Genomic DNA, 71,158 nt, shown 5'->3' on the forward strand with positions numbered 1-71,158 from the left:
AAGTAAAATTTGTTTATAATTGTTCAACACCGATTCATCAGTAATAACCAACTGGGCGGTGTTTATTTACCGACTACTGTTTATTATAATAGTGCAGGATAATCGGTGAAGCTCAATTTGGTGAAAACTTATAGGCGTATGGGCCTCTCGCAGAAAAAGATGAGTACGATTGGTGAAATGGGTAACCCATTTCCGGAAGCGCAAACAGGCGTGCAATTTTGCTCCGTGTGTTAAAATATACTTCTCAGATCTGCTGAGCATTAACAACGAAACTTTAAATTCCAGGTTCAAACCAGATCTTCGATGCAGCCTCGTCAACCTAGCATGTCTACCGGCTTTAGGCCCCGTCCTTGCCCCCTTTTTCTTCTTTTTCCCTTTCTACTTCCTTTTTCCTGTGAAAAGTAGACTGTTTACGGGACGATCCCGTGCGGGCTAACACAGGTCGAAGAAAGCGTTGAACTCGCTGCAGGGAACAAACATCGCCCCATGAAAAACGATCCGACTGGCCCAAATCCAATGGGCAAGCCGGCGAGGCTAGTTGCCTTATGGGGAAAAAAGGGAGGCCTGTCATTTCGAACTTACTGGCAAAATGTCGGTTCTTTTGATGCTTCAGAACACAAAAGTCTAAAAAGATTTTGGTCCTACAGCAGCAGGATCAGCAGCTGCTCCGTCAATGGCGAGGTAGGAGTTTATGGTAACATTCCTTCAAGCCCAAGCCCGCTCAGGTAACTGCCCCGCCGGATTCAATGAAAAGGGTCAGTATATAAACGAGAAAGGTAGTTTCGCCATATCTTGATATACAGACAAGGGCGTATCTGTCTACATAAAAAAGCATGGTCTAATATATGCCCTTAAAAAGACTTCTGATCTGAAATGGCGCTGTCTCCGGTGAGGATAACACGTTAGACTTTTGTAAAATAGCTCGGCAATGAACAGTCCTTATTTTTGTGACTTCGATTGCAAGAGATACAGGGCTAGCCTTAGTTTGAATTACGCATAAATCATGGATTATAACGGTACAGGAATCTTTATAAATGAAGCCAAATTCCTTTATCTCCAAGGGTAACGCTCTCCTGTAAAAGGCTCTTTGCTCTGTTTGTCATACTGCGAAGCTACATCGCCGAATTGAATAAAGCGAAGCCTTAAGATAGGCAAGCACTATGTCCCAAAAAAAAAAAAGCCTTATATTACGTCCCTGTATAAGAGTTATGTCGGTACTGGGCAGCGAGCCAATAGGTGATCTATGTCTTATGTCGGCTTTACTATTAAGGAAAACGGATGTCCATCTAATATCTCCCGCTGCCAATTAACCTGCTAAGAACTACTCAGCCTCCAAGCTCCGCTCCTAGAGATCAGCGTCCTGACACAACTCGACGCATATTCCCGATCTGATGGGTTTCTATTACCCATAATCAGTTAACATAGTCGTGTTTGCTCTAAGGGTTTCACCAAAGTTGTCATGACTCGAAACAATGCTTTAGAGAATCGTAAAATCAATGTTGAATCTAATCTGTGTAGGTGAAAGTGTTATTAAAAGAATTTTTCTCGGGAAACATCCGGATATATCTCGCTTTTTTCCACAGTTGATTCCATTTCATTCTACTGGCAGATTTGTTTTTTTTTTTCTTTTACTTTATAAAATAGGCCTTAAGCTATACTTAATAAAGGAAAGAGAAGAACGATCCGCGGAATAATCTATCTTAAAAAAATTATTTATTTTTATTATACACTTTTAAATCTACGCTATTCGTCGTATCGAAGGACTAAAAAAAAAAAAACATATTCTCAGTGAAAAGCATCAGATTTGCTCTCAAATGCTACACCGTCTTATTTATCACTAGGCAATGCCAGGTCGTCCAGACGAGTTATTTCCCTTCTATTATGAATAGCACTTTATTTTTCTCAATATGCCTTGTGTACAATCCTATGGTGGTCATTTCTATTCTTCTTAAAATCGCGGGCTCCGCAGAGATGCCCGACGTCACGTAAGATTGTGATATCAACGACTCACAGCGCTTTTATATATGTTTGCATTTCGCTTTGCCGGTTCCATTGCTTCATATCACCCGCTGGTTATCCTTCGATGATGGAAATTTATGTATCATATTTGTCGATATGTTTTTACTACATAGAATTTGTTAGGCTAAGAAACTTTTTTCTCTCAAACAGATCTTGATCCTTCTAGCATTCTCTGTAATGGTTTGGAATCGTTCTGTTTGCTTCTTGCTTGAATCGTTTCCAATTCGTTTGTCCAGTATTCAATTTTTCATATCGTCTATGACTAAAACCAGACTAGTATCGTATGCAAATTACTCGCTCATGAGCTTCTCTTGCATTAGCTGTTTTGAGCGATTGATTTGCGGAAACACTTCTGGTCTCGCGCTGTGTTAAAAAATCCCAAAAACCAATAACCACGAACTTGGCCCCCAACCAAACACTTACGAGACCGCACACAGACTGATTCAGTTTGATCTGACTGATTATCATGTTTATCAGTCCTTGAGCGGCTGCTGTTGTATGGAAGAAATGGTTTTAAGAATTTCCTCGTTTAAGAATTTAAGAGGAATGACAGGTCCTAAATCATTTTTATTTTTATGTGAATGTCTAGAGACTAAACCTTTCCATCTTCCGACTGTTCTATATGGCTTTTTTTAAAATATTTATAGGAGCCCCGCCCTCTCCTTGCGCACATAGCAGGAGACAATACTCCACCTAACCTAGAGCCCCTTCTTTGCTTTTTGATTTCCACTTAATTTTATTTATTCAGTGGTCCCCATTCGCATCTACCTGACCTAGACCGCAAACATAGCTCTGTATTTAGCATTAAGATGATTTTAGGCCCAATACATGCTTCCTTGTGATAAAAGAAACGTGCCCCAACTTTCTATAAACCATGACTTTCCAACAGTAGCGAAACATCAAGTGGTTGTAATAATTTGATGAATAGTACTGCAATACTTGTTTTGGTTCGTTTAGTGCCTTCTAGTTTCCAATGGCTATCGTAAAAAGCTGCGTGATCAAATCATAGGGAGGGGCCGCACTTGAGAGTTAAATAGGTTGTTGAAATCCTAGTAACGTGAGTAATGGTATATATGACAACATTTGTGCTCCGCAAAAACTATAACATCCAACCATTATTTGGGTATTTTTCCGTATCCACAAGGCAGAAAGTGAAGCTTTGAGAGAACCTTATCGCGACGGCTAGAAAAAAAATGTTTACTGTTTTATCGGTGAAGAAGACTATGCTCGAATTAGCATTTGGAAACAATTTTCGATGAGAAAGATAATATCAATGTCTGAAATAGAGATCGGCAAAAGAACTACGTGGTTTACAGAAAAAGATGAAGTGTAGAACTATAACAGTGGTAAAGCTGGAATTACAAATTTGAGTTTTTAAGGTAAAATAGAGTCGTTTGTGTTGACCTGCAACTAAACCTGAAGAGCCTGTTCGATAGAGGTCTGCTGTACAAACCTGTAGCAAACACGTCTGGCCAAATAGGTGCGGTTTGATTATAACCGATAGAGAAGCTGCAACATGACACAGCGTTCTTATGGTAGATAAGTTCTCCATATATAAATACTGATATGGTATGTTGCTCCATCTCCATATCAACGCCACATAAAAAGATAAAGTCGACATTACAAGTAATTTTAAAAACAATAAGTAGAAGTGTGCGTTTACCGCAGGTGAATCGCTACATAAAACAATAAAATTCCTAGGCACTTACATAAAATAGAATCAATCGGGAACTTGTTTTCCTGCAAGTAGAGACCGGTAATACCTTTTTCGTTCACCAATATCCGCTAAGAAGATACTTAGAGTAGTTAGAAGAAACATACCTCGATTAGCCTATCCAAAAAAGAGTTGATGCAAAAAGGATAGCCAACAGACCCGCTCACATACAGTAACATTATGGGATCAGCCACAAATTGAAAAATATGGCCGGCCGGTTTAAAAAAATATATTATGTTCAAGCGTCCCGGCAAGCAAGCCATGTTGCCGACCAAAGCAAATAAAGAAAAAGGATGAGGTTAAGGATCACAATGCTGTTTATGAAATATAAACACGATATGGAAAACCGACGATGCATTGCACAGAACAGGCGAAACAGTAAATAAGCGGATAGCAGAGGGCAAGGCGGATTTAAATAAAGGGGAAAACATTATGATTCTGGAGCATTGTGAAGAGTGCAGGGAGGTCGATCCCCTCTAAAAATGCAAACGTGATTCACTGTTATGCCAGCCAAGACGAAAAAGTGATATTAAAGGTGTTCTGCCTCAGATGCTAAAGAATATTTGCGATCCATATGCGATCCTTCGGTCTCTAGAATTCCATGGGAAAGAGAACAAATGGAGTAGTTTGATACGTAAGTTCTCACGCTCAAAAGAGGGTAGGGGGACTATCAAGTAAGGAAAGGGCAAATGCAATGGCCCGAGCTCATCATTGATGCATCTAGACATAAACCGCCGTCAACATTACGTTTTTGGCAGATAGCATTCCTTCAGGGGGTGTGGTTTAATGGAACTGACTACTACACAATTGAACGAGCAAATTAGATATATACACATCCCATCAGGAAGGATTTCTTATTCTTTAATAACCGGTAAGACTGTTAAGTTTTTGTTGTTTGATCACGATACATGTTCTCTGCTGCAATAGAATACTTTTATAAAATATTCATTCTGCCAAAGCTCAATTACCTTGATAAAAACACTAGTAACACTAGTGTCTACCACTTCCGCACCCACTAACAATTTCAGTTTCCTTCCACATTGGTTACATTGTATAATATGTACGCAAAAGTCGACGGCCTCTGCCGAAAATAGATAGACACAACACAAAGAGCAAAACATCAGTTCTTCTGTCCCTAAAGATCCAGCTTCCAGACCGTGCGCTTTAGTTACTTTCTCCGTTAGAGCAGGTGTCGCTCTATAAGTTACTTTCGGCTGCCCGTCAGTCATCCTAAAACTTTTTCAAGCGAATCATAATCTTCATTAACACAAGAAAACTACCTAGACTAACTGGCAGCTTATAACTGCTCTCGGCTTACTTCGCGATTCTTTGAATTTCATCACCACTAGATTATTTCTCTAATACGTTCTAATGGCAACAACCCGCTTGTGTGCTTGTTTTCTTCTACTCTTACAGTTTTTCCTTCGTTCACTCACTGCATAGACTGATACTCTCAAATCGTCTCGACGTTGCCCATACAGCCAGAGCAGGCAGGCAGATTTGCTTCCATTTGTTATTGCTACTGTTACCGTTACCTCACGTCGCTTTTTAGGGAAAATGATCGCTTCCGGGTAGACTTCCGCCCTTGCATTGTTGAACTCCCTCGCATCACCGGTTTCCGCCACTGCCTGGGACCGGCGTGCACGAACTGTGTAAGCAGCGATGACGGGGCAGTTGTCTGTCTTTTGTCCAACAGCAGCAGAGGTATCATCGTAGCCTTGTGGGGCTCAAGGCAGTCAAGGCTCAAGTTTACTGACAAACCTAAATATAGAAGTGGGTAAAGAAAACCAAGCGGAGACAAGAGGCAACGAATTCAGCAAGTGCTACGGTCGCACCAGGCCACACTGCAAGTGCGTTTGGTAGCGCGAAGCACCTGGAGCTCTCGTTCCTGCAACATCTGCAAAAGACCCGAGCAGGTTGGGTACGAGGATCGGTGGTAAGCCTGCAGACAATCAAGACCTCCTGGCGTCTGCTTGGTCAGGATCGACAGCTTCTAGAAGTGTACGACATAAGAACGGAGACTAACAACTAAGGATAATCCCTTGTGTCAAACAGTTGTAAAGCTACCACTTGACACTTGCGGATCTGCATCAAAAGCAACACATCCGTATGAATATAACATTATATGCTTATGAAAACGAAAAGACAACTTTGATGTATGAAAAATTGCAGACAAGTATACTGGCCTGATAGTCATTCCTACCTGGTAGGATTTGATTGGTGGGTTACTAGGTAAACTAAATATTAAGTGGCTTCTTTGCAGACAAAGAAAGGTTTCATGAAAAGGCTCAGTGGTCTTTTGTTCGAAGGTAAAGTGCAAAATTACTATGTGATACTAAATATCAATACTTTGTTTAAAATTCAACAGTATGACATAACACTGGCCTGGGAAAATAGAATACATAGTGGACAACAGAGCTGAATAATGTTAACACTTTGGCTTGTGACTTGTGCTGTTGACGCTAATATTTCAACCTTGACATCTGAAAGTAAGCCTGCTGAGAGTTCGTTATACTGTATGGCTGGGTTACACTATTTAGGGTTTATACCACCGTTTAAGCAAGCTTAGGTTGCTCATACGGGTATAAAATCATCGATTAAAATGAGTTTCGTAGTGGCCAGCTTTTCGTACTGTTTTTCTCAACATCCTTCCACTGTTTATCATCATCTACCGGCGCATACAAATCCCCGTAGATGTTTCTAGGCTGGAATAATTTTTCTACTATCAGAGGTCTACGACGTATGTAGTATTCAAGGGGTGTTTTAATCATTGTGATTCAGCCGAGGTACCTGCCTGTTCGCCATCTGCCAGCTGGTATTCGGCCTTGCGTTAGTGTTGAGTTAAAACACCTTTCAGCCAACGAACCTGTTCGACTGGGTTAATGAAAACATTAGGACCACTTATTACTTAGTGAATCACTTAAGCAATGGTTAAAGAATACATGAGTAACTTCACAGTCGTCGGCTTAGGCGGCCGTTTACTTAGCTAATGGTTAAGACCTGCTTCTTACATAGTCTCCTCTGAGCTACCTTTCGTGTCTTATCAGCATTCTGCGATAGCCTTTCGCTCGCCCCCTTAATTATGTCTCCTTCTCTTTTTTCACCAAAGGCCAAAGGCAAACATTTCTGTTGGGGTGTGGGCCAACAGGCATAATGGCACGGTCATGCATGAACGCGTTCCTACATAAAAGGACAGAATCTGTGAAAAGGCTTAGACTAAACGTTCTGCATCGCGCCCACGTACGCTAGTTGTGATGTTCACACGCGAAGCCGCCAACAAAATTGATAAGTACGTAGAGAATATATAAATGAACGCTAACTACAGTTGAACGTGTTCGCATAGATCAATCTTTTCCCCTAGTTCAAATCCATAGTCACCTCTAGTTTGAAAAACCTGGGCCACTCCAGCGTTACAGATGCTGCACATACGTAGTAATACAACTTGAAAGACGCCAAGTGGACCTTACTTTAACTTTAACGCCTTACTCCTCTCTACCTAAGTTCAAAACTGACAATACGAACGGGACTTGTGCGCCATCTTAACGAACCCTGGACAGCTTAAGTTCCCTGTCTATACCCTTTTTGATGCACGTTATACGCACGATCGGCAATTCCTTTTTCCATACCTTTACTAGGTACTTGCATTAAAGATATTCTACCATTAGATTACTTCTGTCCGCCAATTGGATGAGTTCAATCTTTGCGAATTGCGATCAGTCGCAATGAGTCATTCCTTAGAGCCTTGAACTTCCCCTACATGTCACCAGGTTTGTTCCATCTGCCGCATGGTTATAAAGCCAGTAAGTCAATTTGTAGACGAAAGCATTAGCTCAAAGTACAGCTCATTTTATTAATACAAATTATATACTTAAGCCATCTAAACCGCTTTTTTATTTTTTTGCTTTATTCAGACGATTCCTTGTTTGGAAGCAGAAAAACATTGAAGAATGAAATCGTTAATCAAACAAAATTAGCTCCGGCCTAAATACATTACGCTATATACAACGTATGGCGCCGGTATGCACCAAAAGCGACAGCTGAGTTCCCTGAACGACACACGTATGAAAAGGCACCGAAGTGTTTATCTATATATTGTTCTGATTCATAGCTAATTTTTTTTAACTGGTCTTAATGTAAATAATCTGTTACTTCCGCCAATACTTTTCCTAGAACAGGAACCTCATAAGGAAAAGAATGCACATTTTCGAAGGCGGTTCGATCGACAGTCCATTCTCTAATTTTCGTCGCTGTCTTAAATTGCTTGTTCCGCCAAACTCACCAAACCTACCGTCCAGTGGTACTGCCTCTTTACTTGACAACTGCTTAAAGCACACATTTTGTATCAGATAAGCTCGCGGGAGAGTTCTGTTGCTGCGGTCAGTTCCTGTAGGAGAAGTTGCTCTGATGGTATTTTGTCAAAAAGCGTCGTTGACAGCCTTCGTGATTGGTCCTTCACTATAACCGTTCTCAAAAAGTACGAAGCTATGCACACGTACTGTGCATTAGCCCCAAATTACTTTTACAATATAATTTTCAAATCGCACTAATAGTATAGTTAAGTTATTCAGTGAGATAATTATTTTGTAACTCTACGTGTGAAGCCGAATAGCGGACATTAGGTAAAACGCATTAATAGATTTATCATGTTGGATGATTATGAGTCGGATATCTCTGAACGGGAGAAAGTGTGATCTCTTGACTATACACAACCATACGTAGGGAAACATCATAGTTAAAACTATGTATTTTGCTCGGAGCCACCTGTGTCATTTGGGAAGTGGCACTTAACCAGGTTCCAGGTTGCCATTTTCGGTCAATTTTTCGGCCCAGGTTGACGACTTGAATCGTGCAGCAGTACAGGTTGTATTGACAAGAAGCTCATAATAACATGCCCCATGAGATCCGATGGCCCCGATCGTTTCTTCTTGATGTCGAATTGGACGCTGGTTCACAACTCAACGTATGGACAAAGCGTAGGCTATTATAGAATGTTCATTTCCCATCCCCAATGACAACCTTGTAGAAAATGTTTTCTCCTCCTGAGGAATAAGCTGTTTCATCCATATTTTCGCAATTAAGATAAACAGCAATCTGTCTTTCTTTCTTGGTCGCTTAAAGCAGTTCGATGTTTGTCTCATTATATGAACCATATCTTCTCTTTTAAAGTGCTTGAATCGATTATGACACATTATTTCCGATACGGCGGACTTCCGTTCTATTTGAAACACAATCCCTGTAATCTGTATTTCTAGCTTGGAATAAGATGAAGAAGGAAGTATCAAGTATGAACTTTTTCCATTTCCCTCCTACAAGTCCTCAAAAGCAATTTTGACGGTAGGAGAGGAGAGAAAAAAAAGCAACGCGACTGATGGACAAAGGACACAACCAATTTCGTAATTGTTATCACTGTACAATCTTCATTCATCCCGCATCATTCACCCAAGCTACCGTCACGGGCTCATTTAGCTCTCAATTAGAGACATAATACATATAGTAATGACTAGGTAGACTAGTATTTTCTCCTTTTTCGAGTGGTTCGTCGATAGAGAATGGCTACCTCCTGATAGTATAGCGATTGTTAGGAATCATCGGCCGAACAAGAAGGATTCGCCTTGTTAGGACCGAGCCGCGTTTAGCTCACACGAAAATGGGACACCAATGGGTCTCAAGCAACTATCACAGTGAGAAGAAATGTTGCTAACAAGCGAGTCCTGTGGAAGAAGGTAAAAATCGAAATGGAACGATAGCAATAAGCCAACTCAATCACGACCACCGATGAAAATCATATACCGCTGTCTGTGATTGCTTTAACTTACAAATAGGTGCGTTTTATAAATGTATCTACGCTGATTGTAACACGAACACCTGTCAACAGCCTAGTTTCAGAGCTTCTGTTGAAAATTTGTCGAATTCTTGAGCTGATTGTCCTTCAGAGGTCAGTACACTGGCTCACCCTTGGCCTGAACTGCCTCACAACTTGTGGTTGTGGAGTTTCTTTGAAGGAAATATCGATATGCTGACCATACTGAGATTTATCCATGTACTATCTATATTTGCTAAAATAGGAACGATATTACGTGTACAAAAACGCGTCCTAAAAATTGTGAACGTATAGCTGGAAGGTATGACAGTTTGTTCGCAGCGATAGCTAGCCTATCTGAGAAACGCACCCGATATAACTTGTTTCACTATTCTACGTCGGTACGTTTTAGCTCTGAAGGCAGGAGATTCTAAGAAACATTGGCTACTAAGAATTCTCGTTATAGCAAAGGTGCTTTGGACTTCTTAGGTTAACAATCGTTAACTCGAGTTCGAGTGGGCAAATGTCTACCTGTTTGCCTTTATCTAGGTGCAAACGAGATGATCTTTTTTTGTAATTTGTAGTAGCAAATGTATTCACTACTCGTTTTTTTAACACACTCAAAATTCAAAGCAGGGGGAATACGAAGCCCTACGCAAGCTATTTGTGCTCGGTCATTCAGTAAATCATTAGTAGTTAGGGAAAGTTCTCACGAATGAATTGGGTTGTCCTAAATTATCTATCTAACACTTTACCATGAGTACCACTAGCTCTCTTTACTTAAAGAGAAACCTTGTGGCCTTTTTTGTTCTAGAATTTACCCAAGCCTTATCAATTAAATTGTGCGCGTAGCAAGCATAATTTCATATATTTTTCCGCGCCCTTTTACTACGTATGATCTTATAAAGGTCATAATAGCAGGCACCAAGCATATAAACCTAAACTTCTACTATAAAGCTTTGTTCACACAACACGACTGCACTTAACGGTATCAAAAAGGCCGACCTGCTTAAATTTAAACTTTCAACTTAACATAGAATGCCTATTTTTGTTCGCGTATGCTAAAACTTGTCAAGCACAATTTGTTGTCAACTTTATTATTGACAGACCATAAATGTCGTTCGCGGTGATAGGCTGAGCTTCCAGGCAAGCGCAATTAAGAACATCTATTTACTGTCCGATGCACCCGCAAGAACTACATGAGGAAAAAATTTTGTATGTATGTAGGAAAAAAAGGTATGATATGGTACGTGGCACGCACACGCCATGCATGCCATCGTCGGTCTTGTGCTCTGTGATTACTGCGCACCAAACTACTATGGCTGACATCATCGTCATGATTTTTTGTCGCTTAATTTAGTATGGTTTATATAAATAATCACACTAACTTCCTAAGTAAACAGGGTAATTCCGACGTGGCTTGTTTAGTACTACAGGCGAGCAGTAACAGCGTTCATCTCACTCGTTTCCTCGCCAAAACCGAAAGCATCATACGTTCTGAGCTTTGAGCTGAGAAAATATGATGTTTTTTGATGTTCTCGCAGATTGGCTGAGTTGCTGATTATTATATTTGAATATTGGAAGCATATGGTATGGCTATTAAAATTTGGGATTTCCACAATCCGTTTAGGTTGTCCGGCCTTTCAACCTCCACCTATTACTGTTATTATTCTTTTGTTCTATTTATTCATCGAGAGCACGTCTAACGTCGATGGAGTGAGTATCTTACTTGGAAAAAGAGTCATATAAGAAGCTAAGCAATTTGAATCCCGTCAGTTTCAGTTACCATCGATGGCTGACACCTATACTCATTGTGGTTAACTCCTGATACTGCCATAACTATGGAAGCTTGCTATATTACCTCGACTGCCGAAACAGATTAGGCGAATTGGCGATGGAATAAAGAACTAGTTTTGGAAAAACTAGATGATCAAAATGTCCATAGATATAATCCCGCCTATTAGGGCGTAAAAACTGCTGGCTGTTCTCGTAGATAATTGTTTGAATGTATGCAAAACATGAGAGAAAATAGGCGCGCACGCTTCAAGACGTACCGGAGTATTTATGCGGTGTACGTCTGTTGAATTTAAAAGCGTACTCGGCTATATTCGGATATAGCCTTACTGTATGAACTCAAAGAATAAGTAGACCTCTAGGTTTAGAAATGTCCGAGAAGATGCTTGCTTTGCCTGAGGTACTTTTAAGAGCCCTGCAATATAATGTGGATAAATTATAGCTGTTGTTAGATTTCTTATCCAGCTGGCTGCGTAGCCATTTTCAAAATGGCGTTCCGACACTTGATAAATGCTGCGGTTTCATACTCCTGTCCGTACAACCCATCTGCTAAAGCTGTTTTGCTGCCTGTTCAATAATGCAAACCAGCTGCTTTCTTATTCTCTTTCTGCAGCTCTTCTTGATGCGTTATCCATTCCGTGCGATCGACCCCACGACGTGACTCACGGCGGCGTTCGAAGTTCCAGCTCGCATGTCCTTACAACATAATACTGGATAAAAAGCATAATCTTTAATAATTATTATGGCCTAACATACGAACAGTTGACTGTATATGGAAATAGTTGTCTTTTTCGTCATTCAGTAGCATAACGAATTACGTTTCTCATACCCGTACTAAATGATACTAATAGTGGGTTACGGTTAGAAACATAGACAATGGATAATATGGAAATAATTCAGTTTTACTATGGGAAATACCACCTGCCAGTGTCGGTAAAATATGATCCGTTATAGAAAGGACCCTATTTTAGATATAATTGTCAGATTTCTTAGTCTATGAACGGTCTCGACGAAAATATTCGACCGTGGCGTTTGTACGTAGCGTCCGCATGAGTACCCTGTTCGCCTATTACCTGAATGACCTATCCAAGTCACCTTTATTGAGAATGCTATAAAATACATTTTATTTGTCCTATGCCAATGTTCTGTCTATCGGCCAACTTTGCCAGTGCGTAAATACATACACTATATAATCTATAAGAAGTTAATATACGAATACGTGCCCTGCTGCATATCGCAGACGAATCTTTTTCTAGGATATATTCAGCTTACCATTTCCTTATGCGCGTTATTCCGTTGGCGTAACACCGTCACCTGTATCGACTACATAACGTTGTTTCTCTGCAACGTATCACCTTGAAGTTGAATGCTGCTTCAATGTATTTCTTGGATAGATATTCTATCTAGCCTACTACCGGTTTACAATATGACGATCAGACAACCACCTAACGTGCCCTATAGTTGCTACTTGATTCTTTGCCAAAAGCAAAGTACTACTTCCAGTTGATGTTAAACTATACAGCTGAGGAATAAGCTTCATTTGGCACCAATGTCGCACTTAAATTGTGTTGCCCCCTCTCTATTACGGAGTAAAATCTGCGTGTACACACATACATTCTAGATATATATATATATATATATATATATATATATATATATATCACCTCTCAAGCACCTTAAGGACAAAGAGACAAAAGCTTGCGGCTGTTGGCCGCTTCCTATGGCGAGTTAGGTTTATCTATTGAAGCTCAACCTATCACAGATAGGTGTACATATCTGTCAAAGCTTTGTTCTCAACCAGAAAAAGAGGGCTGGGTCCTTCAATCAGCCTACGCATGCCTTTGTTATTATTTAGCCAACTGACAACCCGAGTGGATAGGTTCAAGTTTTCCATAGATAAATCATTTGGCAAAGAAAAACACTTGAAAAAGGTCCACCGATCTTAATCAAATGATATTTACAAATGGCATTTCAGCCATAGCTTGGTAACACAATGCCAAGGTAACTGTTTCGTTACAGATGATCCAAGCATTGTGTGGGATTCGCTACCACAAATCGCTGCTATCACGGTGTAAGTGTAGCAAGGATTCAATGCTACAAGCAGGCTAAGTTCAACTTGCTATTATTTATGTACTTCTTTTCTGAATATGTCACATTTATTCCATTGGATTCAAGTTAGGCTAAAGAATGATCAGGTTCAGGTTTAATAGTTTCGCGAATAGAGCGCGACGCCAGGTTTGCTCTAGCGGTTCATGTTTATTGCTAGCAAGCATTGTGTATCGAGTAAATCGTCTTAGGAAGACGCGTTAATAATTTCTCTCCTTGAAAAACAACCTAGGTCTTCAAATCGTCTAAGAGGTTTGTTACGCTGAGGGGTTAGACAGTCTAACGAAATAACTCACATTAATACGTGTGGTGATCTCCCATTTTATTCGAGAGTGAGGTCTCATTACAGATTTGGACAGATTGTAAAAGATAAAAAAGAAAAACGAGTTCCCTTGACTGAGGTTAATGGCCTGCATTCAAATGAGCGTTATGCGAACCTTAGCGCCGTCACAGACACGCAGATGTGTTTATTTTTTCATAGCAACGTCATTATCTAGCGACATGTAGGCATACATTTTTCTATAGTTTAAGGATGGTGTGCACATCGGAATCTGTAGAGTGCCATTTCTACAGTCTGTCTCGAAGAAGTTTACGTAAACCCGAATCAAGCACATCGCAATGGGTTCACGTGCTGGAGCTATAATAGACTTAGCACTAACTTACTGTTTCTCTTCGCTATTATAGTAGCCTGGCCAATGAACCTCTAGCTGACTCATCCTTCGCCTCGTATGAAACGGGTGTAAGATTTGAATGCTTTCGATCTCTATTAGCATACATACATATTTATGCGTAGTAACGGGATTTTACGGCGAACGTGCAACTATACGGAAAATACCGCCACTGGCATGTGTATGCACTTAAAGCCTATAACAATACTGGAGGATTGCTCAAAATAATAGCGCTCCGTTCTGTGTGCAGCTATCGGTATGAATATTGCCACATACTAAATCGATAGCATACTAAAGTAAAATTCATGTCACTGATAAACAATTTCCACTTAATTCGGTGTCTGCGATCTGCACGAAGGCCTGTGGCGTTTCTTTTTACTTGTCGAAGTGCCTCCTCGAACGTATTTGTGGAACATAGAATTTCTTCCTTGCAATTACGCGGATTAAAAACTAGACTAGGTTCTTCCTAGTATACCTGCATTTTAGAAAAGTTTTAGTTCTTAGACTATATAACTTCTGCCTATTTGCAAGAACGGCCTCTTCCTCCCTTACAAATAACCTACTTCGAACTTGACAATGGCATTTTGCTTAAGGATTTGATCAAAGGGAGCACAAATCATACCGTACTGTCAACCTTTATTTTTGAAAGCATAACCCTTTATTAGTCTTTATTTTAGTATCCGATCAGTAACTGCAACCTTTTCTAAGGCCTCGTATCTGGTTTGTAACAGAAGACGACGACGACGACGAATTTCCAAAAAAAAAAAAAAAAGTCTATCTGTGCCCGTAACTTAGGATGCAAAAGCCTTTACTATTCTCAATACATGCATGCATAAAAAACTTACCATCGATAATACACCTATCCCTACATTACTATAAGCTAAAAATTTACACTCTTATGTTTAGTTTGAATAGAGGTCGTTTTATTTTTTACGTTATTTCTCTCCCATGTCATCTGCTTCCATCGGGCCTTCGCCGACGTATGCTTTATACCATTCTCATAATTATACTCAATTATCATTATTGCTATTATCATTGTCGTATTCTTTTTCGTTACTGTTCATCTCGTATGTACAAATATTTGTTACAGGGTCTGCTATCGCTAGTCTACAGGGCAATCAATGGCCAGCAACGAGCGATGCGCTCTCCCGCCTTGTAAACAACCGGAGACTCGATCGATCAGACAGTCCTCCATCAATCGTACATCTACCATCTTATCAGGCTTCGAGGTTCGTTTCAGCATTGTTTCGTGCAGACGAACAATAGGAGCGGATAGCATCTTGGCTTGATGTTCTGAAGCGCTCGACGGCTTCGTTTCGTACAGCCCATATCAGTCACAGCCAACTTTGGTTATACGAACGTTTTTAAGAATGATACGCTGAAAGAAAAACACTATGAAAATACACAGGATGGATTTCTAACTTTGACTGTAGGCCAATAAGCCTACTGCCAAGTGAGAATAAGGAAACCATGACATTGTAACGGAGCGTGAATTCTTTATTCGGGGTCAGAGCCTCTTTAGACCAGCGTCCTTTGCCAACTAATATTTACAGACATACCACTTTTTTTTTTCATTAGCTTTTTCCGATCAATTTTCCGGTTGTCTATAGTGGTGACTGGTCAGGTATCAAGAGACGTGTGAAATCATAGCTCAGTATAATCAGACCTGCTGTTTGAGATCACAAAATAGCCATTGCTCGAGGCTTACAGAATCGTTGCCTAGCCGAAGTGGAAACAATTTAAACGAGATGGATAGAAAAAGTGGACATTAATAAAAACACTAATCGTATTACTGTAAGTACTGCATTAACGAAATCTACTATTCCGAGACGCCATAGAATACTCGCATTGCGTACTAAGATCAACATACGTGCACGTAGAGCGTTCCTGCATATCATGAACGTGGACAATAATTTGAAACATTTTCATAGTTCTTCAAAAAGACGGATTCGTAATCGGTGATCAAAAGCAACGAAGATCATTTGCTAGCGGAACTTATGTAAAATTAGATCTAGATCGTCTCTGTTGATGTTAACAGGACACCGTTAAATAGCTATTTTTTTTTTCTCATTAACTTGTGAAGCCCCGTCTAGATCAGTATGTATAATGATTTCTAGTTCGAAAAAAATCGTCTTCGGTTTTCTTCTTCTTCTTCACAACATAATAGTCGACATAAGCAAAATGATTTCACAAACATTGCATCATTTACATTTTAACAATTATTCATGAGTATAAAAAATGTAGTTGCATGGACCTTTTTACTCGGCGACAGGTTACTGTTTTCGTAAATGAAATCCGGTGGCATTGGTACGATACGTGAAGTCGGCCGTCCTGAAGGTGAGGTTCGCTGTTGATGGGATGTCTGTTTTCAACAGATGTTGATGATATTAGCTTTTCTGTTTTGATCATCTATATTGCTATTCAATCAAGATTTGCTTTGAAGTAAAGTGGAATACATTTTGTTATGTATAAACTTGTTGTTGTTGTTGTTGTTGTTCTCAGTAATGTATGGCTGTCACTAATGAATGCCAGTTACGTTTATGAAACTTGGAGCAAGTTCAGGTGACGACGACACAGTACGAAACCGTGTCGATGTGAGTGCGATCGTGACATCCATGGAGATAATAAGCGGCGATACTTACCACTATAGATTTAGATATTTTGCCCTTACCCTATAGCATTACAGAACCCTTAAGAACTCGTAGGCGTGAAAATCGCCATTAACCAACCCGTTGTAACTGGTGCGGATTGGTAGATTGGAAAACCAGGTGGAAACGACTATATAATATCAAAAAACAGCATACTGTAGGTAGAGAGCTTGCGAATGAATCATCGTCAGACTGCAGAGTTCAGCGTGGCCAATTACAAATATTTCATTCTTTAGGCCGATGCGTACACAAATAGTTCGTACCAATTGGTACTCCCGCTTGCCTCGGTAACAGTTGCTCGCTCATTCACGTAAGACATTTGTGTCCTGTGTTGGCGTTCCACGGTGTTATTTTGTTTGGCGACCTAGGCCTAAAAATACGGTATCGCTCTTTCCACATGAGCTCTGTATTGTCATTGTCGTCATTCTTAAGTTACGAAAGTTATAGTTTAGCTAGTTATGGTTATAATTGTTTTGCTAGAACGAAGATTTCCTCCCATTTGGAAGTTTTCTTCTACTTCTTCTCTCACCTAATGTGACCATCCCTCGACACTTTTTCCTAAACATTGTCTGCTACGGCGCTCATACGAATTGCCGCTTCCATCCATCCATCCATACCATATGAGCATCTGTCGTCCATTCGCACTCGTTTCTCATTATCACTTTTGCTCATGTGCTTCATTTAGATCCTATAGGGGTAGTATAGTTTTCCTCACAATTGATTAGTCCACTCCCTGAAATAAGTAGGGTGCTAAAACACAATAATAACAATGCATTGTGCGAGTCCGCGCCTCCTCATTTCTTCTCAATAGAGTCGAAATAGTAACACGGGCGAGTTTCTTCCTGTATTTGGTGTCATCCCAATGCTTCAGGCGTCCTATAAAACCCGCCAAAGTAAACTACACACGATATACTAAATAAAGTGAAATCTATCTTTTTACAAGCCGAATGCACTTGTACTTAGTTTGTAGCAATTTTTTATTCCGTTCAAAAACAGTTCGTCTGCTCTTAAGTCATTTTCCAAGTTACTACTTGCTACGAACTTCCCACCTTCCATCCTCTTAAATCGGCTGTAGCTTTCTCAGATACGAACATATGTACAGCGCTGTGCGCAAAGCATTTACCATCTATTATCACTGACTTGGCCATTTTAAGTACAAGATCTTATGTTTGTCTGCTTGATGTGCTATATCGAACACAAAAATCGTTTTCAAAACAAGTGCCCTTATCCTTTTCACTTTATGTACTTTGCTAGCAGCTATCGACAAAATCTCATCTAGTAGCACAATTGTATTATAGAAAACTATTGCCGCTGAATATATATATATATATGTATATGTATATATATATATACATGTATATATATATATATATATACATATATATATATGTATATATATATGTATATACATGTATGAGAAAATATACAAGTACGGAGGTGTATATATATATCTCCGTATTTATATATTTTCTCTCGCCACTTAGCTAGCTTTATGTTTATTTACTTCATCAACTTAATCATCATATATCACGGTCTGAAAATCCAGCACATTTAACATTTTATTATAATCGTATTATAATTGTGCAGTCAGCACCTTATTTACGTCTTTCCTCCATTTCTCGCTTTCTCTTCCCTCACTGTAAAAACAGACTATAAAAAAACGTGGAACAAATCAAACGACGAAGTTGCTATCACTTCATGATACGTGGAGGTCTTGTATGTGACATATTAGTGTGCAATATACTTGGGGATCTTGTGCTCGGTGAACGTGTCCTTTCGACATATGAATGACTAAACAATTGGCCCTCCTTCTACCTTCCTTAGACAATTTCACGCCTCACAGAAGCAATCTTCTTTTCGTTTTTAAAGTTATATCCTGAGGGATCTAACAATAACCTTAGGTTTACATATCGTGAACGTCCCTATGCACGAGTAAGATTTTGAAAATTAGTTAGTCGACTTTTCAAAATACACCATTTTGAGCCTGCCCGACTAAGCCAAGATAAAGCTATCCGCAAAGTGCAAGTAGGATCCAGGTGATACGAATGTTAGCACATGTTCCATCCCCGTTTCATGAGAGACATTACCTGAGATCTGACCTTGTGAAATTTTTTTAAGTAAGCAGCTATCCAGTCGTGCTGCCAAAAACAATTGTGGTCGTATTATTATTTATGTCATCAACAGCATCTTGTCCACCATACATACGAAAGCACTACACCTGCTAAATACAGGACGCAACGAAGGATCTCTCAGCAATCAAGCCATTACCACTATCGTTAACGTATCAGTATGAAACAACGTAATTCTTAGTAATCATTTGTAGTTAATAGTATGCTTTTATCTCTCTGTCTGTCTGTCCATACTTCTACCGCTTATCGACTGAAGGTGTAGCGTCACGTATGCAAATAAATGGCACCCGTGTTATCAGTCGTCGACTGTCCCATGTCAATGCTGATACCAATCGTCATGGCCTGGGAGAGCGTAAGGCCATTCAACAGCTGCTGCTGCTGCTGCTGCTGCTGCTGCGAATCCTTCTCCAGTTCATCTCTAGCGCCGACTATGATGCTGCTGGGACTGGTTCCAGCTGCCGTGGCTACTGCGACCAGTTGCTGACAATCCGACGCAGCCTGGTAACAACTTGTGCTAGTGGCGACAACGGGCGGTCGGAGGAGTTTTGCCCGTGGCGATGAGGTGCTCAGAGCGTGCTGGCTCAATAAGCTAATGCTTGAATCGATAGGCGTAGATATCGTCTGCTGTTGTTGTCCAAGAAGGCCAGAGGAAACGCTATGTACAACTGTATGTTGTTGTTGCCCCTCAGCCCATGGGCGTTCTATCGTCTTCAGTATAGAAGTACCTGCGCTGAGTTTAACGAAACTTACCGCAGGACTGCCTTCGCTGCTAGCGCCGGAGTTTGTCCGGAAAATCGGAATCATTGAACTGGATAGCGTGGCCGGCTCATTCCCTCGACATTCCAAGCCGCCATTGCAATCTGCAGGGTATGCGCCACAACAACTGCAACCTGTAGGTTTCAATGTACCATATTGTTAGTTGAGTGCCTATTCGACTTAGGCCTTCCTTAGAGTATGGAGACGTATTTTTATCATCACTCATTTGTATTGACTACTGGAAACGATCCTGAAACATTCGTTGGGCTGTGAACCTAATTTCAGACAAAAATGCTTCCAGTAAATAATTCTAACTAGGAAGACCATTCAAAGATCGTGACTCAAATATACAATTATACTTCTAAGACCCGTATTTGCACCAGGATACCCAAGCACACTGTTTCATACGAACACATCCGCTGTTGCTCTTTCTAGCAAACTGACAGGCGATCAATTGCACGATAAACCCCTTAGGAATATGCAAAAACAAGATTATTTAACGACAGGCTTCGTGCAGACCATACGTAATATACGGGTGCTTACGCTCAACCTAAGCAATCAACGTAATGATTAATTTACCAGAGGTCGATGAAAGCCCTATTTACAGTCGCTCTCACAATCTTTTTTACCTACTACACAAAACTCTAGTGTACGAAAGTAGGCCAAGTGCACCGAGTGAAGCATAGTAAGGTGTTGTGGTTTCCGCGCAGCTGTCCCTGTTCGCTTAATCAGCGCGCATGTTTGGCTATAACGATACGGGGGGTTGAGGGGCGAAACTTACGCGCATGCTGGAGAGCCTGCGATGCGCTGCTATCCTGCAGCTTGGCGGCTGAGAACGAAAAGAGAGAGATCGCATGGCCAGCGCTGGCTCTGTGTCACCGGAGACGGACACACGCTGCATACATCATGCAAGGCAAGGCCACTCCGTAAAGAGCACGCCACAAGTCTACCAATGACAGTGATCTCATTGCTGCTGAACTCAGTAGACTTGAACCCCCGCCCTGCATCGCAAGGGTCGGCTGATCACCTGGAACAGAAACAGACGCAGACACAGCGAAACAATAGCGAAATATAATCACTGATTTGTAATGTCTATGCAAATCAGAATGTTTGCGGCAATCTATAGGAAAATTACTCACACCATCAAGTCCAACAAAAGAACACTTTGCCAGATGAATTGTTAAAGGTCGACACGGTCTAGTTTCTCTTGTGTGACTTGGTTACTCTGCATTGGCAAGTGCGACTCGTTTGTGACCCCCGTCTGAAACGTAATCCTTTTTTCGTGGGATCTTAACAAAAATGAGCTTGAAAACGAGATCAACGTAAAATTGAAATTCTTTTCAGCGGGTTACTAGGTTTAGCTTTAGCCTCAGCAAGCTAACTGCACTTTGGGATTACACTTAATTTATACACAGAGTAGATACATATTAATAGAAAATATGCTATCTACCGCAGCAAGTCGACAATCCGACACATGTGTAGAATTCTGTCACCTCTAGATAGGTCTATTCTATTTTGAACGAAAACCTGGACCACATAAGCGAATTTCGATCTTTTGGGCGTTCCCTAGCTATTTCTCTTTTTCCATATACATACTTAGGTAGGAAGTAACACAGTGGTGTTCAGTTATGCAGTAGTAACCGTTGCCACCAAACTTCTTAGACAGTTCTTCCGCGACACTGGCTAACCGTCACGAGCAAAGGTACTTATCTCTTTTAACTTTTGTTGCAGTTATTACAGCCCACGCCGTTACGGGCACCTCACTTCTACAAGCTTCCCAGACTTCTAAACCTAATCGAATCAGTATGTGTGGAAGAGAAGGTACAGCTCAATCTAAAGGGTATCGCACAACAGCTGCTGTATTGTTATATTACGCAAAGGCCCGCCTCCTTTCTGTTCAGGAAAAAGGAGTCGGGAGACCTGGCAGTTTTACTTTTGTTTGCCTTACGTGAGATCGCCCGAACGAGTCAGGTATATCCATACAGAGGCAGCAGCCTCGGCACTGTAGCAGTTACAAATATGTAACTGCTACAGTGCCGATGCTTACAAATATGTAGGACATAACATGCGGGGCCTAGCTTTAGGCTGACGAAGAGGTCTAAACCCGGCAAACTTCGGACCGATGCGACAAAATTCGAATACGGACTTTAATGTGTTTGCGAGCGAAGAAGGTACCGTTAAGATGTTAACCAATGATTGATTTATGATAGTGCTTGTGATTGCTGAAATTGTTTTTGCGATTAATATGATAACGAAGGCAATCACGACACCAGTGGTAGCTTTGAATTTAGGAGAGACAGTGTCACGGAGGAGTCCAGTGCCATGTACCATCATGTGGTCATTAGTTTTCGTAATCTACTGGTGGGTATATGGTCACCATCACCTAGGGCAAGTACTTATGTGTCTGGTGTTATATGAGAGTGCAGTCTACACCATGGTTGGCTGCTCCTCGGGCAGGCCGTTCTCACTCTGATACATGCTTCACAGCTAGCTCACCATTAAGCACATGGACGGTGATAGTGTCGGGCTCGGCATTTGAGGGCCGACACGTATAATTTCCCGAATGATGTTCTTGCGCTCGTGCAATCGTTACCGTCGACACGATAGAGTCACCGTTGTTACCAACTCCGCCATACCTGAAAAGAGAAACGAAGAAAACAGACAAGACACCATTGGCGGGCGCTACACTGTAATTGACACCCATCAACTGTATCATTGACGAAACCTCGCCAGTTCTTGACCGCCAGATTTTGGTCTGCCATAACTTGGCAAAAGACCGAGAAGCATAAACCTTAGTAGACAACAGGGCTAGTTTTGTGAACCAACACAACTAAGCTGTTATTTTTCCGTAATACATACATATTCTGCTGACAGCGATGTGTACCGGGTAACTGACGTCTGGTTGATGAGTCAGACTTCGGAGCTCTGAAGCTTGCACTGGAGCAAATGCAATTTATTGTAATCGTTATTCTTAAAGTGAAATTACCCTCGCGGCGTTTCTTCATTCCGCTACACCCAGTGCAACAAAAGCTGCACAAATTGTACGTTGCGTTAACATAAAAAAATATTCGATAATATTTGTTTACGCGTTTGCCGATATTGCTTTGATGCTCAGTACACACACGTGAATGACGCCAAAAAACAAAGAGAAAACTGGCACGATCTGAAACCAGCCCTGCTTCAGTCTCGTTCCTTGATTGGTTCGATCTGACCGCACTAAGTATTATTTGACCTTATCTCGCTGCGTTACCCCTCCACCATCATTTATAACCCTGATTCTCCTTAGAGTCCACACAGTCTCAACCCTAAGTGAAATAAGTCTGGTTTGCTTCGGTCGTAAACGGCCTTTACTTATCGTTTCATTTTAGGACGCCACCAGGCCAGTACTGCCAAAGTACTGCCGAACAGCGCCAACATCAGTCAAAGAAGTAACAGCCGCGGCAACGATGGCAGAACCCCACTGCCCCACATTTGCCAGCGATGCCATTCCGATGCTATTCGAAAGCAGCAGTGCCAAGCCTCCTTTTTCAAGTAGCACTCGGAAGGCGTCGTCTGCTTCTATCTTTGCCACAGTTACTCCTACAGGCCCACAGCAGGTCGTTTTTACCAGGGTTAAAAAAAACTGCTGTTCGTTATGCTCCCGTCTTTTTGTCTATCTGCATTCGCCTGGCTAAGACTGTTGCTGCTTCTATTGGTGTCATTGACGGCACCGTTTGTCGGCCTTGTCGAGGCCGTTGGGGCTCACGGCACCCGTTGGTAACCGACGGCCATTAAACAGCCAATCGTATCTGGTACCTCGCCAGTGTCCCGCAGTACTTTTCTTGCCGCTTTCTGCTTGGCCTGTGGTTAGGCCTCATTTTCCCGCACGGTTGCGGTGTCAGAAGGCTATCAGGCCCAGCTGGCGAAGTTTACAAAGGAACCAGAAGAGAAACGAGGCTATGATACTACCCGCACAACGATTAGCACCACTTTAGCCACCGCAGCCATACCCATCAACAGCCGTGGTGACGTCGGGGGAGACAACAACAACAACTCTGAAGATTCAATGGACGCAGCAGAGTGAAAAAGCTAAATGTGAAGCTTAAAATAATCAGAAAGAATAGGCGAATTGACAGGCGGACAACGTTCGACGATAGCAAAACGAACTTAATAATAAGTTTGGGTGCTCAGACATGTTAACGGCCACTTATGTTAGTGCTACTCAACATGGCGCCCGCTGGCCGTTTAAGGGGTTTAAAAGGCACAACCACACGTTATTTATAAATTCGCGGGTGTGCGTGTATGTATAGTTGAATATTAATTCGGACAAATGCCCATTGAGCTGCAACAGTATAAAGTGCATATTTCAATTACCTTAGCGTAATTGTAGGATCGTCTTTGTGGAATCAGTCAGTGGGCAAGCAGTTATAGGCAAACAAAGTAAGATCGGTGTTGCTTTCATTTAGGCCACTTTTTGGTTAAGCCTTAACACTTCTACACCTGCACATGGTAGAGATTATGAAATAACCAGCAAACACCATTATCAAGCCAACGCGCCTTGTCATTCGTATGTAACTTGATTCATATTTCACACAAAACTCCCTTTGAGTAGCCGTCTGTTTTGACACACAGCATCACATATAATGCAATCAAATACCAGCTGTTGCAATGCCGCAGCCCAAATGCGCAAGACCAACGGAATGCTGCGCCGAACTTGGGTCGTACTATTATGGACATGCACTGGGACGTCCTAATTACCAAAGGCTACAGACTAAAGCATTGTGCCCTTTGCTTGACTAACTTCTGTGTCAATGTGTTTGTATGTATTAGTAGTTTAGGCATAATCCCCAACGCCTAGCCAGCCGCCAGTGTCGAAACCTGTAATAGATTACCATAGCACTTTTGCTAGATATGCGTTGACAAGGCTGTCAAAGTTTGTTTTGCAACCGAACGCTCTAAACTTTACTTTAGTTATCCTAGACGTAATAAGAAAAAACTCGTATTCAAAATATACGTTACTGAATCCATGATAGTTTTCAGCCGAGCCTGACACGAGCGATAAGTTCTGATGGGTTGTCCTTTTCTAGTATTACTAGCGAAGAAATTACGATAGAATGTATATAATTCGTTTAATGCCAATGCACTCCCATAACCCACCTATGCACCCTTGCCGATCGATCATAGTTAAGGACCGCTCCGTTGTGGTACCAAAACACATGAAACACGTTCCCTTCTTTACTGTTTTTTCGGGCCCTACTTCCGCTGCCGGAACTGCTGCTTATGCTGTTTGTATGATCTTTTGCTTTGTTTACGCTAGATCGACCACTTCCCGACAAATCGTCCAATCGTTTAGTGCTTGCGAGCGACCCGCCACTCAGCTGGTTTTGTTGATGCTGCTGATGTTGGTTGGTATGATTTTTATTATGATGCCCCACGTAGGCCAAGATACCATCTCCACTGAGTACGCACGTCAAATTGAGCACGCTGCCCGTGTTGACGTACAGCTGTGGGCCGCCGGAGATTTTAGCACTTCGCGCTGAAATCCGAATTGTTTTGAACACGTAAAGCATAAAGTAATTGTACGGTTATTAACATGCCGTAAAACTTGGCATAATAGTACTATAGATAATTATTATTATTATAATAGAGATAAGCTTTTTTCTCTCTTTCTTCTTTTCCAATTTGATATCCAGTGTGTTATTCTATGTAGAAGTATGTTCCATTACCAACGTGTCGTGAAAACAACACATGGACTCCTTGTAGGTAAGCAATTTTTTCCACATTACCATTATTGGCTAAATAGTAATGTAAAAAACAAGTACAGTAAACCTGTAACACGCGTTTGCGTATTTAAGGAATATCACTAGAGCATGAGATGATAAATGTATTTCTAACCTCACCTATGACATTAAGGGTGACTTGTCGGCTGATTTTAGGTAGCGTGCCGACTTGACATTCGTACACGCCAGAATCGTCAGCCGTTGGATAAGCCAGCTGAAGCGTCCAAAGATCTGAGCCTGCTGTGTGTATGACGCTAAATCGCGGGTCCTGGGTGTATCGTGCTAGTCCAACGCTTAAAACATTTAGATCCTTACGTCGAATCCACGACACCTAAAAGAAGAATGCGGTAATGGGCAAGTACGCCAATCATGAATTATGTCGACGTATCGAGTATATTGTATTTGTCCTATATAGTTCTAAGTAAGCTATAAAATCTTACGGCAACATCTCACCAGAGCCAAGAGGTAAACAGCTAGAAACTGAAAACAACGATAGGTTACGTGAGATCGCACGACGTCGCTTGGTGCACCGGGTCCAGCACAACCACACTCGATATGAATGAAACTCGGCTTGTCTGTTACTGAAGAAACGGTATCAGCATACTGATTTTACTCACGTGACTCGCAGGTGGAAAAATAAGATTAACGGTCAAGCGATCAGGATTACATTACACCTTTAAGACGAGATACACTAGCCTGTCCAGCTGAGCTGGAGGAAATAAAGTGTTACAACTTACAAAAGAAGAAAGCTAATAATAGCTATTTACAGTCGACAGTATCGATCGTTTTATCAACTTATACGATTACTAGAGTAGCAATCATATTCTACAAAATACATATAGTTACTTCGTGGCAATGTCTCTCTCATCTCTATATATACTTCGTGACGCACCACAAAACATTGTACTGTTATGACACTATAGGAATAGCTTCTACATTAAACGCTAGATACGTGTAATAATTTTGCTAATACTACAGCACGAACCGTTCTATCGCCGAGATTAGTAACCGCGCAGGGTAGAAACGCAGGCTTGCCAATCACCGCCGTGATGACTTCATCCATCGCGGAACTGTCAAATGCTGGAAAAGCTCCCCCTGGTCCACTGGCGGCAGCAGCAGCAGTGTTAAAATTGGGGCCTCCTCCGCCAGATGTACCCAGAGCAATACTGTATTCGCCGTGGCCACGAATGACACTACCACCACCCCTGCCTGTGCCTCCCGTTTGGTCAGTGTCCCCCAAAGCCGAAAACGAGGCTAACGGGGCACCAACATTGCGTTCACTGTTCCCCCCAGTAGCCACTGAACGCAAGATCAGCCTGTTGTTGCCAGACCCACTTGTTCCACTGGGGGAGTTCACGTTGGCGCCTCTTCGTCTCAATTGCTGCGACGAAGTCTGCGGTAGCAGTGAGTGCGATATTACGCCGATGTCGAGGTCAGCATTTGCCCGCTGCTGAGGATGCCGATGTGATCCAGTAAAGGCAACAGGATTTCTACCAGTTCGAACTTTGCCGGCGAGGGCGACCGCTCCTGAAATTGAAGATAAACACAGCAGCAGCAAAGGGCGAACAGGGAAAAAAGGATAGATTGGCACAAACGATAACGGTCATGATAATGAGTAAATCTAGTTAGATACGAGCTTGGCGTTCAGAAGGGCTAGTAACCAATCAACAGCAAATCAGACTGCCAACAGCAGAAAGAGGGGCCGCATAACAGCAATAGACTCGTGGCGCCCAGTGAAACAGTAGCATAGCCTTCGGTTGTAGATGCTGCGATAAAGAAGAACGTGCTATAAGCTGATAATTAAGCGAGAGAAAGATCACTATGGCAGTAGGGGAATAATCCGTATGCTTAATGGGTATGAACAATAAATATGCTTTACTAAATGTTTGGTGAACTAACTGCCCAGTAACCAACTACAAAAAGTTATCTGTCGGTAGTCATTTTGCGTTTACCCGCGCGCTGGTACACGCGATCCATTTCAACGAATTTGCTGGAATATTTTGCTACATCGTCCCAAAATCAAAAAGCGTTGCGGCTCACTGATTAGCAGGTCGGTAAGGCACACAAGGTGCTTACTAGGTAACATCTTCCATAGATTACGTCGTGTAGCTACAACGAATTGATATGTATCCACAACTGCAGCATTCGCTAGCTAGTTCTTGTACTCCAATCGCAATCGATATTAGAGCCTCAACCCTCAAAAAATCGGCCGCAACGTATTCGCTACGTTAGGCCGATTTAGTCGGTGAGCTCACTGGGTCGTAAGATTAATCATTATGTTACACCTTAGACGGAACTCAAACATCCTGCTACTCTTTGAAATTTGGTATCTGTTTGCATCGTTTTAACTTTGATAGAAAATAAAATCAAATCTTTCGTAGCTATCAGCGATATCCAGCCGAGCAGGCGGCTAGCGAAGAAGTGCTAAAAAGCACTATATATATATATATATATATATATATATATAAACAAAAAAGACCAACAACCCTAATCGAACGCCGTGGTAGGCCTAGACAAATATTTGGTCAACGTCGCGGCCGACTGTTTGAAAATGAACGGTTTACTATAAACGCTCTCATATCATTCATTTAGGCCAAGCTAACACCGGCCCCTTTCCTGTGTTGCTAGAAGAACGTTCGCTCGCAGTTTGGTGGCTATCAGAAGAGTTTCTTCCGTTTCACAACGCACCGTGAGGAAGAATTTCAGCCTTATTTCCCCTGATCATCCTCAGTCCATAAGTCTAAGATTATATATATATATAATCATTTTCGTCGTATCCACATGTCTGTTTCTAAATATGTGCGTGTTTTTAGGTAGAGAATTGATTTGTTATATCCGTGTTCATCATGAACTTGATAAAACCCTGAAAATAGAAGCAAAACGATACTCGAATATATCGAATTGGCTGCCGACATATGCTGATACTCCTATATATTGCTTACTGAGGTGCTTGTTAAGGTAGTAGGGTTTTCCAGGGAGCTTTCCACCAAATTCTTCCTTCTTTTCCACATCTTAGCTAGCACGCTTGTACCTACATACAACAGTTGTGCACATTACCCTTTCAAAACTTGCTATTGGTTACGGGTACGATGCCCTTGGCCGTTCGTCACCTTTTCCGGAAAAATTAACACGGATCCGTTCACATATACGCATAACGATGTATATAGTTATTTCCAATAAAATGTTCATATCAATATTGTATTAATACCTCTACACTCAAGTGTACAATAACGTTTCAGAACGTCACCTGTAATCAACCTGAAGATCAGATCTCATGTAGAACGTATTCATATGACGCCAAAGTTTTTAAGTCTCTGTTCGATGTTCTAGTTCGGAGCGCTGATCCAATTAGTCATCGAATATTTAACAAAGATTAGTTGATAAGGTTAAATATTGAAAAATTGCCGATGTACAGATATTCTACTTCCTAGCGGACTTCGAACGGGGCCGGACACCATAGTGAGACTAGAATGCGTACGAGAAAAAAAAAGGACAGACTGCACTCCATTGCTTTGTTACGTTAACGGATGGCATTAACAAGCTGCATATGCTAAATATGTTAGAAGTTTTGGTACAACTAAACCATCTGTATTCGTTTGCTCTGTTTTACGTGCCCACGTGTCCTTTTCTCCTTGTTTCTTATGATTTTAGATTTAAAGGATTTTTATCAGTTAGAGCAGTAGTAGTCAGCTTGTACTATGATTATTTTTACAAATGAGTATGGCAAATTACAATTAAAAACTTATTTGTTTTGGGGAAAGGGAGCGACGTAGTTATTCCTTGCTGACTTCTGATGTGAGGTTCAGTTCAGACATTTTGCACCCATACTCACGGGACTATCTAGCCATGGCATAGAAATATCCTCGTCTGAAAATACTTTGCTAACTAATGATAGTCTGCATGTTATCGAGCGTATCATCATTGCGGTACACCTCCTTTTTCCCATATTACTCTTCATAGGTCAACCCAGTTCCAGCTTCATCTACGTAGCTTCTAACTCCGCCATACATTTCAACGGTCCGTTGTCTCATTAGCAAATGTCTCCTAGCTTTTCAAGTCGGGCCAGCAAAGCCTCGTAATCGATACAATTCGACATGTAACATATAATTACTACGCAAACATGACTGACATAAAGATAACCAAAGAAAGGATCGTTTGAATTCGTGCGATGCCTAGGTACGCGGGTTTGCCCCCGTCCATAGACCCCATTACGAAAAAAACGTCCGTGAGTCGGGTTGTACGTCGGCGTTAATACGCGCCACGGCAAACGCATCGAAAACCAATTGGCCGGTAAACACTGAACGATGCATCGATGAGATTTGAACTTCAAATTTGTTGCATATGTTGGACCTTATCCACGCTGTTGTTCAACGGCCGGAGAACCAACTGAAGCTCTACATTTACCATATCAATAGATGAGTGACGCAAACTCCGGTAAAGAGCTTAACGTAATACTCGGATGATCATAATTGGAGGCACGAAATGCGCTTTATATTATAATTTGTCGTATGAAAGTACTTCGGTTTTAAGCAACTAAGTGGCAATTGCTTTCATACAATGTGGCATGACTTTGAGAGAACCAAACATGTTTTGTATTTACTATCTATTTTTGTAAAAATTGTTGTCTCTTAACGATGTAATTGGGCAACATCGTGCGAAAAAGGACTTGTTGTAATACAACGTTATTATCGACTATAAGATACGTACACAGTACATGCAACCCATGTATCGCAAAGTAACAAAGGTGTTCACTTCTCCGCTTGAAATCGTACAGGCCTAGAGGCGTCTACCCTCGACAAAATGCAGGTCCTTATCCTCTCATACTAATACAATTGAAGGAAAGAATTTTTGTCTTCTTATATCACGATTTATTTAACGATTCCCCATAAAAGTGTTTATTACGTACCTGTGTACTGCTCGTTATTCGTTCCAGCTTTCAAGCTACAGTACGGGACATATCGCAGTTATTAAAATTACTAACCGATGTCCTGCAGTCTACAGGTGTTATTTGATTCAAATGTAATGAACGTGCGTTTCTACGAAATGTTTCGTAGGGAACCGGTCGGGATGATATAGTAATGAACATTTCGTGACGCAAGTCCATACTCTGTTGGTTTTTTTCTCTCGGAAATGAAGACCCAACTCCATAACTTGTAGGATAGAGCGTTGGTGCGGAACTGACCAGCGGATGGGCATTTAGCCAGCGGCTTGATAGCGGCCCGTTAATAATAACCACGATATAAGTGACTGGATTGAGCTATGTCACAGCAATAGATCAGTATTGCAAATCAGTTTGGAATTATTAATAGGCCTATTTTGAGGATTTGCGAATGAAGATAATTGAAAATGCTTCGGCAAAATCTCCATCGAGTGAGATTATCTTCTTTAACTATTTACAATAGACTTGTGTTCAGAGTTTCTTTTATAACTGTTATAGATTATGTATGACATCATAGCATTTACTTACGTTTGTGCCATTCTTCTTTTTGCCATTGCGCTGCTTCCGGGTCAAAAAACATGTCTGCTGTTGTATATCTACAAACACGTATACCGTGTGAGACCAATATGATTCTGCTTGAGATAAAAGCATTGTTAAACTTTTAGCATCACGGGTTGCCATAATAGTACCATCTTAGTAAATCAATTTAATTACCCCTTACTGTTTTTTCTACGGATCTTGCTTCGAAGCGGATCTTCTTTGACATTGGCAGTGGTTACTCTTTTCAATCTATTTAATTTATATAGGTGCCCTTTAATCATAACTAATGTAATGTTTATAGAAATAGATGGTATTTGACCTTCCCAATGTTAAACAACCACCTGATTAAATAAGTGACATACATAGGTACCATGTATGTTCAATTCAATGTGTCATGGAACCTTTGATCTATTATAGCAAAGCGCACATATAAAGTTTGCTAGCGTCTTCGCGTTTCTTTGTAACACCAACAACTCTGCCATATCATTGACGTTGTCTTGTACAGAGGTTGACTCCGTATTAGTGGTGTGGGAGACTGACTCCCCCAGCACTAGATCACGCAACTCTTTGTCATCGGGCGCGTTGTTGCCCACAAAACACTGCAACTAACCTGTCTAATTTCTATTGCAGCCAGTTTGCAATCTTTGATAGTTTCTCTTTAGTCTGTTCCTTCTTTGCCCTTTTGCGATTTTTTCACACTTCGTCTTTTTTTTATTTCCGCTGTCCTGCCTGAAGCGACTGGTGTCTGTAAATCAATGGTAGTCGATCTTATCTGCCTTGGCGTGAAAAGACAGGAATCAGGGCGGTTCCCGGCATGTGTTTCCGGGATATGAAGTGGCTTGAAACGCCCAGGCGATCAGTCCCGAAGTTGCCACCGCTACGACAGGGAACCAGATGACTACTGCGACTTCGGCTCACAGATTGTAACCGAATGACTGAGTGTTGAGAACGTTTCGCAGCAGGCTTATGGGTGTCACTTGGCAGCCAGACAAACTCAAACGAGTTCAGAAAATCGGGGGCATTAAAGCATCAGGCAGGGAGAGGAAAGGGGTGAACCAGCCAAAAATGGCCTACCATAGTCATCGTCAGGATAATGGCGTCAGTTCGGCGCGGTAGTGTACCCCTTCTACGTAATCAAGATATATAGCCCGCCCGCATTTTTGCCCTTTAGAGGCTACTTACGTCTCGAGATACCCCATCTTTGCGGTAAATGCGAGGATTGTATGTGAACATACACGAAAAAAGCAAGTCATTTCTGGATTTCTCTTGTTTTCAGCAGAAATGTCACTGGAGTAGTCAGAACTTTAGCACGGCTACCGAAAGTCTAACGCTTGAAAAGGGGAGCCAGAAGTTAGAAAGCAGGAGTCGAAGTAAAAAGCAAAAACTTATGATATTGTCACTACGCCAGACGATGTCAGTGATGTGATGCTTCGCAGCCAATATATCGACCACAATAAGCGTGGTTGGACACCATGGCGCATGCCTGGTATTTCCATCTTGCGTATCATCTCAACTCTCCTGCTGAGAAAAAACAATCTAGAGACAGCAACTACGTAAGCCTACTCAAGACTCGCTTTCATTCCTACTTTTAGCACCCGTCTCTTCCACGTTGTCTGTTGACCGCAGACGTATAAGCAGCCAGCAAGAAGTGAATAGACGCTACCTACTCAATCAACATAACGATCCATAGCGACTGCCTTTTTGCCAGCTGACCCCTTGGAGCTTAATTTTCGCAAGTGACGACTACAGGAAAAAAGATATACATGTACGAGCCGCAGGGCAGTCATATCGCATACGGGTAGCTGCAATCCACTGCAATATATGCAACGTGAGCGTTGCAATTGTCGGAAGAATAGAGTATAGAAAAAAAAAGAATAGGGAACTGGAGCTGGCAGCTCCAGTTCTTTTTTTTTTTTACTGTATGTATTAACTTTTGACACTGACTTGTGTGTTTGCCTAGAGTTTTTTTTGGTGCTCTCGATTTCTAAACGATATCCCTTCTAAACGCACAAGAAGGATCGATACTTGACATGAACTGGTAAGGCTTATTAACACGCTTAGCAATAAGCCTGACGATATATAATGTATCTATTAAATAGATACCACTTAATCAACAAGAGATCCACTTTGTCTATGGTATATCACGGTTTTCGGATTGAAGAGACAAAAATAACATTTCAACTTGTACCGTAATTATCCTAATCGCATTAGGCGAGGCTCAATTATTTTACTTAACGCAAGTTCCAGGCATCAGTTTCTTGCTGCCGGGGCCAAGCCACTTCACGATCCTATTTAAGCACGTCTCCGTTGTGTATAATAGCTACTCCGGAGAGACAATAGGCAATAAATTATTACCTTCTATATAACGTACGTAAGGATAATAGGTATAGTATAAGCAATCGTACATCTAACAGGAACTTCAACGTTACTAGGTAGTAGATTCAGGCGTTGGTGTGAAAATGTATTTAGTCAGTTCGTTCCATTCGTGCACGCTATTGACGGCGTAGATACGCACGGTTGAATGCACCACGTGACCTATAGCGACAGTTGGGACTGAAGCGGTCAACAGTTTCCTATCATATAGAGCTGCTCTAGATAGGACTAAATGGCTTGGCTTTGATAAGAAGCGGCCTTTTCCCCAAAACGCGGCTGACTAGGTAGCACTTGTGCTCTTCTTACTTCTCCTTAGCATGTTGAACTCTGAAGGGATCTTTTTCGCTCGATTGACTACTACGCCGCTTGCTCGACTGCAAACGGCCATCGAACTCGTCTAACGAAACTCCATCTGCAGAGACCCTTTAGTACCTCATCCACAAAAGTGACCACAACGCTCTTACGATGCTTGCTTCGCTTACCTGAAAGTAATGGTTTCATGCAGCCCTCGCTTGCTATGTACAGACACCATTAGTTGTAGAAGTAGAGGACGAAGTATGCAGAGAGCCTAACAGTTAGCTATCTGCCTTCCAGCTTCGCTCTCTGGACTACTGCCAACTCGCAGCCGTAGCTCCACAACTGTTAGGAACCACTGTTTCCCGCTTTCTCGTAAACGCGGCCTTTCTTTCGTATTTTTGCCTTTGGTACTCCCGCCTATGTCTGCATACCAAATGCCAGAAGCCTGGATTGCAACGCTCTGCGTCCCTATAAAATCTGTAGCAACTTTCGTCCACGTTGGCCACAGCGTTCGGTCGTTACCTTTCTTTTCCGTATTTCTTGCGGTGATAGCGGGGAAGGCAGAGCCCGCCCAAGCACTCGTATTACTACCATTGTTTTTGTTGTTTAAGTAGTAGGTGTCTGCGCATAAACACCAACAGTAATAACAATAGGCACAGCAACAAGCAATGCCACTGGCACTGCATTCACTGGTACGTGGCTCATTTCTAAGCAAAAGTTAAATATGCCTACATATATGCGCGTTATGTGCTTCGTGACTTCTTGTTCTGTATACTTATGTGTGCGTCGTGACTGCGGGGATTACAATGGCGGTGTTTACGAGCTCGTCCTGGCTTCCCCTGAAGTTCTACTATACATCAGTGGTATGACATTAGATTTGCTAATTATTGCACTACGGATGGTAAACTAAGTGGCTAGCAGTAGTCGTTACAGCTGCTGTTGTTGCTTTTGCCGATTCTGTTGACTTGGCCACTTAGTATACAGCGAACAAGACAGAACGCCAGGCCAGCTGCCTGTCAGCCAGTAAGAGGGAGCTTTTGATGCGTGCCGAGAAGTCCGGCATGTCTGCGACCGCTAGCTGCGGCAGGGATGCCCGTTCCTCTCGCTGCCACGGATTCTCGATGCTTTCCACCACCATCACTTCTATAAATAACAACAGCAACAGCCATATTCTCAACAACAAATATGCATTCTCCTCTCCCATTTTTTCATCCCACGAGCTGTCCAGCTAAAAGTTTCAGGGGCAGCGGGTTGTAGCATAGGATCATAACTGGGGTCTACTGTTGCTTGTATATACCGCCGTATTTATATAACAGGTCTGTCCCACGCACCGTAGTCCAACACGAACGAGGGCGAGGCCGACGTATTCATTATGAGAATTACATACCACCATTCTACATACATGTATTGTCAGATATACTGCACGTTGTACGAACTCGGATAGGCGCGAAAGCATAGGAACGATTTCCCGTGCTGGCTCGCATAGCGCAGATATCTGACATATGCTCGTCGAGTAGCGTTTTCAGGGAAGACAATGACGCCAGCTAAGTGCAGAGACGAAATTCGTACACAGAGTCCTGTCCTGCACCATTGCCGCCGTCCTTGTATGAGACAAACACGAGTATAAGTTAAAAAAACAACTTCGTTTAACTCGAGCTGCATATTTTGACGTAATTTCAGTATTATATATAATCCCAATAGTCAGAAGAAAAAATGGGTAACTGGGCATGTAGTTGAAGGAATACCACATAAGTTAGTGCCATTCAAACTGCATCGATACTTTCACAACAAATATCAGATTATGTGAAATGCCCAAATGCTACCATATGTAGCAAAGATACCACATGTATTTATATACTGCGTAATCATTTTATGCTTATTAGCGAAGCTTATTGATTCGCCTGCACACTTCAGAAGTTGACACTATGTAAAATCCCCTTCATTCATGGGGTTTATAAAATGGTTACGGTGTAATGGCATAGGGCGGGCTCTTCGTCAACTGATCTTAATGAAAACAAATTCTCGAGAAAAACACGGTATGGCAAAGTAGTTTTCTAAATTAGTTTGATATATTTGAGATAGACAAAAATGACAAGAGTAATTATTGAGTAACGCGGGAGGACGACAACAGCCACTTCCAAGCAAGCAACAAGACTCTATTAATCAGTTAAACTCAACGATATCCTTTCTTCGCTTGGTAATCTACACCGTCTTCAGTCGGGATTAGTACGTAGATCTACTAGTTACCTGAAGATACTTGCACTGGTACACAGACACGGAAAGGTGCTTATCGCAGATGATACGCGGGCAATAGTTCGCCATCATCTGTGCCGCATTTTGGCTGCATATTTTTATGTAAAAAGCTATTATTATGCAATCTTAATGCTCTAAATCCTGAATGCTGTCAATCCTGAATACTATCTTGCTCTCCTAGCTTCCTGTCTCGACAGAACTCACATCTTAGCTCGACTTTGCTTTCATTGGCGGCGAGTCTCGCTGGCTTTCTGGCGCTATGGGACACTATCAGCTGCGACTTTCATTGGAGCACTTCTAATTACCAACAAACGAACGGGACCCTATCGATTAACCAAACCCAGCTTGTTTTCCTTTTAGTGTTTCCCTTAGCCCATTTTTGCGTGTTTCTTCGTTATCGCATTGGCTCGCGTTAGCATTGCAGCACTCCCGAGATGCACGTTTTTCTCCTTGCTAATAGTTGCCCACTGATACGAAGGTCTTAGCAAAAACTCTGTTTTTAGGTTTTCGCAAAGATACTGCTCCAATATGGAAAGAACATCTCCGTCGGGCTCCGTCCGACCCTAACGAACTGGTAAGCATGATGACAAGGTCAACGAGAAGGCAGGTTTGTGTATCATTGAATTCTCGCACTACGACGAAAATCAAGGTCGTTCCTAATTTTGTCGTAGAAATAGAAAAAACGCATCCGGTTTTAAGTTGTTTTGGCTCGCCAGAAAGGTTAAGAATGCTTGAATTAACTCAGAAGGAGCAGTGCACTCTAGAATGCGAGGTACTACTGGGAAGTACTTCTTACGGCCACTTATAGGCTGGATCATACTAACGTATACGTAGAAATGCAATGATAAATACGAGTATAATGTGGCATAAGAAATGTATCCTAGTTGAGCGCGGAGATGATCATCCTTGCGTTAGCTTATTTCTTTGATAACTTTCATAAGTTAAATAACTAAAGATTAGTAAAATCCGTTGAATAGACAAATACACAGGCTTTTGGTGAGTATTTATCAGTTATGACATGCGCTTGGCAAGATAAGGTATTCTCCTAGAAAAAACTACAAAAACTAATACAGTTTGTATATCACGGAACAGTAAAAAAAAATTGTATCGGAGATAACAATCCAAAACTAGTGATCGTATTCATATGATAAAAAAGTATTAAAAAAAATTAAGGTTAGAACTATAAAAATAACACGCAAATATGATAATTAGTATGAGAGACTTCGAACGTCAGGGACTTGGCTAAGATATTTATGATAATTTTTAAACATACTGATGGCGGAGGTAATTCGGAAATAATATAAAATTTATTAACTATCTTTATTACCCAAGTGTTCTCAAATAAACGACGTTGTACTATATACCGTCGAGATTTTTAGCTTAGACCACTTGCAGCTGCGCAATCTTTTTCTTTTATTACACCAATTCTGCAATGTCTAAACATTTTAGAATTTTACAATGACATTTCCTTCCCGTAGAGCAACGTCAATAGCGGCCGAAAATAAATATATCTTCTTTGACCTATATTTTTAAATCATTTTTGTTGTTCACTAATTATATCTATACGGAAGCTTTTTACGCTTAAATGTTTAACCTTATTATGTTTCTTCTTTTTTTTTTTATTAAATCAACCCTAACTTAGAATGGTATTCATGGATCTGACTACTTGATCCACTAGTATAATCTGACGCAAACTATCGGATTCATCATATAATTTACTGATCCGAAAATCAATAAATTTCATGTTGTCAGGAATTCACGATGGATTCTACACGCATTGCCGTTTTCTGTGTCAAAACATTAAAAAATTCTCTAGCGACGTATGATGACGTATGTGGTTTTTTACTAGCAGGGATTTGAGGCTGCAACTGGTGAATGACTATTATAAGTGCATATACGGAACCTTATAACACTAAGAACCAAATCATTAGTCGATAGTGGAATTGATATTCAACTTAGTGAATTTTACGGTTTTCTACCCAATTTGATCCCATTATCACATAGCAAAAGAAACACAGAAACTTAAGAAAAACTTGTATACAGAGCTCGAAGTTTAAAGTGGTTTTTAAGGATTAAGTTTTACAATTTCTGTATTCCTTCGGGAAACGGATACATGACACATATACAGCGTTGCGGAAGCGTGATTCCAGCTGACAATTGTCTATTTGCCTATTGACATTCATTTTACAGATTATATTCGATCCGTAGAAGGTCGAATTGGAAGGTGGAACAAGTTCAAAGAAGCAGTAGCATACGCATTCACGACCTGCTTTTGTCGCAAGCTCGTCAAGGAATCTGACCTGACTACTTCAGCAGATTGAAGAACTTGACTTTGCAGCTTTGGGCGGAAGAAAAAAAGTCAAGAAGTAGGAGTACAAAAAAAACGATCTGACACACAGGCTATCTAATACCCAAAGTTCCTTCGCAGGTTGGGACAACCTCCTTTCGATGGTACCTTCTAGACGCCTGTCATGATTTTCGCTAGGCCTCGTCGTTCGTATGGACATGAAATTTGTACCACCAGCGTAAAGCTGTGTCTCGGCTAATGACGCTGCTAAGAAAGTTTTTTCTCCCGCTTCTGTAACCTCCACTGACGCGTGGAATAATGAAGCTGGCTTCTCTCGGCCGCGGCGCTACGATACAAAACTAAGAAGACCTAGGCAAGTCAAGAAAGAAAAGGTTAGCCGATACAGACGAGTTTGTACCGGACTAGTGCGCTATTTAGTGCAATGGAGTTCAAAATGTTTGCTGAAACTTGAAAAAGTTTTAGCTAACACATATATATTATCATGGTATTAGGTTAAAGGTATATGTTGTAAGCTGAAGAAAGATGTAAAAAGGATGACTATTCTGAAGATGTATGTTAAACTCCTATAGCGCATAAATTAATTAGCACACACATTATGGAGAGCTGTCGTAAGTAAAAATGTAAAGAACAAAAAGTAAAATACATTATTATAATAGGTTTTTGTATTAATATAACACTCAGCTTTAATCATACACTATTTAGTAGCTTTACAGAGAGTCTGACAAGTTGAGGAGTATTCTCTTTTTCTAAACCGCTATTGGAACTATGGCAAAAAAAAATAATCAGCCATATAAGGTCATATGTGTCCATAAAAATACAGCAGCTAGTTAGAATAAATGGGCGTGAACCTGTGCTCATGGTGAGTAGCCGCATTAAGAGCACCCGTTAGTTAAAGTTCATGAAAGAATATTCGAATTTTATATATGGGTCATGCGGATGGACGAAAGAGCAAACTGAGTTTTCCGAGATTTCGAGCGGACATAACTTAATAAAGGCGTTCACCAAGCAGCAGTAACACTCGAAACTTATCTGGTAGCAGGCGGAATTCAACAGTCTAAACCTGAGAAACGTTAATATGCGGGACTTTAGAAAGCTATGGGACGCGGCGAAATGTGCGACTCGATACGCAACGGCTGATACACAACAGCCGGCATCGAAAATTTTTGAGAGTGTGAAAATTAGCACCCCTTTCTTTCTACACTATTACCGCACATAGCTAGGCAAATTTCCTTACTGTGAAACCATTTTCTACGTATGTACTCTTTCCGAGAGTTTGTGGTACGATAGACCTATTTAATTTCTTGTTGGCCTTAGTGTAACAAGGCGTATCTTGCGGCGTTTTCGTCGGACGCCGACCAGTCTGCGCTTACCGCATCGCTGAACTTGGGACGATACCCATAGTTTCCTAAGCGTGTATAGCTTGCAACTGAAACGTAAACAATCACTACTGATGCATCAATGCATAGGGATCTGCATAACTGCATAAGCAAGTATCGGTGATAGGTGTGCTTTCATCACAGTAAAAGCTCGGATATTGCTAAATCCGCATCTATACACGTTATGTCAGAAAGGACATCAATGGAAACGCCATCAATGGGGAGGCATTGCTTACGTGAAATAAATAGTTCCAGCTAATCCTCTTCTTGCTCCCATTTTTCCACGTGTCGTTTAAAGTTGGGATACATAGTTTTTGCTTATCACAGATACAAAATTACATATATCTGAAGAGCTATTACATGAAAATGTTGCTTTTATATTGTAGCCTGTTACGATACAACTTAGAATGTAACTTAAGGAAAGCTTTGGATGCGACGCGCAACTGGTGCCATATATGCAGCAGCCACGGTCTCTTGATGCGAATGAGCAAAAAAAGAGGAACGTATGGGTGGTATGTAGAAAATTGTTGGATTTACGAGCGTTTCTCTTCAGCTCGATCGAACGAAACAATTGAAGCATACGTTGCTTAAGCGTGCGTAGCGTTCACGATTATCGACGAAGTTGCCGCCACACCCAAGTGAGATACTGTTGCACCCATCGAGTACCAAACACGTTAATCAGAAGCATCGCATACGCCCCGTAAGACATAGTATACAGGAGAACGTGGGTGATTTTTTCAGACAAGATGGTGCAAATACGATACATCACTTGATACGGATGAACACGCTCAAGATTCGTTTAGTTACCGTTTGCGCTGCCACTCTGCGTGGGCTACACAGCTGCCCCTACTAACATCACGATTATTGCTCCTATTACTACCTGCATATGCTCATTTGCTTTGGCATAGCCAAAAGCAAAACAAGGGAAACACAGGAGAAAAAGTAGGATGGATTATAGTAGAATGCATACGAGTAAGGGACCGCTGAAGTCTCAGAAATTCGAGTCTCCGAACGAGGTATGCATGTTCTGGTGCTGTGCAGCATGTAGTAGTAGTAGTAGTAAAGTGGCAGTGTCGCGTTAGTGATTGCAGCAAAAAAGACCTTGCGTCATAAATTACGTGCTTTTATCACAGGTCCATGGAGGGTAAACGTGTCGCAGAAGGACAGTGTATGACTACGCGAGAAAGGAAAAAATGAATATAACAACAGTGGACCTGAGCGACTGTGGGCCATCCTATACATGAAAACTGAGCTGTTCCTTAGACCCATATTGCAAAACATTAAGCGATAGAGGCTCTACCAGCTCTATCAAGATGCAGTCAGTGCTTCTGCGGGGAAGTTTCGTCCCAATAATGCCGTGATACTACGTATCGAAACAAGTCTCCCACGCTCAACTGTACGTGAGCCCGATGTGTCATTGTGCACCTCAAAAATGCCGAGGGTTGCTAAGCTGTGTAGCATTTTGAAGGCGGAAAAAAGGAAGCGAAAAATTGTACTACCCCTCCCCCCCTTTTTCCTGGGAAGAAGATGTCCTTAGTTCAGCTTGGATAACAAGCCACTTAATTGTAAAGAATAAAGTGGTTAGCTTGCAACAATTTCTTGTGTAACATGTCCAAAAGAGGGGAGCGCCGGGAATCAAAAAGAGAAACAGAGATTGCACAAAGAGGTAGCGAGTGGAGAATACGAAAAGGGGATGCGACGAGACTTCAGAGGAAAAGTTGTTTTGATTTGAACCAAGCTGCTCGCTTCTAGGCAAATCTTACTGGAGCAATCACTACTGAACTGTAAGCAGTTCAGTAAGAGTCTGTTAGGTATAAAATTAAATTAGTCTAGAGCAGAAAATTCAGAGAATAGGCATGCTACACCGAATTGGTAATCCCATAGGACGTGTGCTCAGCTACTCAGTAGGATAAGTACTGGTTTCAACGGTATCACATATATTTGAGTTGGTAGCAATATCTGTGGACGAAGAATAATGGCAAGCAACCTTTTTTCAATAGGAAATGGCCCATTAAAGCGGCTGGGATAGTGTAGTTGGCTCGGTAATTGTGTGGGTTCGGAACTAGCTTAGACGTATGCAGGTACTCTGAATTAGTAAGTTCATATTGCTGCGTGTCTTGTTTGTGGGATCCTCACAAGTACCAGTTCCTGGCGCAAGAGAACTTTTCAGGAGAGAATTTTGCTGCATGAAGTATAAAAAATTGCACACGTAGAAAAGGAGAGCATATTCCCGACAGACTCACACAATGGCATTTAATTTGGCTCAACGATTCGGTTGATTCGCCTGGTCAGTAAGGTCAACTTCTTCAGGGCTACGAAGGCCGGTGCCATCAATTGCCTTGAAGCCGAATTGCGACAAGGTTTCATCCATCGATAGCAATAGCCAGGGTTCTGTCAGCTTGATTGGCTGTATGTAGCCTGCCGAAGGGTGTCTATTGATATTTAAATATCAACACGTGCAATCGTTATAGGAAATACAAAATTAAATGCGGCAATTTGCTGCAATCGGATCGAGTACGCTGCTACTTTCTTGAAGCCCGAGGGCGAACGTGGCAGGCAATTACGTCTCCATCATAGATATTAGCTGATTTGTTGAATGCCTCTTTACGCCACCGTGTAACAATCGACGTCTTCGGACTGGGCGACAGAATTGTGTACGTTTGGACTACAAGATCAAGCCGGCTCACTAAATTATCTAACCAGTGAACAAACAGTCATCTATCTGCAAACGGCTTTCCCACAATCGTCCAACAGATAATTCGAACTGCTAAACCGGGCTAGCGCGACTGAGCTTCGATCGTTGTTTCCCCTGTCTTGTCACATGATCATCTCATTCATGCGGTGTCATCGATGAGTCTTGTCGAGCGTTTAGCTCAGTACAATGGAAATACGGTAGTGTAAACGGGCAAACGCGTCAAACGAGCGCCGTCAGCCGGCCTGAATGCTGCTAATACCCCCACCTATAAACCAGTCAACCTCTACGGCGCTGTCGTCATTGATGCTGAGCTGATGCAATTACAACATCATCAACGAAACGGAATGAAGTTCCTACCGCCACGATTTCCCCAAGAACAGTGTCAGAAGTCTCGTCCGCAGGCAACTGTTATCGACTCGAAGTGCGCCGGCCGGTTGCTGTGGAAACCAACGTAAATGAAAAAGTAGCATGAAAACACTGGTGAACACTCGTCCCAAACAACTCAGTATAAACCATCGACAAAGCTTTTGTACGTTATTTGATCACTGTTTCTTGGTTTTCGCGACAGTCCGCAGCGATCTTTGCCGTTGCGGGGTGGATTAGTCCACTTGGTTCGATATACGTACAGATAAATAGGTCACTGGCTCCATGATGATGCCTCAGCGGTAGGATAAGGCCTGGAAGAAATTACGGGGCTCCTAGTAACAGAAAGACTTTGTTCGATTAGCTATCGATGAAAATCAGTGAAAAATGAAAGAAAATTATTATAAGCGGAAAATATGTCTGAGCCCATTACAGCAACGATCGTAAGAAATGTAGAAAATAGAAATGACGGAATCAGCTATTAAGCTTGGCTTCGTTAAGGCGGTGTGATCTATAATCATGAAAGCGGATGCTGCTGTAGCATAGTATTTTATACTGACAAAAAATGAATGGGCAGAAGCTATCTTTTTTAACAACGAACAAACTAACCGGAACCTCACGCTAGAGGTTAGCTCTCTGCGGTAATGAACGTTGAGGAACGAAAAAACTTGATTCACTGGAGTGTGTTACGATACTGTCAAATCTAAAGGAAACTATTTTGTATAGCGAAGCGGTAATGGAGACGCCCTCCGCCAAAGGCAAAATCGATGCAAACGTTAGGGACTGATTACAAAAAATGCCTGATATCGATGAATAAAAGGACGTGCTGGTCGTATTTACATGCGACGGACAGGTTTATAAATCGTGGCGTTGAAATTTACGTTATTGAACAAAAGAGGACAGAAAGGATAAAAACGCAGCGTCTTATTTTTTGGGGTTAAACAATCATGTGTTGGGGTACCGGCGGGTGTTATAAACTAGACTGTTAGACCAGTATATCATTTTGAGAAGCGTTGAGGCACTTATGCTGAACAAGTATAGTACGTTTTACAAGACATTTAGCAGTCATAATGGTTTCATACGATTGCCGACTAAAGGACTTTTACGACGATTAGAAGGAACGTTTATAATATTTTTCATTTAAAAATCATCTAAGGAAAAAGACGTGCATGAGTCATTGTCGATCATATGCCTCTTAATTGTCCCGAATAAATGTTGTTTTGTTCGTAGCGTACGCAAACCTACGTGTATATACACTAGCACGTTGAATTGTTTCCTATTAGACTTACCACCGTAGCAACAAATACCGACTTCAGCACGAAGCAGTTCGTTCATCTTAGCCATTTCCTATATATTTGATATTGGATCTAGAGCATACGTATAGCAAACGTATATGTCACATGTGTCAATAGAGTACGTGTTTATAGCGAGGTTATATATTTCAACGTGAGTGTCCGCACACATACTTCACCAGCAAACTCAATAGGTGAACGACTGCTTTCGGCCTTTTTGTCCCTTTGGTAAGTTATCGGATAACAAAACGTCGCATGCAGCGTCGATACCAACATTAGCGAAGCAGCAGCAGCAGTGCGAGGCGATGCTGATGGAAGATTTTCAGAAGCATTTAAGTTCCCATCCCGTCGTGTCATTAAGCAGAACATCAAGCCTCAAGATAGTCCTCTATCGACCGTCGGGACAACGGCAGTGCGTGGACAATCGCCCGCCTTAGCTGACCGGAAGTAGTCGCCGACGGAAGTGCAAGTAGCTAAGAAGAGATAGCGGTAAGTTTTTCCCAGAATTTCGACAACTCGTAGCAATGCCTGCAACCTAAGTAAAGGAAACTGGGTATGATAGGTTGTTTGTGGCAGAGGCCCACATCAAGCATGGCTAAAAGCATCACTCGTGCAGCTGTTTTTCCAGTGGCCACTGAACAACTATTTAATCTATTAGTTTCCCCATCTTAACCTATTATTTCCTGATGTGGGGAATCTGACGGCAAGCCGTTTCATATACGTTTTAGTCGCCCACATTTCACTTCTACGTATTCATCCTTCAAACGGGGTTAATTCTAATCGGGTACATTTTCGTCAGTGTTGCGACTACATTTATGTAGGGCACATTTACTGGTCCCTGTGGCTCCGATTCGTGCCGTACGCTCGTCTATTGATCCCTACCCGTGATGTGTTGTTGACGTAGCATAGCACGTTTCCTACAGAAAAGTTCGGAGGGGTTGCTGACCCAGTGCTCTTCAGCCTGCCGATTAGCCAGCACGTATTTGTGTATTTGCACTGAAACCAACGAGTTGCTACACTTCCAGATGGACAACGAGATGCCCCCAACCAGAACATGCTCATCTTGGGTAGTGGAAAGCGCATTCCTTTCGTCTACACGACAGAGTCGGATTGGACATTGCAAAAACAGTTGTAAAAACAATAACAGTTCCCGAACGTAGCTCTCGAACTCAGTTCATTGCGCAAGTGCCTTTCAATAAGCCATCCCATTGAACTTTCGTTTTGTGTGCAACAACAGTGAGTTCGACAATGTCTCCTTCTGCCATGAGCTCTATATTCGTCATTTGTCCTCGGTGTTGTGAACAGTAACGCTGATAGTAGTAAGAAGGTCGCGCAGCCAAAATGCTACCATACCCTATATCAGTTGATCTTTATTTCGATTCATGCTTCATCACATTGACTGCTTCTGTTTGGTTGACTACCTATTTTAGCAAGAGGGACATTCGTGGGGTTATGTGGTGGGTTGGGCTGATGCGGGGAAAATGTTATCAGAAAATGTTAAAATTCGTTCAGGTCATAGAGGGCAACGATTGCGTAGATACTGAAAAATTGAAAATGTCCGACTGCGGTCGCTCGAGAAAAGGACAAGCTGAAATATTTATAGAACAAGATGTCCGACTGGGGTTAGACAGCAAACGACAATAAGCCACACAAAACAGAATCCAACTGGTAGACCTCATATTCAATGATTATTTGCCAGTACTGCTTGTTGTATACACACTTGATTTTTACCCGGGCCTACTCTCTAGGCGAGACCGCTCAGGGCGAAGCTTAGTTCTTCAAGGTTAAATACGGACCGGATAAATATCTCAGACAATCAATCATATGCTTCACCGGTGTCACCTTTGAAAGCTGCTGCTTTTGTTCTCACTTCATTGCCGACATATATAGTGTTTTCGTACGTTTTATTATGGTATTACGTATTTGATTGCACATTAAGTAGAGATTATACCAGTACATGGTCGTAGTTGCAACGGACTTTTAGACGCTTTCAGCAAAATGACATTGGTAACGTACACCAAATGAGAGTACATAAAGCTTGTACATTTACTAGTAATAGAAGACAGGAGGCTGAGTTCGTGATTGATTTACATTCGAATACTTGCTTCGCAAAGTTTTCAACCTGCATTCGCTGCCTGATACAGTATTATAAATAATCAACCTAAGGTTAGCTGTACCAAAAACAGTACTACAAATACTCGAGCTTAGCCCGACAACATCCGAGTCGCTCACGACAGCGCATCTGAGCACATTACAACTACTTGTGGTCTAACATCAACTCACTACAAACTGTGTTGAGTGACGTACGTTGACGGGGGTCACAAGAGCGTACCCAGTAGGCTAGGAACTTTCGAAGACAACGATATGTATTTGAATATTGACAGGCACCGTTCGCCAGAGGCAAATAACCACAGACCCCGTACGATAAGTGCGCTCAATTATTCTTTTATCAGTTCGGTCAACCCTATCTCTCAGCCGGCTGCGTGTGATTACTAGTAGAGTCGCTTACATGCGCAGCTATAGTATAGCCTTTCTTCCGTCTTAAATAGAAACAACGGTATAGAAAATAATTTGGAATAATACGGTACAAGATGTGGGTGCACGGACGGGTTCGGTGATAGAAATTCCAGAAAAAAATTGTCACGGTGGCACCGTCAGCTACAAGTCCCTTGTGATGAGTAATACAAGCGACCGTAAAACGACGTGACGTATTCTCGTTCTACACGCACGAATAATAATAATAATGAATGGGTGAACCATCTCTATCTATTATATTCTGTTCGTTCATCGACGGCCTTGAAGAAGAAGTCTTCAAGAATATAGCCAACCACCATACGTCGTTTTAGCTTCCGCTAGGTAGACTAAATTGGGTATCACACAGCATTGTAGCAATTACTGAGGTGCTTTGCTTATCTGAGTCTTATGTCAAAGATCATATAATGAAAAGCAGTTAATCCTTACATGTATTACTGCATTACGCTAAACTGGTACTACTTGTATCGACAAGGCTGGGCAACGATCAGCTCCGATAGAAAAATTGGCGGATTGATGAGGTTCCATTGTACATTGCAATACATTAACTATAATATGCAATAAAGGATGGAGGCGACACATGATGAATCCCGATCAAGAAGCACTTTCGATAATACAGAAATTTGTTTTTGCCAATGAAAGATGGTCATAATTAGGCTATTGTACAACTTTACATCATTGAATCACAGTCGAACCAAACTTAGTAATTATAGAGCAATTGCGTAACTCGTAAACGTTTATGTGCGCTCTTTCCTGGCAGAACTTGTAATAATACTGTGCGAGTCAGAATGAGCCGACGCAACAATTAATAATCGGTGACTGTTATGGCTCTATTTCCTTTTACTGAGCTCTCCCTTCTGTTACGGCTGTTGTCCTTGGCTTGTACGGCCTTCAGCACTACCTCAGCTCTGTCCAGGCCTTTCGATCATTGTATGTTACTCGAGAATACCGTTCAAATCAGAAACTTGTCGAATTTAGAAATAATTAGCAAACCTATATGCTGGGTGTTTGTCTTAGTTTGTTCCGACTAGCGTCTTCCATGCATCTGGCGTTTTCTGGCAGCTAGCCGTCGGTTTCTGCCGTCTTGTTTGATCTGCAGTGATGATAGCTGTCTTCGAAGCCTTGAATAAACTGAAACTTCCAGAACCCGGATCTTGGCCGTCCTCCGAAGGTTTTGCAGACCGTTTTAGTTGACCATTTTTACCTTAGCCCAGCACAAATATCCAATTAACGTAGCTCACACGCCTGTTTCGTGTCGCTCTGGCCTTTTTGTTTCCGCGCGACTGGCATGGACGTCGAACGCTGCCACAGAACGTAGTGCTATGTAATAAACGTAATACTCACGTCGCGCTCGATTGTTCGCTCGAATTTTTGCTGTAGGAGAAAAGAAAAATGTCTTTTCCGTTTAACAGTGGCGATTGAATCGGCATCTCTCTTTCTCCCTCTCGTTTTTTGAGCCACGTATTCTCCGCCGTACTCGTTCGATTCGTTGAACTGGTCTTCATAACAGAAACTGTAACTTAAAAAAACACCTGATCTCATCGGCGCGGTGGCAAAGTTGTGAAGTATTGGTTGCAGGAATTGGAGCAATATGTAACGCACGGAAGATTCGTTGTGGAGTTGGTTTCTCATATGTAACATGTAATATTTTGAGTACTGGGAAGTGGTTTAGTGAAAGGATCATTGTATGTGCACCTGACTGTTTATAGCAGCAAATTTTGAGGGCTTTCACAATGACGTTTAAACAACTTTTTTTCGATTATATGATACCATAGTTTTAGGTTATTCTGATAATAACCATTGAGATCGAGAGTAGTGTTCCTTTCTGTTTTGTTTTTATTCAACGAGTCGTAAAATATACACAAACAAATGTCGTAACATCACTTTACGGATTTCGATTGTTCTGCACACGAAATCCAGCTACATACTTTTACTACGTCGAACAATCTATGAGCCGCTGAGGGAGGTACCCTTACAAAGCAGGAGTCCTGCCATTCATTAATGCGACTTCCTCTTTGACTTAGCTCATTGGTCCTTTGTTTCCTTTCTTTTAATAAAAGAGCAAATATTTTAAGGAAGTGAACACTTCCTTTGGAATGACACGGATCTGGTGGCTCCGAATATACGCGCAACGGTCGTTATCTGCTTGTACACAACGAAAATGCACTGAAAAAAACTTTCGTTGTCAGAGTTCCGGTTACCCAGCTTTCTCTATACGTCAATGACAGTCCTAGACGTAAAAGGCACCGGGTCCAAGCGACCAAGAACGTATGGCCACCATAGAAGCTTAGTGGCTTAAGTGTTGACGTGCTTCGATGGTCGCGTGTGCGCCCTACTAGAACACTGGCTGTTATAACGGCTATTCGCGTAGAACACGTAAAATTATAGTTATGCGAGTATACAACGTTTAGTATTGAAATAGTGGCCGCCGGCCGCCTGCTATCTACAGCAACAAAGAACAACTCGTGATCAGGAACTCGGTTAATGTTTTAACATATGCAACCGTGCTACGATCCGCAACGAGCATTTTGGTACCATAAGTGATTTTTTCTGTCACCTTTTGTTTTTCTCTTTCAAACGGTTTCAGCCCACCTATAGCCGCTATGAGATATGTATGTATGTGGCTAAAGCAAAGTGTTTCTATTCATGCATACTACGCTTTTCCTGTGCGTTGAGTGCCCGTAAGGCTCAAAGGATACGAGGAATGAATGTCACCAACCAAGTAGCAAGCGAAAAGTAACCTAAGATCAGCTCACGTTCCATCGAACCATAGCGTATAAAACAGCCTTTGAAAGCCTGTCTGTGGGCATGCGTCTGATTTTGATGATGACGAAAGAATCCAAAAGAAACAAAAAAGGCCCTACGAGCGAACGAACGTATTTAAAAATTGTTTAAAGTTGTCAGTGGCTTTTGTTCGTCGTCCGTTTGTACATCTCTTGTATGTTTCTAGTTGTTCCGTATTTACGAAACCCAAAAAAGGACACCCGCGTATCCGTAGGCCATAAACGTATAAAAAAATAAAATAGATCTGTGTCCTCTGAAAAATTCCACATGGCTTTGAATATGCAATAAAGAAGATTTGAGTAGGAAAGAATTATTAGTCAGGAGCTAGGCAAACTGATCCAGGGGTAATTCAGCGCTAAGATCTCGCGTGAAAAGTAAAACGACAGTAGAACGACGGCAATAGACAGCATATTTTCCCGTGCAGAGATAAGTGTAACAGGCCATCGTTTCGATCAGGCTTAGGCCGTAGGCAACAGCCAAATAGTATTAATTACAAGAATCAGAAAATGATTAGTAGATCCATAAACTCATCTAAACGTACCTCAGTATTCCAAATCGATGATACAGGAGTTGTTAGAGACCCTGCCAATGACATTTTTTGCCGATAACGTCCAAACATATATTAAACATTCTACGTATTTCAGCCGTGACGGACCAACAATAAATATGCAGTCATTATCCAACATTTGTTTTGCAAACACACGGATTAGAAACACACGGAAAAGTATTCGACTAGATGCCTATCGAGTAATCTATCCCAAGTAGCAAGAGTGGCATTAGATCTGTGTTGGTGGTACTTGAAAGCTGAGATTTGGTAATAATAGAGTATACCGCGGTCGATTTTGATTACTACTCATCTCTCTCTCAAAGGCGCACCTACCTAAAAATCAGACGTTCGCTTAGGAAGTTCGCTAGAAGATCGTTAGGGGGGACGTTACGGGATTGTATTTTCGATCCAAAAGCAAAAAATAGCTTGAGCAGATTTCATTTGTTTTACTATTTTGAAGATAACTCATACTCATACATACAATTTTTTTATAATAATAATAATAATTTTTTTATAAGGGCAGTCCCATAATGTATATACAAATAGGACATAGGTGTTAGACTATTAAGTATCATCCGTGGAAAAATTGCGTGTTGCTTTGTGTACATAATATGTATCTTGCACATATATACTAGGAAAATGTGAGAAATATTGCTAGCTTTGACTCAGTTACTTCCAAGTGCCTGCATATTTGGCAGGTTTAACGGTGTAAACCTGTGCTGCCTACCAGCTTCTAAAATGTTCCTCACAGCAGCTGCGTTTCTTCAATAATGTATGATATATTTGTTTCAAACATAATCCGATACATACCTAACACCTCCAATATGCTAATGATCTGAAACCTATGTTCAATTATAGATTACCGGTCTTCGGAAACAGTAGAGTGAGCAATGGACCGTACCGTTTATTATTGCATCCTGATAACGGGATGCTTCTTGCAAACTAAAGGTATGTAGTTTTAAAAAATTGAGCTTCCATTTATAACTATGAAATTGACAGTGTTAAGCTTCGTTTTACAATAGCAGACAAAGGTTAAATGGACGTTCAATGTGAATTTAACGAAACGGCTACGCAACTGGTCAATTCTACAAGGGATTTCACCTTCTTATAGGCATTTTATTATACGAAATCTTGAAATTTATGTTCGCCTGTACAAATAAATTGTCTTGTTAAAATTATCGTACTCTTCTCAAATCTGGGCTTGCTACCACAAATGCACTTTGAATTTTTTGAGGCTATTCGAACGCTTTCTCTTAAATGCATTCGCTAGCGTTACGCGCTCGGAAAAACAAAGTCGTATTTGCTGATTCTTGCAGTGACAAAATGTACCTGCATTTGAACAAAATCCAATAAGTAAACCCAAAGGGGTACGTTCTTACGCACTAGATTAAATAATTTCCTAAGCCGCAGTTATTTTGGCCAGGGCAACAGCTTGAATAATATGTATGAAGTTCACACATGGGAAAAGTCTAGGCGGTTGCATGAGGTAAAGATTCATGCTAGTCTCGTATGCAGCGGTTTAGGTACTGAGGGTGAACCATGTCATGAACGCCTTCCCCTTGACACAATAAGAATATATGCTAATCTTGTGTTGTAGCCTATGTCTGTAACTCGATCAAATCAACATGGCGTGACCCTAACGCTAATCAGTGCTCACTTAGGATTAACATATATGACAAAAATAACAAATGATATAAACAAGATCTAAAGGTCCTTGAAGCATTTTACAATTGGTATCGCACATCCTTGTACTTTGCTTATTGACACACTTTAACGCACAGGTGGAGTCTGTCGTTTAGTTTGTTTACACAACACGAATACATTTCAATGAAGGACAAGATGTCATTTTATAGTCGAAAAATACAACCGCTATTACTTTACATAAAAATAAAGACTACCATCTTAATAATAATATAATCCGCCACTGATTCGTATAGTATCCCAGGCATATTCGTCTTGTTAAGTCGGACTTGATAAATCGTTGTTTAATCAATTATTTGTTTACATCGCGCGACAGATGCTTCGTCACAACCGGCGTTTCGGCTTTGTGCCTGCTTCCCCACAGCGCCGCTCAATCCCGAACTCACCGAGGCCATACGAAATCGTACATTTGCATAATTCACACGAAGTATGATTTTACAACTAATTGCAAGAAGATGTTATGTACACTTTTACATAGACGTTTGTTGAGAACTTTACGCAGAATCAAATGCATATTTTTAAGTTTGTTGAGGTAGATGGGATACGTATTTTGCTAGCGACTGAATTGAAAACACGTTTTCCCTATGTACCGGATTTAAGAACTAGAATTTCCGTTCTCCGTTAATTGTCAAATGCGTATTCACGTCTTTCATGTTGGTGTTAGACTCGCGCACTTATCGTCTTATTGTAGTTTCGTAGTCTTATTGTAGAAGTCGTAAATTTCGTTAGTATGATGCTATTCCTTTGTATACTTTAGAAAAACCAAATATTTATATTCTAGACATAGAATCATCCACTAAATTAGCGCCTGCCTTTTTTTCTATAGACGAAGCGTTGCCTACGTTAATCATGACCACTTTTTGACACTCTTGCTAAGATGCTATAGCAGGCCCTTAGAGAATTATAATACTTCAAATTTTGGGATTCGCAATATCTACAAGATTTATATTATACATGTTCATGTTATATATGTACGAGATAACATGTTATATATGTTCAAGGTCTCTGCAAGTAGCTACTACGAGCGTTAGTACGGTTTCTTCGTACATATGAATCGCAATTGAGCGTCCTCTATCTCAATGCACTGAGAAATCCCACAGATTTCAAAGTTACACCCAATACATACAGGTGTATATTGCGTACAGACAAAACTTAACATCAAGTTAAGCGTACAGAGGTTATGTGCAGTGGCAAGTTCATTACACTAAATCGGTACTTTTCACCGGGTGAAGTTGACGTCTTCTGTAAAGAGATCACACAGCAAAAAAGCTAGCACATATTGACGTGTACGCATGTTATCTAGCCTGCGTGTATGCGTGCAGGTCCTCGAATAGAGGCTGAAAGTACGCTTGCTATGGGCGCAGTCGAACTGAGCTTCACAGCCTATGAGGTTCATGGTATGGTGAACCCCTGGTAACCGCCAAAGTTTTTAATGAAATGGTTTACATTAAACTTTAATTAAACATTCAGTTTAATGTAAACTAAATTGAATATCTCCGAATTATATACACGATACTATTCACAAAATAATTAAATATTTACAGTAGCTAGACGACACAAAAAAAATCTAAAGCATGGTGAAATTTTCTGTTCATATTCATGGACTTATAAACAGGCACTATGTGGAGCCCGAATATTTCTATGATTAAATTTTACATTAAAAAAATACGACAGTTATCTCTAATAGATTAGCATTTGCCTATTTAATATTCAGAGCTGTTTGTAAAGTCGTTTTCTTAATTTCTGGCATTAAGCAAATAAGCCCTTTGGGTGAGGGGTCAATTGAAAATACCTGCAGAAATTAAATGTATTTTCACGTAAAGCTAGTAAAACAACTGATATCAGCAGATTCCTAAGACAGAATTTCGACATTTACATTGCAAGAATAATCTGATACAGGTGTATTTTAGCAGACACTTTGTAAGATATTGTACATGTGCCTTTCCTGCACATTAGTGTCTTAATGACACATCATAGCGGCGGCTTTATATGAATGTGTGATGCTTATTAAAGTTTTTCATCAATGATGCTACCTTATTTTAAGCCGTTACTGAAACAGGGTTTTTCAGAGCATTCATGAAGCATTCGCAGTAGGCTTATCTATCCCTATTTCAAACCTTTTTTTCAAGTTAATGCAGCGTTTTAGCTGAATTCGTAGAAAATACACATTCAACATTCAAAAATGGGGAGGAAGCACAGAAGTTCCGCAAGATAGCAGCTACGTGGTCAGGAGTGAGTTTCAGAAAATGGTACGTAGGAATTCAGAAAATGGTATGTAGGAATGCCACTCGTGTAAATTTGGCTTAAACTTTAACCTAAATACGATGTTTATGAGACTCTTACAACCTGCGATTGATGCAACTGTGCACAGATTCACATATAGATTGTACCACTTTCTATTTTGAAAACACTACTTGACGGACGGCCGTCTTTTGAGGAAACCTTTAATTTGTCAACAATAGCTTGCGGTACGGAACATTTCTAAAAACAATACTTGTACATACTGTGAAGCTTATTTGAATTTCGAAGGATCTGTAATCAATCCATCTGTCATTTACTGTCCGCTTTTGATGAGTATGAATGATTAGTTTTGTGGCTAAGAAAGAACTTCACATACGTTGATAGTTCTGAATAAGATTTACTTTTTAGTTAAACAAATAGTGTAAGCAGGATATAATAACATAGGAAGACGTCGATATTAAGTTTGCGTCTTACATCTAAAGCTTTCAGGTTTGAGAAAAGCTCTCGACAGCATTCATTGACCAATGAAGCGATCTTAAGTACAGGCAGCTGGAGGAACTTGATATTATCGCATCCTGCTGACAGCGAAATGTCGACTGAAAACATTCTACGCCATAAATATATTCCTTTGAAGAAGCAATATGTGCTTCCGTTGGGGTACACTGCCGCCTTTATAAATGAACAGCCATATATTATACGGAAAAAGACTAACTTAGGATATCTAATCAAGAGGGATTACTGAAAATCTTCATTACAGCTTCATTACCCCTAAGAAGATGTTTTCGTAAAAATCATATTTTTATGAGTCAACAGCTTTTTTCTGGGTGAACTTGAAACGTTTTGTCTGAACTTCTATGCGGTAAATAAGCTGCCTGTTGTGCAATGAGGTGCTTCGTTCAACAAAACGTATAAATATGGCGTATAAATAGGGGTGTCCATGGTAAACTATTTTTTCTGCAGTGAGACGAATATTTCAAAGATTTGAGCCAATAATATCATAGAATTCGTACTTCAACTGGTCACTGTTATTCACGCGTCCATATCGATGCATGCATCATTTCTTCGGTCTGATCATACTAGTCGATTGGTTGTTCAAGCTGAAGCACTTACCAACTTGATGGGGGCCCAGTTCTGATGTGGCCATTAGCATAACGCTTCCGATGAGGAGTATCCCCTTGAGCCGGAACATTTCGAAGATTTTCCGTTGTAACTGACCGGTGAACGTCACTAGCGCCACCAACACAATCACCCACTTGCACTCACACCCACCTGGGGACACGGCGCCCCACGGATTCCGATCTTATCCTATTTTGTCGCTGCAAGAATACCGGCTTGTTCCCCGATAAGCCTTGATCACAGTCACCGGGCGTTATCCTCTACTGCGGCAGTAGCAATGACTGTCGCGAACTGTAGCATGTTGACGCTCTTGTTGTTGTGAAGGTTATTGCATCGCATTATCGGTAGCAGCTGAAGCAGCGGTACCACAACCCGCCGATTATAGCAATAGGCTTCCGTTTGTTTTGTGTACAGCGAACCCATTATTGTACAAATCCACCAGCCAGCAGTCACATAACACATGAATTAGTTGCGCTGGATTACTGAGCGACTAAACGGCCAATTTCAATGGGCACAAGAATAATAAAAATCTAATCTAAGTCACCTGATTTCACAAGTTTGGAGCATCTATTTACTACGAATATTTAAACGGCAATAATGACAAGGCCGTTTTAATTTCCACGAACATTTGGCTGGTCATTGAAGAAATCTATATTCTATGATATATAGCAGCCAACCTTAACGTTATTTGCTGGCTAGTCTCGCATAGTTATTAGAAGTTGTGTAAACTCGAAGTAATCGATTGCCTGTCACCAGCGATGATACTTGTGCTGTTTATTGCCTTTAGGTCCGAGGATAACCCACGTAACGCTGTAAGTCTGCTATCCTTTGTTGTATCTTTCTTAGCTGCTTCTTCGATTTGCCTCCACGGACAGAGTCGCTGACACCCGTCAGCCGCACCAAATCAGGCTGATGCGTACAGTTGTGCCTGACTTCACTTTATTGTCCATTAGAAGCGACTGCTGTTAATACCCCGTCTCACATTGTAAGTTCGTTATCAGCGAAGAGCTAACGATTTTCGCTGGTCTTTCTGTACTCGGCCGGTCGTATTCGGCTGTCGTGTATATCGATCCTGCCGCAGGGCAGAAAATTCTTCTTCTCATTTAGAATTTTTGCTGTGTTAATGCATGTCACCATATTTCATTGGCCTGAATGGAACAGTAGCTGGACGTTTTAGCTAAACAACAACATTTCTTCTTGATTTGAATCGTTCGCCTATGAGGGATGAGAACCCCAGCAAAGTCTTGCTGGTACTCTTGTGTTTCCTTGCAAAGGACCGCGAGGCCAAGAACTTTTCAAATGAAAGATAGTTTATCAGTATAAAAACTGGAACAAGGGGACACCATCATGAATAACATTCATTAACACTGATGAGGCACCGTGCACTCATCATTTGTCGGCTTTTAGTCGTTGCCCAGGAACAGACATGGCAATAATGCCGATGATGATGATGACAGGTTGAATCGCTCGCGATGTGGGTGCCGACAGCGGGACCACGCGGTTGGTATCAATATTCAACATGGCATGACCACTACTCCACGAGCCCGCGCTCTGCCAATACGATCCTGGCAGACCGCCAAGTTTGAGTGCGCGGCGAGGGTACGTCTCAGTCCTTTCTCATTTAGGAGAGGGTCAATCTGTAAGGGAGGGCACGGTCGATTTATGCCTTTTGTTAGAGGTTGACACAAAGCAGCGGGGGTTGGGTAGGTGGCTTCATAGACAGCATTGAGCCTTGGAGGAGCGCAAAACTCTACAAAATGAGAAGGATATTCCGGCATAGGTGTTGTAGACTTCCTAGAGGTAAAAGATACTTTTCCCTTCTCAGGCCATACTATGGTCTTGCGGACCAAGATACTCCAGCACAGCTGATGCAAATGAAGTAGACCAACTTTATCGTGAATCACTCCATTGAAGAAATTGCAACGATTGAAATTACTGAAGGATGCTGAGTTACATCATTTGATTGACGACGAAGCACTGACGTACATTAGGAAAAATTCCCTTGAGAGGTTTCCTATGTATCCGGCTGTCGGGTTAAACTTGACCGACACTGCAGCTTGTCCGCAAGCTGCATCTAAGCGAAAACAGATATTTGTATATCATTTTTTCAAATACACTGGCAACGATCTTTCTGATAAGCCTATTTATTCAATGTTATTGTCTGTAATTTAATTAAATTCAGTCCGACTTATACATATTTAGAGCTAGCAATGCTTAATAGCCTGTGATGGTGCCTATCCGTTTTTTGTGTGACTTCTATTTGCTAAATTGGCGCTCAGTCACGCTCCATGCATAGTAATCCAACATATTTAAACCTAAGCTGTAAAATGACCACAAGTCCTTTTACCACTAGTTTACGCGTATAAGCGGGTTCTTCGTCCCGCTAAAAGACGTACGACCTCTTATCGGGTATAGTCGCCATCCACAGCTTCTTGCAGTTTTCCTTTTCTAAATACATGTGGCATAATGTTTGCTTCACTGGACACAACGCTCAGAATAGGTACTCTTGCCTCAAAAAGATCAAATCTCTGACTGGCTCTATTGACGACGTTCTAACATACGAACAGCTTATATAACCTTTAAACTTTGGCACAAACTGGTACACTTAGAACTAAAAATCCTGTCATATCTAAATTATCCAATATTACCAGTTTCTTTGAAAAAGAATCCATAAATGTGTATCAAATGAAGATGAAATCAAAAAGGATATTGGAAGCTAGCACTTCTTCATTTTTTTTGTGTACTAAGATACTCACATAGGTCACTACATGTAATACCTACACTCTTTTCTTACGTCTTTATAAAAATCTACGTCCATTTCACTGTAATGAAATAGATCTAAGCTGAATTAGCGAATTGTTTCTTCGTGATAAGTAGTCGGAGTTACCCCTTTAGATCGCACGGTTATAAAAAGACTGCGTGACGAAACAGATCCTGCTATTGCTTTCCACTGGAATTATTATATTCGCCATCGGGGGTTTCATCGCTTCACATTCATGCAGGATAAAAGTAGTCTGTCTGGCATTATCTAACGTCAAACCGAACCAGGATAGGGGGGTTGAACTCCTAGGACGCTTAGTTGATGAGAGGAACGCAAACATTTCCAAAGGTAACTTGTTTCTACCTTTTAGTCGAAATGGCCTGCAGCAATATGTGCGTAAATAAATCCGCCAACTGGCTAGTAAGGTAAAGGGGCACACTACCAAAGTCGCATTACAAATTTAAGTATCATAGTCCAATGGCGACCGTATTTCGACGAGCTGCAATACTCAGCAGTGGCGCGTAAATTCTTGGCTTATGTGTGTAATTTTTCTGTTAATGCAAAGAGTGCAGGACGCAAAATCCGGACGAGCCTTTCATTACCTTTATGTTGAGGAACAGCATTAACGATATATATATATACTACAGGTTTGGTTATATAACATAACATATCATTATAACTATTGTAAATGAAAATCTCAAATAAGAATAACGCTAAGCAATGCCAAAAATATCTTCGCTATAAAAAATTCTTTATTCCACATATTTACCAATACGGATGCTTGCCATCTTGTTGACCCTTGTAGATAACTTTTTCCTTATAAATATGCACATATTTTCAAAAAAGAATCAAATATAAGAGAATTGTCTATGAAAAGAAGCAGACGAACAGGGTCCTATGGCTTTGTCCACACCGTCCGTGGGAAACGCAATGCGCCGGTACAATTCACTAGTGAAATAGGATAGCTCCGACACGATGCACGTATATGCATAGCGCTGCCGGTGATTGCAGCTCTCATCTGCATGATCGAGCTGTTATTAAATCTGGAGCTTTTCTCCTTTGTTTTCCTACTCTGGCTGTTAGGTACTGATCCTCTCGTGCTAAGTTCAATAGCGTGCCATCTTTGACTCTATCATCGTAGTTGCTAGTTACCACAACCATTTGACAAATTTATGCACTGCGCTATCAGGTACTTTATTATGTATCTGAAAAGTGCTTATTTGCTATTGCCGCTGCTCATGTTCAATAGAGCTATGTGTCTCAAATTTGTGGGTAATTCGGCTTGCCCCTGTAGACACAAGGCATCTGAAAACTATTCGGTACTGTTAGTATTGTTTTTATGTGCTATTTTACAACCGGCGTGCATTTTTTTCTTATTTGCATGCGCCTTAACATGTGGAAACAGGGCTTTCTTTGATTTCGCACACCTTCGTTACAGCAAGCCCTTATACACAAATAGGTGTAATTTTCTATTTAAGAAATAATTCCCAGTATTGGTTTCCATTAGTGTCAAGTTACCATTTTTTACCACGTAGTAGATCAAAGGCGGTTATAATTGGACGCTAATGTAATTATTCATAGACATTTTTACAGGGCAGGCAAAAAAACGTGTTACATCGTAGTAACAGATAGATAGTGAACAACCTATCAACCCCTGAAGGTATCGAGATCAGCTTAGCGATAAACGGAGTACTTGATTTTATCGAACTATAATATAATTGGATACCCCGATGAACGCAGATGCAGGATCTTGGCAAGGAAGTCATCTTGTACAACGAACAACGCTGCCATACTGATGTCAATACAACACCATCATATCAAATATGCAATTGATTATATATCAGAGCACCTAAACCCAGGTATATTTCACAGATAGAGTCACACGTTACATAACATCGCTGTCCGCCAGGTACGAGACCTCAGTGGTGTTAAAAACTAAACTGGGTATATACTATTTACATCAGATCTTATCCTGATACGAACGACTTGAGTTCGTATTTTGTCATGATCTAAACCATTGAGATGACGCCACGTTGACGATATGTTTGTACATCGCCTTAAGGTCTATGAGGCAAGACATGCCAACTCAATCGGGTTCTATAAATTCACGGACTGAACTTCAGCTATATTGCGCCAGTTATCCGTTGACATAATCCCGACTCGAAGACGAATGTAGACATCTATAGTTCGACGTCTGTGAGTCCTTGTCAGCTGCAACGCAAAGTAGGTTTTACCCAAGGGGACACGACCCAGTTAAACCGATCTACGAAAAAAAGAATAAATTTATAGAGAGCGCATACAACGTTACGATGGAGATGATAGTAAACACTACTTTACGTCCCAAGAAGAAAACGAAAAAGTACACAGATCGAGGCGTGTCGTCGCCACCGCTTTCGCTGCTAAGCTTGTGGCAAGTAGCGGGCAATATCATACTGCACTCCGCTACATCCGTATACTTTTCCTTCACTCTGTGGTTATGTACCTCTGTATCTGTACCGCTTGTAAGTGCGTCTGTGTGCTTTCGATTGTCCTGCAAGTCCTTATGTAGAGATTCCAGACATGCTAACTGAGTGTAGTTGTGGCCCTTGCTACGACTTCAAAGCAAAGGAAAAGAGAGCGGCGAAGCATCCTCCCGGCACTTGCCTTAGCCCACAGACGCCGTTTGCGGTTGCTGCTATCACTGAAACCAGGATGTACGTTTACCATGGGCCACGTTTGGGAGCAGTACCGAGACCTTTGCCACGATTTCCTGCTGCCGGCATCAAGAGCCAGTTCCTCTGCGGCCGGTGAGCAGTTTTTACGTCAAAGATTCAGCGACTTGGGCTGGCTACGAAGTGAGAAGACGAGCAAGAAGTGGTATCTAAGAAGGGCTGCCGCTACCGTTACTAAGAGGATACTACTTCTTCACCTCATGTTCGGCTTCTGCTGCTAGCTCCATTGCTGTAGCTGTTGCTTTTTAGGCTCGCTGGGCCTTTTGGGAGATAAGCCAGCTAGCCAGCCTTGATGCCTTTTTCTTCACTGCTGTGAAAATGGACGATTGCGCTGGTAGGAAGGCAGTAACTGCGGCAGCAGTAGCCGTAGAACCAGGGGAAGCATGAGGATGTGAGGCAAACGGTTTTCGCTTTGCGTCACTTCCGTTACTACGGTGTTCCCCGATCTCGGTTCCCCTAGAAGACCAACTATCTCAACTACCTAGCTAATGCAGTTATATTGGATCGCGTTAGGCCTTCGAGTTGAAGGGTTGAGAAGTCGAATCGAAAAGTGCTCCTAAATGTTTTACGTCCGGTCCTAGTGCCGCCGTTAACTAATGTTTCATACGGCTGCGTCTCTTACCCCTTCCAGCGCGCGATCTAGTGTGTCTAAGCCAGGTGGTCTCAAAAACTGCGCCTGTGCACTGCGGAAATCATGTGGGAAAATAGGAAAAGAGAAAGAAAAGAAAGGAAGAAAAAGAGAGTGCCGAGTGTGAAGTGCAGATAGCATAGTGAAACGATGAAAAAGGTCGAGCAGAGACGAAGAAGTCAACGGATATCAGCGCTAGTAGTAATGGGGTATCCCGTAAACTGACGGGAAACGTGCTCGTTGTAGAGTGATAATGTACAGAGACTAAAAGGGGAGTGGAGGCCACTAAGGAGTGGCACAGCGGGAAGGAACTACAAAGGCCACCAATAGGAGGTGATAGGATAAGCGCGGCCATCGTCAGCAGCAAAGGCAGCCGAGTGCGTAGCCGCTAGAGGGCCAGCAGTGATGGGTCTCGTTGACTATGGTGAGTCGACAAACGTACATTCGATGAATGGGGAATGGCCGTGGGTGGTTGCTCGCTTCAAGTAGAAAGATGGGTGTGTGAGAAAGAGAGAAGTAGGACGGCGGAAGAAAAAAGCAAAAAGGAGCCCTGGCACAGGACGTCGTTGCTACTACTTTCAAGGGAAAGCTTATTCTAAAAATGTGCTCTAGGTATAAGTGCTCAAGGAACAAAGACCGAGATGAGATGGCAGATTTGGGGGCTGGAAGATGTGAAAAGGAGTCGGTCCCAGTTGAAGCTTTGAGTAGAGAGAGTGATTGACCTTCTTGGTGACCTACCTCAATCGAGTTCGTCTCTCCCCAATCGTTGTCTTTCGCCATTCAGATTTAATAATAGATATAACTCTCTGTGGGTAACTACAAACTTTAAAGTCCACTATAAGTCTGTGTACATTTGTATACCTATAAGATTGCGTTGGCCATGTAAGAAACTTTACTACTAATACTGGAAGCAGTATTAATTTATGCATGCCAAATGCAGACATACCTTACACAGAATAGAGTATAGAAGGAAAAAAAAATTCTGCTAATTTTTATAAGAAAAGCGATATTAATATGCAAAAACCACGATTTTTTCTGATAGACGGTCATATTTGTTTAAATATGTCATAGGCATTTGCATTATATACTTTTCTCAAAAGATATGATGACCTACGCATGATGTTTAGTAGATGATTCGAAACATAAGAGTAGAAAAATCATCCATGAATACGAGTAATAAACATCAAAGCAATTACTTTTTTTATTATAGTCCTTTCATAATATCATATCGATAGCGATAGCAGGTAACGTTCGTTGCTAAAAACGCTGTTTAATAAAAGCCTTACATAAATAAGTGAGTTTATATCTTGAGCATTGGATCGCTTCCGTGAGGTGCTTCAGAGTACCTCAACCTGCTTTGTTTTTTCTGTGCTCAGGCTCTATAGATCCAGGCTTCCCTTTAGGCTTCTGCTTCCTTGAATTAATGAGTAGGTAGCCTGATCGGCCAGATTGTAGTGATATCTGTTTTTTTTTTTTAATTTTCTTAATAAGCGTTTGTTAAACTCAATCGAAAAGAAGCGATTTTTAAATAACTAAGAGGATACTACCTAAAATAATATATTATACGTGAATCTGAACAATGAATTCTATTAATTTTCTTGTAAAAACTTGGAAAATACTATTTATTTATCAAGTCCGTGTTTGTCATTTTGTCTTACCAGTTTTTTATTATCCCTAGAAGTATTTTTAATAATGTTCCTTTTCACTCTCTTTTCCATTTATTTTATTTTTCTTTTTTTATATATATTCATCTTAGCTAAGTAATTACTTTGATGTTTCCTTAAGCGTTCTCCAAGCAAATAAATACAAGAAAAAGTTTGGTGCCATTAGGTAGCAGAGTATGTGATGTTCTTAAACAAATTCAACTCGATATAAACAGCTCAGGTTATCATCAAACCTAACTCCAATATCTTGTAGATCGTCGTTTTCCATTTTTGTACCATGTATTTTATTCCCAAATTGAAATGAAAATTACTATTTTCTACCACTGAGACCTTTATCTAGAAGATAAAGGGCTCTAATTTACCCACTAGCTTATTAGAACAAATAATTATCTTTCATTATTTTTGACCGATACATGTGTTTTCTAAAAGTTAGCTCTAACTAGATGCGAATCAAAGTTTAAATTTTACAGTTATTTCATGAAATGATCCAGCAGTATAAACAGCACCTTTCGGGCTTTCCTAACCAGCGACGTGATCTTTTAACGGAATAAATAGTACGTGTACTTGTAGGACTACATAGGGCTACAAGAGCTCGTCCTACATCGTTTCATTTTTGTAACGAGGCCTTTCGACATTTTCGTTTTTGCTTGTGGTATTGCTTACGCGCACAACTGTTATGAGCGTGGTCTCATTGATGTGGCCTAGTTGTGTGTCGAGTGCGGTAGAGCAGCGTTATTTTTTCTAGCCGCTGGCACCGCTTGTCCCACTTTACTCCACTTCCGTGCTATCGGTTGCGTAAGTGGTGTCTAGCGTTGCATGTTTGGTTGCATGTTTAGCCAGTACCACAGACAGCGCCTCAATTGTGGCTGTAACTGTGATAGCACTAGTCGGCCAAGCAGATCCAGTGACGAGTTGACATTGACCGATTAGTAAAAGCAGCGAAATGTCGTCGTCGTCGTCGTCGTCGTCGTGGCTGTGGCCTCGGTATCTACTACCGTTGACTTTGGTATCATTTTTCCTTTAGTCCTCCGTCTCGTCCGCTGCCCCGGGCGCCGACGGCACTCATAGCGGTTGCTCGATAACTCGTCATCATCAATCGCTAGCAATCGTCGCCCGTGACCGTCATGGCGGTGACCACAGCTGCTTTCCTTCTACAATGGTTGTAGAACGGCAATACTTCTGTTAGCTGTTGCAATCGCAGCTGCACCAGAACGGCTAGTCGTGGCTAAAAGCAAATGTAATAGGACGGATGTTACGTACTAGCCGCGCAATACACTATCGAAACACAGCGCGTCATCGCACCGCAAGGGGAAGTGCTAGCTGTGCGGGTCACTTCTAACACAAAGTTACCGGTGTGGTACCTTTGCAGACGTCGTAATCTCGCGATAACCACTTTAGGGGAGACGAAAAAAACGCAACAGAACAAGGGGCAAACGGAAATAGGAAAAACATCGTAGAGAGGAGCATGAAACATTTCATCACTTCATGCTTCTATTACGGGTGAGAAGGTGCTTACGGTTCAAAAGAGATGACTAGAGAAACAAGTGTATGAGGAACAGAGCTTTACCCTCTGCAGGTTCCGAGCTCTACGGGTAGTTGTGAAACGCAATGCGACTGGTGATGTCGTAGTTGGCTGATTTCAACAACGTCCAGTACTGGGTCGCCCCTTTACGCTTCGGTGTAGACCCACGTCAGTCATTGTAGGGAAAAGAAGACGCGGTAGGTAGCTGTGCCTACATTATGCACCCTCCCCCGACGCGACACCTAAAACGGGTGTTGACAGCTGTTCAGATTAGAGAGTTCCACCTTAGAGGATTTGGAAAGAGGCGTTTGGCTTTCGTCGCTGCCTAATATGGTGTAAGTCGGAGCTTGATTCTCATGTGTCACCTCATATGCCACACAGGGGTACAGGAAAACAGGCAGAAAGAAACGTTTGAACAATTGTCTACCTGAAGGGAAACGGAAAATTAGAAGCGTGGCTTCTATCCTCTCCATTGTTAAGTTTTTGGGAGCAATGGATTAAACGAAAACTTTTGATCTTCTGTCTCCTAGTAATAATTTTTCTAGTCTTATGGTCGGTACGGCTGTCCAGCACTGTTTCAGAGGACTTGCCTCCACTACGAGGTAGAGCGCATCACCTCTCGACCTCAACATAGACAGACTAAGCCTCTGACGTGCCCTTAAGTCTTGTATAAAATACACTACACTGCATCAACATAGTTTTCGTTTGCCATTTAATGCTTTCGTCATCACTCCTCTATTGATTTTGCAGCATTGACCCTCGCTCTAAAATTTCGCATAATATTGAGCAAAAATGAAAATGCCGTCTGTTTAGATGCCTACATGTATCTTAAGGAAACTACGGGCCGTTTGAAGGCTTCTTTGGTCCTGCGTAGTGTTAACGCTCCTAGGTGGGTAAGAGCCACCACCGCGCGTAGTACTAGAGTATAACAGCAAACGAGACGACCAGAATAATGATTGGCACCAGCTGGACCCATTGCGGCTGTTGTTAGACCATAACAAATATCATTTAATCGCTTTAGTATCGGCGTTCGAGCAGGATGGATGTGAAACAGAAATCCAGTCGGTACGAAAAATTGATGCCGTTGTATATGGTTATAGGGGTATTAAATATACATGAAGTAAAAACGCATGAAGACGTATGAAGACCAACATACTTAGCCGTACCTGTTAAACGTTTATAAAATATCTTAACGTAAAAAAACGTAAATAGAAAAACTGCCCTTACTATCCCTCTTCCCAGTACCGCTACTACAAAAATGGGACAGTTGATTAAGATGATTAGGATCGGGTACTTATAACGCAACAGTGTAAAACGATTCTCGACTTCGCTTACCCTTCTCTTGTTCATAGAGGTAGATTATGCAAGCCTGCTTGAATCTATCGTGTCTGCTTAGGAACCGTTTTTGAACCTAAACTTCATGATCTACTTAGGCAAATTCTAGAGTAAACTTGATAAGTCTTTTGCTCAGTAACTAACTAGGTGTGCTAACAGTCTAGCAATCATCCCACCGAGTCAACATTTCGTCCTCATTTAGGTGCTTTTTAGGTAGCCTCGTTGCCTATGTGAGCGATCGTTAAAAATTAAATCAATGATTGACTAATTCTGGCCACGTGTTCATAGTTCGTTCCGATTACGCGTCAAGACCAATGCACATTTAATACAGTTGTGTAGTCCACAATGTCAGTTTCAGCTTCGCTGGACGTCTCGAACGTGGCGGTAAGAAAGGTAAACTTAATTCTATCTAAACTTCATTTCGATGATATGCAATAGTCACCCAGATATGGCTCCCGCTTTCTCGCTCACTCTGCAATTTCTGCTTCTTATAGTTGGTACATACAATACGTTAAAGACAGCTATGATAACAATTTTATCTAGTCTCATGTTATCTGTAAACAGCGCTCGACCTCTTAACGTTCACATGGGATTGACAACGTAATTATTTAGTCAACCCGTTATGTCATAATTAGTAACCAATTTGTTAAACAATTAATGGCAATGTTTCGTTGCTTTTAGTCTGATATACTCATTTTTGTGATTATACTTAACCACAAACTTAGAAATCGAGATCCCCGCATCGCCTTAGGGCGTCCGACCGACTCGAATGGATGGATGCAGCAATAGCAACACTAAGATCTGTGTCTTGTCTGTTTTTTGCATGCCGCAGCAGTGCAGAACTTCCGTTTTGCTTTGCTGTTGAACAGTTTATAGATTGACTAGCTGTTACCTGAGTTTGAATCAATCGATGGGGTGAAATCGCCTTGCACGTAAGCTTAATTTGAAAAATAATTTTCCACCCTGTGAAACGTGTTTCCATCGCCATATTTTTACGTGCTGGCCTTTTCTAGTAATATCTGGTATTGTTCAGGTCTGCTTGCGCGCAGAACTTTGTCGAAGAGCTGCAGGTGAAGCAACGGCCGATAGCCGTTGTGGGTACAACCTTGGCCTACACACTGCGGACATCATTGCACATATGGCTTCCTATTTGCGCTTGCCTTGAAGGCAATGGACAGGAAAACACGTAACGGACGTCTATCGAAAAGCGATAATGCTCCCACAACGATAATGACAGCACCAGCAGCCAGATGCACCAAAGGCAATACCAGCTAGTCCGATAACATTACGACGACAATGGCAATAAGCAAAAGGGCAAACGCCCCGTAGCAAAGTCTTTTAAACCTGAATAGAGCCTGAAGTGCGACCCTCCCTCTAGGTTTCATGCGGAAATAATATCGCACTGTGGATTGACATGTGCAGCTCGGCATGCGCTGCACATATACATTTTTCAAATTATGCATATAGCAATAATAACTGATATCAAATGGCCGCGGTTTCGGATACGTATTGTATGCACATCGTTTTCCCTCTCTATTTAGTAGCCCGTCTAGGCTTGAAGCCGGGCATAAACACGTTTCGTTTTATGATAATAGGGACCAGCCATTCAAAGCAGTGCTTCAAGGTAGTAAAATCAAGCGTAGAACTCGGAAGATTTATAACTGAAATTGCCTAATAGAGAGTATAATTTCAATTCGTACATACCCTGAATAATAGTTAAAATACTAAATCTCTTCCTTCATGCGTGGGGCGTGTGCGTACAAGGGACCGGATGGAAGCCTTATGTAATAAACCATTCAAACATGGCTGACGAAGTGCTAGTACATGTGTATGCGCAGATGCTATGTAAAGAAAAAAACATCTTTGTGTAACCATCAAACGACGGATATTTCAAATGATCCAATTGGTCATTGGTTAGCACGGTTCCACATCGATAATGATTGAGCATAGACGAATCTATATTTTCCCTGATTTGTTTTCCTTTACGTACACGTATTTATAATGCATTATTGAAGGTAGTAGTATACAGATGGAATTCGGCCATAGAAACTCTTCAGATTTTGGAACATTTTAGCTATTATGAGATAATAAGTTCATTTTATAATGAAAACAGTCATGTTCTGTTTATCCTTCTAGGACCTTCTTGCGGAAAGTCTGCAAATCCATGTGACCCTTATTTACATTGAGACCATAAGCAGGCACCGATATCACAATTTGGTCTGTGCATGACTAACTGAAGGTGCCTTCATTAGGTAACAAAAACCTGATCGGAGCAGATAACGGATCTCTTAACCTGGCATTAAAGATGTTCAAGTCAGGTGAAGGCTCAAAATAGTAAACCCCATTGGAGTGATTGTAAAAAACAACACATAGAAAAGACGAATCCTTAGCTACCTGTAATCAAACTAATCGTTAGAAAACTTTAAGTTTCAAAGCAGGAAATTACAGTCAAACTAACCAGATCCGTGCTAGGCGTTGAGATGCTTAGGGTCATTTCAATTATATAGTATGCGCAATTTGTAGTAAGTTTATTAGCATCTGTTTTGTCGAAACCACTTCCGCTGCGAATTGATAACCATAACTGTTACTGCAAGCCTTCCAATCTCAACATTGTAGTCTGACCCATACTTTATTTGTCACATCAATAAAGGCAATCAATTTTGGTACTGAAGGACCCTTGTTAAAATATTGATTTTCGATACCTAATACACTCTGTTGACTCTTGCACGAACTTGATGTTCTATACCAGTGGGCCTATTTTTGCAGCTGTGGCTAACAACAAATCATATGTATGCCTACAAAAGCATGTGATTAGCTACTGATACTTTTTTCTCATACATGCTACATACCTTACGTGTACTGTATAAAATTGATATATTATCAAAATAACAAACTTTTTGACACAACGTAATAATATTAACTAGCAACAGTTAACCCAAATAAAATCATCCGTGATAACCTGTTTGAATGTCGGACAGTGAACTCACCTTAATAAAATGTTCGAATATTGTGTAAACACCCTCGAACAGTGGTCTTTTTTGCACAATTTATGTATATATATATAGCTTTCAACTCATCAGTGTATAATATTATAATAGCGCAAACGCATAATATCTGTATTGCAAGTCCTGTGACAACTGTCCACTAGTCGTTGATAATGTTTGGAATAAGATTATTATACGCAATTTATTCTTCATCTTCAAAGTTCAACCTCCTCCTCTCGGCTTTTCTCTTGAACTTTCCATCCGATGCTTACGGGACGACGTCTTTCTTAGGCAAATATAATGAGAGAGTGTCATTAGATTAGTGGTATTAGTTTCTCGCGGCCTATAGAAGACGCGGTCCATAAGATCCTTTCGTTTCTTCACATAGGGCTATATGGTGACAGTAGCAGCAGCGATGAATTCTTCCTCATACCCTATCGGGTAGTATCTCGGCCAGGATCGAGGATTATCGCTACACTTACTACTCACCTCGCCTATCCATATCATAGTCCTGAGTCATCCTTGACTGTCTTTTCCGTCCCTTTCTCAAGTTTGGTTTTCTTTTCGTTCATGGTTGTTCACCACCCATTACGGCACTCCAGCAGAAACCAATGTACCGCAGCTTCCCAGTTTCTTCCACGACATCAACCGCACGTCGTCATCAATCAGCACGAGCCAGTGCAATCTCTGCTGTGCCGCTTTTGAGACGGTGATCATATCAGATCCTTTTGCGATCTCCTAAAATGATGTGACGAGAAAAACGATATATATGATATACTCTTTATATTTATATACGTGTATATATTTGGAATAGAGATAGAAAGGTAGTTGGATAGCTTCTAATCTGTGACAGCCTTTAGAGGATGATGTTAGCAGATTTTCACATGTGCATTATTTCCATGAGAACAGGCACGATCGTACCGTATAATAATCCCCAGCAACTCCTAAATGAAAGGGTTTACCTAGATTATATTATATCCGATATGAAGTGTTGAGGTGTTGTGGAAATTGGAATGATCGTTCGACAATCAAAGTGGTGTAATCGTGCATTTATAAATTATTATAAATTTACTATAATAGTTTCGAAGGAAGGGAGAACGTAACAACTTTTTAGATAAGCTTGGCCTTTGATGGCCATGACCCTGAGAGCACTAGAGTTGATCACATTGGGTCGGCTTTTTTGGCCTCTTTGCAAATATTTATAGAAGTGAAACATACACACCGGTATCAGACGATAAGCTTTAGATGACCCTACAAAAATCTTTTTACTTGTAAAGCTTCTTCTTAATCAAGTTGAACAGGCACGGACTAAGGTTGACTCAAGAAAAATCTGTCATCGAACGATCAAGTCTAAATATTTGTGATTAGATAACATAACAAGAAACCCGTCTGCGTCTACTCCTCCTTACGCTTGATTATTTTGCCTTTCCAGGGTGTCCAGAACGTCAGTTTTACTAGATGGCATGAAGGCTTATGTATCTTTGCCGGTGTCGCAAAGCCCATCTATTTTTCCGTAATTATCAGCACCTCTATGTTGGTCCCGTTCTTTATTGACCGGTGTTAGTTGCGTTCAGCTCTTCTCTGTTGGATCCGTAAGGACTTAAGGTTGGTCCATCAGCATTACCGTCATTGCTGTGTCCTAGGACGTCGCTCGGTCCTCGCGACGAGTCGATCTTGTCAGACATATCGTAAGATAATACCACGGTAACCATGGACCAATTAGTCCATGACCCGCTAACGTAAAACTGTCTGTCACAGAACAGGCTCCCGCAGATGAAAAATGTATGTGAAGAAAGACCCGGAAGAATAGCAAAAGGCGAAGTAGCTCTAATCTAACTGCAATGAAAGAATGGCTTTCCTTGTCTGTTTGGTGTTATCCGACGTACGAGCGGGTTAAGAAAGAATGACTAACCATATGCGCGACACTGATTTCAAGGGGGGCAGACCCACTGAGCTTGGCGGCGTTATGGCTGCCTCCAAGACGTATTGATGGAACATGAAAGTTTGCTGCTGCCGAAAACAAATAAGTGCTTAACCTAAATTATATTAATGAACACCATTGGCACTAAAGTTTACAAGTGAATCGATTTGTTTCTTATTTCATAGAAGAAGTTTACGACGCGTTCGTTAGTGGTACATCGCAATTGTTCCTACTACAGCTGATCTTTTTTCGCGCGTTTCGTTAAAATCGAACGTCCTTCTTCTTGGCAGTTACGTTATTTTTGCTAGAAAATCGAAAGTTTCTCACAGTTTATGTTTTAGAGCCTTCATCTGTTTGCAATAGAGACATAGACTTTAAGTGTATTTCATTAACTATAATGCTATAAAAAGTCTTGATCGACAAGGCGAACGAGCTCGACTTTCAGGTAAAAGTCGATTACCTTTCCAAAAACACAACTCATCATCGAGAAAATTAATTTGCGTTTTCTACGAAAGCCAAACACCGAATTTAAAAAGCGTCTGCGACCTTACAATGATCGTTGGCAGATCCGATTAGTAAACGCAAAAAGAGTAGCTTCGCTGTATTCACTTACTACTGTATAAGCTGTTACGACCTTTCTTAAGCTTATTGCAATCTCGAGCCATTACTGACAAAATTGTATGAAAAAAACTTACCATAAATTGTCATATTAAATGATTATAAGTTCATGTTTGTTCTTCCTTGTCGAAAAGTAAGCCATATCATGACGTACCCATATAACTTTACACGCCATCTCTTAATCTATTAAATTAACGCTCTTTTTAAACCATCGATCATAGTTCTTTTCTACCGTACACAGATTGTTTTTAAGGTGTATATATA

General features: G+C 41.3%; 1 protein-coding gene and 1 long non-coding RNA gene across 6 annotated transcripts in view; both read right to left on the reverse strand.

The window, feature by feature from the left end:
- Nucleotides 1–18,281: 18,281 nt before the first annotated feature.
- Nucleotides 18,282–56,290, reverse strand: LOC111254554 (uncharacterized). Of its 2 annotated transcripts, XM_086974706.1 has the most exons (8): nucleotides 54,745–56,290; nucleotides 26,379–26,920; nucleotides 25,514–25,724; nucleotides 24,771–25,149; nucleotides 22,494–22,571; nucleotides 22,131–22,270; nucleotides 20,416–20,661; nucleotides 18,282–19,768 (listed from the first exon to the last, which is right to left on the reverse strand). In XM_086974706.1, exons 1-7 carry the CDS (start codon nucleotides 54,821–54,823, stop codon nucleotides 20,510–20,512), a joined length of 1,581 nt encoding a protein of 526 aa, XP_086830832.1. In that variant the 5' UTR covers nucleotides 54,824–56,290; the 3' UTR covers nucleotides 18,282–19,768; nucleotides 20,416–20,509. The 2 variants fall into 2 exon arrangements, with proteins under 2 accessions (XP_086830832.1, XP_022671239.1); XM_022815504.2 differs by lacking the exon at nucleotides 22,494–22,571.
- Nucleotides 56,291–62,018: 5,728 nt separating this feature from the next.
- LOC147754429 (uncharacterized) overlaps nucleotides 62,019–71,158 on the reverse strand; it is a 13,449-nt gene continuing 4,309 nt past the window's right edge. Inside the window, exons 2-3 of one of the 4 annotated variants that reach the window (XR_015318045.1) lie at nucleotides 64,082–69,093; nucleotides 62,019–63,739 (exon numbers count right to left, since the gene is read on the reverse strand). This is a non-coding gene — a long non-coding RNA (uncharacterized LOC147754429). Of the gene's footprint in view, nucleotides 69,094–71,158 lie in introns of all 4 variants that reach the window. The other 3 variants (XR_015318046.1, XR_015318044.1, XR_015318043.1) reach the window with 3 other exon arrangements.

Source organism: Varroa destructor, unplaced genomic scaffold, assembly GCF_002443255.2.
Source record: "Varroa destructor unplaced genomic scaffold, Vdes_3.0 BEIS01000007.1, whole genome shotgun sequence".
NCBI lineage: Eukaryota > Metazoa > Arthropoda > Arachnida > Mesostigmata > Varroidae > Varroa > Varroa destructor.

Coding starts and splice junctions, on each gene's coding strand:
- LOC111254554 (XM_086974706.1), bottom strand. CDS start 54,823: ATGTTCCGGCTCAAGGGGATACTCCTCATCGGAAGCGTTATGCTAATG. Junction 26,921..54,744: donor ACTGGGCCCCCATCAAGTTG/GTAAGTGCTTCA, acceptor CTTCAATTTCAG/GAGCGGTCGCCCTCGCCGGC. Junction 22,271..22,493: donor CATCGCTGTCAGCAGAATAT/GTATGTATTACG, acceptor TTCTCTTTTCAG/GTATGGCGGAGTTGGTAACA.